Source organism: Rhododendron vialii, chromosome 7a, assembly GCF_030253575.1.
Source record: "Rhododendron vialii isolate Sample 1 chromosome 7a, ASM3025357v1".
Taxonomy (NCBI): domain Eukaryota; kingdom Viridiplantae; phylum Streptophyta; class Magnoliopsida; order Ericales; family Ericaceae; genus Rhododendron; species Rhododendron vialii.
This window is the reverse complement of record NC_080563.1, coordinates 16,087,930-16,160,018: the sequence shown is the minus strand read 5'-3', so window position 1 is coordinate 16,160,018 and position 72,089 is coordinate 16,087,930. Positions and strand designations below refer to the sequence as shown.

The window sequence follows — 72,089 nt, the reverse complement described above, 5'->3', positions numbered from 1 at the left end:
AAAGTTGAAAACCTTTTGCGAGGAATTAGTTTTCTCGAAAAAACATTGGTTATTTGCGAGGAAATAAAGAATTTGTCACTAAAGGCTATGGTTATTTTTTGCAGGAAATTGTGTTCCTCGCAAAAAATCAATTTTTTGCGAGAAAATAATAAATTTTTCGCTATAAGTCTAAACTTCCTTTTTGTGGCTATGTTAGTCCAAGCAACAGTTAAAAGCATAGTTTGCGAGGAATTGGCGTTACTGCAAGAAGAAATTAATACGTCCAAAGAAATTAAAGTCTTATAGTGCACCGCATGAGGCCTTCTTTTAGATCAAAATCGTCTATTTTTTACGTAATATGGACTAAATCACTTTGTACCATGAATGAAGTTGATCGCGTATCGTTAGACACTTGGTCAGACTTAAAATTTTAATTTTATAAACAAATTTGCATACCGATGAAGGAGTTTTTCTAAACCAATTGAGCCAAAAATTCACGTGAATGATTTAATTGACAAACTCAAGGAAATCAACGGTATCGATCATCATGATTGTGTTATAGTTATGTGGCTACTGTGCATTCGCCTACAGCACATGACTTAGTTTACTATCAAGTAAGTTAAACGTATAGATTCTAAAGATCATTGTTGAGTCTATAATTATAACGGATGATCTAAACCGTTAGAATTTCACATTCTACCAATTCAATAAGTGTCACCCAAATAGAAGATCATCGGATATCAACAACTACTTGATCGGAAGACATTCAATATGTCCAGAGGTATTAAAGTCTCATAATACACCACCCAAACACCACTTGAAGTATTTATTCGCGATCAAAACCGTCTATCATTTGTACCCTATACTACTGACCATTCCTACAGAAAATAAGATTAACGGACACACGTAACCACCATATTGGAATAGGTTATTCATGCCAAAAAAATGATTAGACTCGTCTAATTTTTTTTTTATTGTATAAAAGTATTTCAACGAGGTAGTTGCGGATGTCCGATCAATTTAATTTGACGAGTCTTGCAAGATGAATGATTTGGATAATTGAGTAGAGATTTGGATCACCGTAAGAAAATATGGTCTGATTATACACGTCAATGGATCACTACAAGAAAATATAGTCTGATTATGCACATCAATTGTTCCAGACACATCCGCGAAATTTCATCCCTCTTAAAAGTACACCCAAAATCATATTTCCCTCCTCCTTTTTTCACTTTCTTTTGAACTACCCTCTCAAATTTTCCTTCGCCCAAACGAAAACCCCTTAAGAGTAAAGACAAAAAGCCCCAAATCCTGATTTCTTTCTAATCGTCGTCGATCTCTCACCGGCATCTTCACTGATTGTCGATCGCTCACCGTCCGTCGCAGGTACACACAATCTCTCTCTCTCTCTCTCTCTCTCTCTCTCTCTCTCTCTCTCTATTTAGTCGTAATGGATTTGGAGCACACACATGCACAGAGTACGGTTTATCTCAAGTTCTGGGTTCGATCTCTCTGAACCTGAAGCTCTTCTGTTGCTGCCGTTGCTAGAGTTGTTTGACAGCATGAAGTACAGAGTTTTTGAGCGAAAATCCAGAAGTACTGAATGTCAATCCATCCGTGGTTTATACAAGTCCTCGAAACCGGTGTGTGTCAGTAGACTAAACAAGTAGAAGATCTAAAGCAAAACCCCAAATTGGTTGTTCCAATAAGAGGATAATCTGGTTAGTATTGACAATTTCTCTTGCGTGGGCTAAATTACTTCTCTCTCTCTCTCTCTCTCTCTCTGCGTTCGTTTTTTTGAACACACTCCAGGTGTTTGATTAAATGTTGATGTTGCTACTAAGTATATCATATCTGAAGCTCAACAGAAAAATATGGAGAATTTTTGATTGGATTCCTAGATTCTGGTAATTGGTTGTTTGCAGTTCTGATTTTAGAATGTGCCAAGGAATGCTTACCTATTTCCAATCTCTATAGAACAACGTGCATTTGGAATGTAGTATTTCGGGAATCAATTATAATACATCTGATACAGAATTATATTTTTTTGGAAGTGCTTAGTTGTAGTAAACTCACACGTGCAAACCAATGTGGAAAAGACATGTGGAAACTAATAGATCTTAATGTGTTAATTAGCCTCACAGTTTGTTGAGCTTGGATGTGTGTCCTTACTATAAGTTTTTCATCATTTCTAAACAAGTACTTCAATTGCCTACTAAGTGTTTGATAAAATGTGCCAACTACAATAGCCTTATGGTTTCGTTCATTTTTTTGTGTAATTATTTTGCAGAATCTTCGGTAGAATCGGTCTCTCACTTTAAGCCAATTTCTACCAAAATCTTATGAACTCGAGGTACGTAAAAACCATTCTTTTTTAACTGCAAGTCCAATGTTACAGCTGTGAACCCTTCTTTCATAATGGGAAGACAGCTTTGCATTGCTGGGATCCTATAGCTATAATCCTTCCTTTTGCTTTGCTACTTTTATTCCATTCAAGTGATTCTGCCCACTTCATGATGATCATGATGTGATGCTTTTGTTTGCAATAGGACCTAATTCTACGCTCAATTTAGTTGGAGAAACTAGCCCTTTTCCGGTGTTGCTATTCTTTCTACTGAAGCTTGAAGTGATATGAAATAGTTAATACGTGATTGCGTGTATGTATACTATTGCATATCCTACTCCTCTTAAAAAAGAAAGACTTTGGTTGATTTCATCGCTAGGCATTTTTTGCCTGATTTGGACAATTATGTCCCTCAATTGTATGGATGTTGTGTTTGTTTGGTTGGGTAGAAGGGTCATATTACTTTTTCCATGTAGTGGGTTACGTGTTGTCATCGTGAGGGGGTCAAGTTGGTACGTGTCGTGATCGTGAGGGATGAAGGCAATGGGAGGAGATTTCTGATTGGGGGTTGGGGGGGGGGGGTCAAGTGTGACAATTGCTTCTTCTTGGATCTTTCCCGTCGATTTGTCATGTTTTATTGCCTGTTATTTTAGGTCTTTGAGGTCGTTTGTTAATGCTGTGCCTCTCGCCATTTGTGACAGGTATTGCTTACGAGTTGCAATGATTAGTTGTTTTGTGTTGTCTGGTTTAGTATGTCATGCAGCGCTCTGTTCTTAAAAGTTTGTGAGAGTTTCTATTTGTTAGGTTGTAAGAGTTTCTAACACATCCACACGTTGCAGTGGCCTACATTACTAAACGTAGAGGAGCCAGAAGAAGTGATCAGGCTTTCCTCCGAGAGTAATTGCATTACTCTACATAAGAAAGTAGTTTTCCTAGACGAGACCACACAAGTTCAATTAGTGCAAGTTTTTTTAAAGGATGCCTCAATAATAAATTTCACCCTGGAGTTTCCTTTACATTGATAGAGTACCGCTGTCATTTGACAGGATCTTGAATATCTGTTACAAGAGACTTCAAGGGATGGATTTTGCTTCTTCGTTACTTCTACACCAATTAGCCAATTAGACGTCAACATTGCTCTCTTGGTCGGTAGTTCGGGACTTGTGCTGGTGCAGTCTTCAGGGTTTGCTCTAATGCCTAATGGACCCGACGGCTTCAATTCTAATGCTTCATCAGTGACAGTTGCCACTAATGAAGTAGGAAACGTCAGTTGCCATTATTAATTAGTACTTCTACTTCACATTCCTTAATTTTCATTTGTTTCTTGGAAACATCATCAATAAACTAGGAAAAGTCAGTGGTTCTTGAAAGAATCTCAAGCAAAATGATACAAATCTCGTAAAACACTTGCATAATTTTTTGTTGTAGGCAACGAGGTGCACAAAAGTGAAATGGAAGAAAAGCGAAGGTCGCATCGGAAGGTTAGAGTACATCGAATCGTGATGCTTCAGATCCGTAAGTATTCCCTTATTATGTAGAGTTCTGGCTGGTAGCGCTTAGATGTACTTGTGTTAAATGCATAGCACTGGCTGGTGTGCTTATATTTTCTCTTATGTTGTTAAATGCAGAGCATTGGCTGGTGTGCTTAGATTTATTATGATTTCGTTGACGTAGAGCACTAACTGGTGTGCTTAAATTTTAAAATGTTGGTTCTTATCGTATTCCTTTAGTGTTGAGGGTGCATGAGAGAATAGTTGGTTGATTGTCGAACACTTTGTTTTTTTACTTTGTAAACTGTTGTATGATTTTGGGATATCATGTTTGAAGCATTTTAGAAAAAAAAACTGTTTCTTAGAGAAGATGGGTTCATTAATAGAATTGGTCAGTAGCAAGGAAGGGTAATTTATTTTCGTTGTGTGTAGAACATATTGCGTTGTGCCTTTAGGCACAAATAATTGACTAGATAGAAGGTAGAGAAGGATAATTCATTGGCGGGGGAGGCCAACGACTGTAATCCAGTTAAAGGGCTAAAAGGGAAAACTCGGCCTTAGTTTCTTTCCGGAGAAGTCGGGTTCATTGGTAGAAGTGGTTAATAATAGTGAAGGGTAGTCATTTAGTTTGAGTTCAGAATACGTTGCGCCGTGCCTTCAGGCAGGAGCATGCACTAGTATGGTATAAGTGCTGAAAGTGTAACGTTAGCATTTTTATGGGTTGAGCAAAGCTGCACTTTTTTGGCTTTAGCTCATCCTTGTTGAGCGATTAAGAGACTGATTTTATTGCAACTCATTATAGTTAGTGTTATCTGTTTAAGGACTCTATTACTGCTTCATTTTTTGGGGTTAAGTCATAATCTATGCTTTAAGCTACTAGGGATATTCATGTTTAGTAGTGATGACATATTGCAATCAATTATTACTCATGACTATAATTTGTAAAGCTTTTTATTGTGTTACATGCAGATTGCTCAACAATCGATGGTGATCATTTGGTGGATGAAGATACAATGTAGTAGGAGATATGAGATGAACGATGTTTTGGAGGGACAAAGCTGCCTTTTGTCTTATGTATTGGTACTACTAGATGGAAAAATGATGTCTTTAGTTTTTGGTATATGGTAGTACACATTATATATAGTCATTGGATTGTGGTTCTTGCTTTTGATGCTTGATGTTATGTTCAAGGGGTTTTTGGCTTTTGTTTTGGGTATTGAAGAAGATTAAGGTTAAGATATCGTGTTTTGACTTATTTTAACTAGTTTAAGTTAATTTTATTTTATTGCCTTTGAGTTTGATGAATTATGTTTTTGAAATCATGACAGGAAGCAAAAAAAAATATCAAGCAACTAGTATTTTTGTGTAATGATTTAGTTAATTTGTAGCAAAAAAAAAACTATTTTTGACAAAATTTTCCTTGCTATAAGAAATTCGTTTTTTGCGAGGGGCAAGTTTCCTAGCGAAAAGGATTCACCAGTTTGTCAAAAGAAACAGTCTTTGGCGAGGTATTTCTTCCTTGCAAAAAGAAATCACCTTTTGCGACAAAAATATTCCTTGCAAAAATCAAGACCTATGTTGGCAAAAGGAATAGTCTTTTGCGAGAAATCTATTCCTCGCCAAAAGATTTATTGTTTTAGCGAGGAAACACTTTGTCGCTAATGAGATATTTTTTGCAAGAAACTGCCCACCTTTAGTGACTAATTTGTTTAATATTAGCGTTCAATTAATTTCCTCGCTAAATGGTGTACTCAATTGCGACAAAGCCAATTTCTCGCAAAATGTATTTTTTTTGCGAGGGAAAAAAAATTCCTCGCAAAAGAGAATCAGAGACTATATTTTTGCGAGGAAGTGACGACGAATGAAATTTCCTCGCAAAAGGCTTTTGGCGAGAAAAAATTTGGATTTTGCGAGAAATTATAGTCCTCGCAAAAAGCCTGATTTCTTGTAGTGTGGTTATTTAGCATGCGAGGGTGATTGACAGAAAGATAAAACAAAAGGAATGACGATCCATGATCCCCACGCCAGTTGTGCTCGTACTGCCATGACTGGCGTACGGCATGTAGAAACTGGCGTGCGCCAAGTATCGTCGCATACGATTGTTGTATTTTACCAGTTCAAGGCCAGGACTAGTATTGCTTACTAGCCTGGGCCTTGCTGGTTCCCCTCAGCGGCCGAAAATAGAAAGGAATATAAAGGTGATATACCTTTTGGGTGTTGAAGTTTGAAGGTGGTTTAAAGCCTAAAGGTTGAAGATGGATGCTTAGATGGTGACTGGATATCAGCTGGGTGTATGGGAGAGGACTTCTTTCCTTTTTCTTTCAATAGAGGAAGAAGAAAAAAAGCAAGAAGATAGGAGAGGGGAGCTTTTGCTTCTTGATGAGGCTAACCCCTTGCAAATGAATGCAAGGGGGGTATTTATAGGGGAGAGAGACTGAGATCAGTCTGGGACCAAGGCTTTGTTTGGCTGGTTGGGAGAGGAAGGGAGCCTTCCATGCATTAAATGCATGGGACTTGGCTTGATGGGGGGTGTAGGAGAGAGAGGGAACGTCTCTGCCGAGAGTAATCATCAGGGACGCTGTAGCCGACGTCAGGGTGGCACAAAAGTCCCGCCCAAGTGGCTGAATAAAGTTGATTTGACTGGGTTTGACTGGCGTGAGCCACTATTAACTGGCGTGCGCCAGTAAAGGCTGGGCCACTGGTCGATGACTGACACGTGGCAGATAACTGGCGTACGCCTTCAGGACACTGGCGTGAGCCAGTTTGGCTTTGCTGGGGCTGTTTGGCTCTGGTTTGAAGGGTTTGAAAGGGGTTTGAGAGAGGTTAGGGACGCTCAAAGCTCAACCACACCTTTGTCCTTAAACTGTTTTCGACTAAAATCATCATTGGGGAAATAAAAGATCGACAAATAATGTTATCTGGACAGTCCAGAATGGGGTGTCTACACATTTAAACGTTGATCCTGAGCATAAGCCAATCGTTCAGAAAAAATGGAGGGCAGCCGTGCAGCATGTGGATGCAGTTATCGAGGAAGTCGATCGTTTGTTGGAGGCCAAAGCAATACGTGAAGTCTACTACCCAGAATGGTTATCCAACACTGTTGTAGTAAAGAAAAAGAATGGAAAGTGGCGAGTCTGCGTAGACTTCACAGACCTGAACAAAGCCTGCCCAAAGGATAGCTTTCCACTTCCAAGGATAGACCAACTCGTTGATGCCACTGCAGGATACGAACGAATGAGTTTTCTCGATGCATATCGAGGATATCATCAAATTGCCATGTTTGGGCCAGATTAGGAGAAGACTTCTTTTATTACACCACGAGGGTTGTACTGCTACAATGTCATGCCCTTTGGATTGAAGAATGCAGGGGCAACATATCAGAGATTGGCAACCATCATGTTTAGAAAATTGCTCGGCAAAACTATGGAGGTTTACATAGATGACATGGTGGTGAAAAGTAAAGCTGGGCAAGGCTGTAGACACCCCATTCTGGACTGTCCAGATAGCGTTATTTGTCGATCTTTTATTTCCCCAATGATGATTTTAGTCGAAAACAGTTTAAGGACAAAGGTGTGTTTGAACTTTGAGTGTCCCGAGCCTCTTTCAAACCCATATCAAACCCTTCAAACCAGAGCCAAACAGCCCCAGCAAAACCAAACTGGCACACGCCAATGTCCTGGATGCGTACGCCAGTCATCTGCCACGTGTCAGTCATCGACCAGTGGCCCAGCTTTTACCGGCGCACGCCAGTTAATAGTGGCGCACGCCAGTCAAACCCAGTCAAATCAACTTTATTCAGCCACTTGGGCGGGACTTTTGTGCCACCCTGACGTCGGCCACAGTAGCCCCTGATGATTGTATCGTCCAGGCTCGCTCCCTCTCTCTCCTACACCCCCCATCAAGGCAAGTCCCATGCATTTAATGCATGGGAGGCTCCAACCTTGCCTTGACCAGCCAAACAGGCCCTAGCACCAGACTGATCTCAGTCTCTCTCCCCTATAAATACCCCCCTTGCATTCATTTGCAAGGGGTTAGCATCATTAAGAAGCAAAAAGCTCCCCTCTCCTTTCTTCTTGCTTCTCTTCTTATTCTTCCATTGAAAGAGAAAGAAAGGAAGCCCACTTCCATATACCTCCACTGATATCCAGTCACCATACAACATTCATCTTCAACCTCTAGGTTCTAAACCACCTTCAAACTTCAACACTCAAAAAGGTATACCACCTTTGCATCCCTTTCTGTTTTCGGCCCCTGAGGGGAACCAGCAAGGCCCAGGCTAGTAAACAATACTAGTCCTGGCCTTGAACTGGTAAAAATATAACAATCGTATCAGATGGAACATGGCGCAAGCCAGTAATTCTATGCTGTACGCCAGTCATGGCAGTACGAGCACAACTGGTGTGGGGTCATGGATCATCGTTCCTGTTGTTTTATCTTTCTGTCAATCACCCCTGCATGCTAAATAACCAGTTCATTGCTTTCTGTATGTTTAGAACTGTTTAGATATAAAGGTTATTGCTTATTCTATATCTGTTTGGAAGGCCTCTGGGATCCTTCTGGTCATGTTCCAGAGCCCAGATGATGTAAAAGCCAAGCACTGGATTAGGGTCAAACGTGCGTACGGCAGTCCATGACTGGCATACGGCAGTTAAAGCTAAGATCCAGTGGCTGGCCCTTGCATCTTAGTTTAGTCTTGGCCTCTTTCCTGTCCTCACTCTGTTTTGGGGGTTTTCTGTCTTTTTTTTTTCTTTTTGTTGGCTTCAAGCCATTCCATCTGTCTGTAAATGTATATATCCTGCTTATTTTATTGCATGGTTTGTCCTGGGTGTGCGCTGGTCCTTTTCCAGAGCCCAGAGGATTACAAACAAGGACTGTGAAACTAGATGAGTGGAGTACGCCAGTCTCCATGTGGCGTGCGCAGGTCGTATCAACATGCAGTGGCTCAGCCAGTGCATGCTGGTAGAACCTGCTCACGCCTTTGCGGGGCAGCGTACTGCACTTTGTCCAGTTTGCTCAGTGCTTGTTCTCAATCTATATTTTAGCATTGCAATCAAGCCATCCGCAAGCATTTTTATCACATAAATCACAACTTGTTAAAGTTTTAACCCCCCCATTAACTGCTCCCCCGCACTAACTGGCTAAAGAATGATCAAATGAGAGAAAAATGCAAGCGCTTTTACAAAATGCCCGAGTAGAGACCGATCTCCGGATTGGGCGAGAGGGGTGCCATAAAACCCTTCCCCTCTCGTAAACTGGCTCCCGAACCTCAGATATCGAAGGTGACGACGGACCGGTCTATGCCTTTTCAAAGTCAAACAAACGTGGCAAACGTTTTCGAGTTCGGTTCCTTGGGTATTCTCACCGCTAAAACCCGAGTGGCGACTCTGAATCGAGGCGTTTCGCCGCGCTTTTCCAACAAAAAGGGCCGCACCCGATTTTACAAATAAAAATTCCGGGGGCGCGTGCCCACAAAGGCCATATTGCAGATTTGAGAGAGGCTTTTGAGATTTTGAGGAAATACAAGTTGAAACTCAACGCCTCGAAGTGTGCGTTTGGAGTCGGTTCTGAAAAGTTTTTGGGCCATCTTGTAACTCTAAGGGGGATAGAGGCGAATCCCGACCAAATAAAGGCCTTACAGAATCTGCAGAGTCCTCGGACAACGAAAGAAGTCCAACGGTTGACTGGGATGGCAGCAGCTCTTAATCGACTTATTAGCCGGTCAAGTGACAAGTGCAGACCTTTCTTTCAGCTGTTAAAGAAAAGGGAAGGGTTCAAATGGGGAGCAGATTGTGAACAGGCCTTCCAGGATCTGAAGGGATATTTGGCCTCTCCTCCCCTTCTTTCGACTCTAGAGCCAGGTGAGTCCCTAGTTTTATACTTAGCTGTTTTTGAGCATGCTGTAAGTGCAGTCCTCTTGAGAAACAAGGGATCCGAGCAAATTCCTATTTATTATGTGAGCAAAACGTTGTTAGATGCGGAAACAAGATATCTGCCCCTCGAGAAGTTAGTCTTAGCCCTAAGGACAGCAACCAGAAAATTGCCGCATTATTTCCAGAGCCATAAAGTTGTGGTTTACACAGAGTTCCCATTAAAATCACTGCTACGAAAAGCAGACTTCTCGGGAAGGATTTCAACTTGGTCCGTTGAGTTGAGCCAATACGATATTGATTATCAGCCGCGCACAGCAATCAAAGGCCAAGTGTTGGCTGATTTTGTGGCAGAATTCTCACCTACAATTGCACCTTTGCCTCCTACGAGAAAGGAGTGTGAAGCGAAGACACCTGTAACGAAGAAACAGGTATTTGCCGAACAAGATCCCTTGGAATGGAAGCTGTTCATTGATGGATCAGCTTGCAACACTGGATCAGGAATCGGGGTTGTGCTTTTACCCCCTGAAGGATCAATGTTGGAACTATCTATTCGGCTAGGGTTCAATGCATCAAACAACGTGGCAGAGTACGAGGCACTCTTAGCTGGTTTGAGAAGTGCAAAAACCCTAAAAGCTAAACGTGTTAGGGTGTATTCTGATTCACAACTCGTAGTCCATCAACTGTTCGGGCAATATGAAACCTGGAGCTAGAAGATGGCGGCCTATGTACAAGTGACCAGAGATCTGCTCGATACCTTCGAAAGGGTGTATATTGAGCAGATAAGTTCTGGAAAGAATGCTCATGCAGATTCATTGGCATGGTTAGCCGCAGCTGTACCATCCGAGTTTAAAAGAAAAATAGCCGTGGAGTATCTGACTGAGCCGAGCATTGGGAGAAGCGTGGAGATGGTCTTGGACGTGAACCAAGGACCAAGTTGGATGGACCCAATTGTGGAGTTTTTACGAGATGAAACACTCCCTTTGGACAAAAAGGAGGCTCACAAAATAAGGACCAAATCTACTCGGTTCTGGTTATCCCCAGAGGGAAAACTGTATAGGAAGTCTTTTACAGGACCCTACTAGCTTTGTGTGCATCCTGAGATGGTGCAAAAGTTCCTCCACGAAATTCATGAGGGAACTTGTGGAAGCCATGCTGGGGGACGGTCCATCGCCCACCGAGCAATCACCCAAGGATATTGGTGGCCGTACATGCAAGAAGACGCCAAGGTGTACGTTAAAATTTGTGAGAAGTGTCAGAAGTTTTCACCAATGATTCGAACACCAGCCGAGGATCTGGTGCCTCTGACGAGTCCCTGGCCGTTTGCCCAATGGGGAATGGACATAGTGGGTCCATTGCACAAAGCAACTGGGAATCGAAAATTCCTGCTAGTTGCAACAGACTATTTCACTAAGTGGATTGAGGCAGAACCCTTGGCCAAGATTACTGAACCTATGATAGAAAGGTTCGTGTGGAAGAGTATCATTACTCGTTTTGGGGTCCCATACTCATTGATTACAGACAATGGATCCCAGTTTCAGAAGAAGTTCAAAACTTTCTGTGCCCAGTATGGGATAAGAAATCACTACTCAACTCCGGCCTACCCTCAAAGTAATGGACAGGCAGAAGCTTCTAACAAAACAATTCTTGATGGAATTAAGAAGAGGTTGGATAAAGCAAAGGGGAAATGGCCTGATGAATTGCCATTGGTACTTTGGGCATACCGAACAACGCCTAGGAGGTCTACGGGAGAGACCCCCTATTCATTAGCATATGGAACAGAGGCTGTTATTCCATTGGAAATAGGTCTGCCGACCAACATGACCACTTTGGTTGAAAGTGGAGGAAATGATAGAGCCTTGGAGATTGAATTAGACCTTGCCGAGGAATGACGAGAGCGGGCCCTGGTGCACTTGGCCTCATACTAAGAGTAGCTCATCAAAAGTTACAACAAGAATGTACACCCACGAGAGTTTGGTATTGGAGACCTCGTGCTACGAAAGGTGCTTGGCAATACCAAAGTAGCTAATGAGGGAAAGTTGGGGGCCAATTGGGAAGGGCCATATCGAGTTACAGAAATCGTAGGCATTGGGGCTTATCGATTGGCAGACTTGGACGGGAACCCAGTGCCAAGACCTTGGAATGTCCATAGTCTGAGAAAGTTTTTTATATGAGTATATTTTTCTTTATGCACATCGTGATTGTGTGAGAGTTTTACAGATTATGAATGAAGTTACTTTTTTAGTATAACTATTGTGTTCTTGGTATTTGTTTTAAATACGAACTACGAGATTAGTTTCCCTCATTCGTATTGGGGAGCAGGGTATAGGGTATACATTTAAGTACGTGAAACTGAAACACAAGTATGAAACACTTGTGCGATTTTCAAAACTTTAAGTACGTGAAACTTAAACACAAGTATGAAACACTTGTGTATTTTTTAAAACATTTAAGTACGTGAAACTTAAACACAAGTACGAAACACTTGTGTGATGTTCTAAGTACGTGAAACTTAACGAATACAAGTATGAAAAATACTTGTAAACACTTGTATGCCTTGTTTAAGTACGTGAAACTTAAACGCAAGTATGATTCTTTAAGTACGTGAAACTTAACGCGTACAAGTATGAAAACACTTGTATGGAATTTAAAGTACGAGACACTTGGAAAAACAATTGGCTTGTATATGATGGCCACAAATATTGAAGTACGAGAAACTTAGACCATTTTATCAGTACGTGATACTTAACAAGTATGAAACACTTGTATGAATTTTTAAGTACGAGAAACTTAAACGTTACCAAAACACAAGTATTTTTAAGTACGTGATACTTAGAAGTTTTTTTGAGTACGTGAAACTTAACTGACCGTTCTCAAGTACGAGGTACTTAGAGCATTTAAAAGTACCTGACAAAGTACGGGTGATGATGATCAAACAGTACGAAATACTTGGGTTTCCAAACAGATGCAAACACGAGGATAGCCGAACAAAGCATAAAAGGTTATGCTACGAAGGGCCGAATACCTGTGTTAATAAAGTATTAATAGTACTGGAGCCTCATAGGGCCAATATATGTTTATGGTAATGCAGGACCAGCAACCAAAACAGTTCATATTCTCACCAGCTCAGTCCACATTCTGGACTTCTGGAGTGTTAGTGTTGATCTCAGAATCTGCACCATCCACGACTGCGTTCTCCTCCAAATCAATGGGCTCAAGGGTTGAAACCCGAGCAGGTGATTGAGCAGGATGCACATCAGCAGCCGTGTCTTCTTCAGCATTGGCAAATTCTTCAATATGTTGTTCAATGTCATCTACTGGATGCTTCGCTGGTTGTTGAACGATCTGGGCACGGGTGCTCGGCGAATCATTATCTTCCCAAAGGGGCGAATCTCCAGCAACCCCCATCTTGGTCAAACACGCCTCCCAGCAAGTAGCCCAGATCTGATCTTGGATGGCTGGCATCTGCTCCACATAACTGGAAGTGGTAGCATCAAAGCCCTTCTGGAATCCATCCTCGTAGGCCGCCTTTTTTGTATTGTCAATTTCGGACAGTGCCTGACTGAGACCCTCCTCGGTAGTTTCGAGTTTCTCCTTGGTCGCTGCTGCTTCCGCCTTTGCCTTATCTCTCTCTCTCTCCAGCCTTGTCATTGATTGAAGTTGCCTTGTGTTATCTCTCAACAGCTTATTGCGCTCTTGTTCAACCTCTTGAAATTTTTGATTCAATGCAACCATCTTTTGAATAAACTATGGGTTACCAGAGAGAGTTAGTAAAGTACAATATTAAGTTTGCAACTTATTTGAGGAAAGGTTTTTAGTTATTACCTTAATACCACTGACGAGACCAGTGGATACTAGCCGGTCAGGTGCAGATCCAGATTCCTTCTGCATGTCAACAAGGAGCAGCAACCCTTGAGCTAGGGCAAGTGCTGTTTCTGATGAACTAGCATTGTCCCCAACATGAACAGGACGGTCACCCCTGGTGAATGAAGGAGTCCATGTTTGTGGAAGTACTTGAGTAGTTAGTGACACAGGGAGATGGGTTTCTGTATCAGCTTGTGAAACAGAACTAGCAGGGTCCTCAGACCTAGGTCATTTGTCCCGATGAGCGTTAGCAGCATCAAGGGGACCATCCTCTTCCCGAGGAGAAGAGGACGATCTTGCTGATCCCCCCCTATTGCGACGTGATTGCGGGGGCGGGGCGCCAGTTGATGCTACCCTGCTGGTAGCACCACGTCCCCGTATGGAGACAGTGAGTAGAGAGCTCAGGTTAAGAGGTTGACGGGTCATTGTACCTGGTGATCGGGAATAATTGGAGGAGGGAGACTGACTGGTATCACGATTTAAAACCAGTTGTTCGGGCTGTTGCTGTTCAGAAACTGGTCCACGTGTAGATCTTCTGAGTCTTAAACGAGGAAGCGGCACACCTTCCGAAATGGGAACTTCACCAGATTGACCAGCAACAGTAACCCCAGCTTGAAGTCTTGAAATACGTTGTTGAGGAGCAGTTGATGTGGAGGTAGAAGCAGCACTGGTGCTGGGATGGGCAAGTCTTCTGTCAATGACCCCTCTGTATGAAGGGTCGTATCCCAGCAGTATATCAGCGTCTCGACCCCGACCAGCTGTTCGGGTACCTGGTTCTCCTGTGTATTTTAGGATCCTGTTTATGTCCTCTGTTCGGACGTAGCTCGGCTCACGTCTAGGACGTTTGTTAACGTTTTCAGCTGCAAGATCGGAGTTATAAAACCAAAATTAGACACATAGAAAGCTATGAGAGAGCAGTAAACAAAGAAATTGCAAAAGATAAAAAGCAAGAGCATACGTGGATAGCCCCATACGTGGGGGCAATGAAGCCCTAGCACTTGGCCATCCTCTCCTAGTGGCTCAAAGGCTCCAGTGACAAAGGAAATCAATCTCATGATCCCGAGCAGAGTCTGGCAGGTTGAGCACGAGACGCTTTTTTGCCCTTCTAAATTTGAAATAGTAGGTATTATACTCAGGATTTAGTACAATACTGTACCACCACTGAATATCCCAAATTCCTAACTGGGTCCCCAGAATCCTATTCAAAGCTATTACACCCATTATCAGCCTAAAGACGTTTGTTGATACTTGCATGGGGGTGAGACGATACCAATTTAGGATCTGGCGGAGTAATGGGTGAAGGGAAAATCGGACTCCACCTTCGACGATGGCCACAATAAGGATACACATTCTATCCCAGGAGCCACCATCCCTATCTGCTCCTAGAGGGGCGAGTTCGAGTCCTACATTATCTGGAATGACATATTCCGACCTAAATGCCGCCATGGCAGCAGGGGTATCGTAGAGTTTCCTAAACTTACTGGGTCTAGGGGGGTTATCATTATCATCCGCCATGGGTATACTCAGAAAAGAAGAAAAACTGGAAATGGGTACGAACTGAAACCCTAGAAACAACCCACAAATCTGAGAAATGAGATCTCAGATGGAAACCTAAGTAGACGAAATGGAGTAAGAACGAGGATCTTACAAGAATACTGTGACGATTCCCTGGAATGCAATCGAATTTGCAGACGGCGGCAATGGCGGAAGGCTTAGAGAGAGAAAGACTGAAAGTATGAGTTTTTTGGGTGAAAACCCAAAAGGAGCCCTTTCAGGGGTATAAGGGCGAGAGACGGAGACGAAACGTCTCCTCTCACGCCGTTATAGGTTAAAGTGACGGAAAGCAAAGACCGTTCTGACGCCGTTTCAAAGAACGTCAGTTCGAAATTAATGATTGGCATACGAAAACGTGCCACGTGGAGTCATTGCCCCGAAATGGTATAATGACGGAGGCGCCAAAGGGCGACAATGAAATATTGAAATTATGACTGTATGAGATCAGAAGAGTCTGGTCTAAATAAAATTCTGTTTCTAAAGCATCATATATTGCCCCCGAACAGTGGTAAATAGATGAAGCTGGGGAGCAATTGTAGGGAGGTATTCCCGAGAACATACATTTTGCTGCCGAACACGTGATATTCGGGAGCACGTGGTAAGTATGACAGGACTTACCGCCGGGCAGTTTGGTGAACTGCTGAATGGACCAATGATATGGGAAGTCATTGATCCATGCTGTCTGTTCGGCAAATTAAGGGCCAATAATATGAGAAGTCATGACTATAAACTGACTGTTCGACAGTTAGAGACATTCCGATTACATCGGACCAAGTTACATGTGAAGTAGCTGGTCCAAAGCAGACTGTTCGGTTATAAAACAACCGAACAGATGAATCAAGAACTAAGCACGTGATGCGAGGGATCACAGGTTAAAAGCAATGCAAATGGTATGTAGGACCATAGTTTGAATATAAGCAGGACAATCATCATGCTAAACAAATGTTCGGCAATATGGACCAGTGACATGAGAAGTCAATAGGTCCAAGCCGTCTGTTCGGCCATGAGATGGCCGAGCAAAGAAAGAGCTCCAATCAAGAATAGGAGCATAGAGAATACTCTGGAAGATTTCAGAGTAGTCATGTCCTGTAAAGGAATAAGATCCCGGGAATATAGGATCTAGTAAAGATACCCAACGAGAATGGGATGTTCAGCTCATTATGGAAAAGGATCCAAAGAGGACTCTTTTAATGAGCTGATAAAGGAAACGAGAATCCTTGATGTCCTGGGTTTCCTATACGAGTTGGGAATCCTATGGCAATAGGGATGCTTGGGCGCCAAGCATACGAATGTCTATATAAACAGAGTAAACCTAGAGGTAAAAGGTACGCAATACATTGTATTATTCGATATTCACCTACTGATAATTAGGGTTTTTTTAGTACGAAATACTAACAAAGGCATCGGATGGCCTTTGCCACGAGAGGCAAAGGTGCACTCACTCTTTGTCTGTTTTGCAGGATAAGGGTTTCGTTGACAAACTAGGGTTCCGGTCAAGAGGCACGTGAAGCCGTTCCATTCCAGTGCTGTTCAGAGCACTACTTGAATTTGTCCACCTACAACATAGGGCGAGGCTGTTCTACGGAGACAATGTCAAGCGTAGGGTCAACCTCATGGGCGCAGCGGCCGACCATCTCGGCAATCGTATTCACCAAAGGTAGCATGGCGCCGAGCGGGCGACGGATATTGGGCACAATCTCCCCTTCTTGAAAGTGGTCCCAGTACTCCTCACTGATGTCGTCCTGGTCTAAATCAGCCCTGAGGCCCTGATCTATCTGCCATTCATCGGGTTGAGGATCCCACATATATTCCTCGACTTCTACCTCAACTTGGTTCAGTTCGGGCTGGTAAAAGAGTGCGAACAAAGAGAGTCCGTCCAGAGGGTCAGCCTGCACCGCATTCCATTCTCCTTCCCACTGATCTAGCCACATCTGATTAACCTGCGGGTGTGCGGGAAACCCCATGTTGTACTGTTTGACCCAGTCATTGCAAAGCTCTTCCCATTCCTTGGCTTTGTCCTTCATGGCCCAACCGGCTGCCATCATGTTAATGCTTGGTTCGGAAGGAAAGGGTACGACTGGTTTTGGGTTGCTGGTTGAGGTAATATGGTCGGTAGGGTTGAATATGGTGGAGCTGAGGGTTATCTGGTTTATTTGAGGGTTGGGGTCGTGTTTAGGCAAGGAGTTGGAAATAACGTTGGGCTTGGTAGGTGGAGTTGGAAGGGTGCCATTGTCCACCAAATCTTGTATCGCATGACGGAGGCGATAACAAGAGTCAGTGTAATGGCCGGGCATTTGGTGATACGCACAGAAAGCGTTGGGGTTATGGCTAGGGGGTGGATTTTGAGGAAATGGAGTTGGGGCTAGAGGCCTAAGGTGCCCGGTTTTGACTAACTTCTCTAATACTGAGGAAAGTGGTGCCTCGAAATTGGCGAAGTTACGGGGTTGGTTGCGGTTTCGGGGTCTTTGAGGGGTTTGAACTTGGTTGATGTCGGCGATGTGGTTGGAGCTTTGGGCAGAGGGGTTGTTAGCAGAGTTTGCGTTGGCATAGCTGTTACCACCGAACAAAGCAGTGCTGTTTCCGGTGTATGCACGGGGCTTCGATTTTGAGACTGAGGTGGAGGAGGGATTGTCGCTCCTGGGCAGAACACCAGTTTGGAGGGCTTCTTCGATGGCCAACCTGGAGTCGTAGAAAGTTTCGAAGTTCGCGCCTTGAACCAACACAAGGTTTTTGGCAAAGTCCGGCTGCAAGTTACGGGAGATGATGCGGATCTGGTCCTTCTCGCTCGGGCGATTGGGCATGAGAGTGGCCTTGGCTCTCCATCTCTGGATAAAGTCTGCGAAAGACTCCTTTGCGTTCGTCTTAGTGGACTCCAACTCCCGGGTGGTCATTTTGAGCTGGGCGTTGAAATTGTACTGAGCATTGAAGGCCGTGACAATGTCTTCCCATGTCTGTCTCTTGGAAATGTCGAGTGATAGGAACCACTGGAAGGCCGGACCGGTAAGGGTTTGTGGAAACAGCTGAGCCATGGCATCCTCCCCAACACCATGTAGTTTCATCGCACCATGATAGGCCAACAGGTGAGTTTTCGGATCTCCGGTACCGTCGAACTTTGCGAAGTCGGGCATTTTGAAACGATCGGGCAACCTGGCGTTCGGGAACGGGCAAAGGCGATCCATGTCTAGCACCCCTGCCGCTTTTCTTTCGGACTTAGCAACTGTCTCTTCCAACTTGGCCATTTTGGCGACCAAAGTTGCCATTTCTGGGCTTAGAGCAGGATTCTCAATCAGTGGTTCCTCTTCGGCAGCGGCCCCTTGCTCTCGCCTTTCGCCGCCTTCCCCTCCTGCTACAAGGGGAAGCCTTTCTTCGATTAGGGTTCGGAGATTGGCCATGGAGGCGTCGGCTTGGTCGGCCCTTTGCTGCATGATGGCTAGGTTATGCTGTAGATCGGCCAATACGGTAGCGAGATTCGGAGGTGGGACATCTGCCATGGTTAGAACTTCTATTTTAATAAGCCTTGGAGATGCCGGCGGAGACGGAGTAGACGGAGGGGACTCGCGCGGAGTTGTCGGCGGCGAATCCTCCCGTGACACAGTGCAGGCCAGAGCTTGCGTTGCAGTCGACTGAAAGACAAACCCCAAATCAAACCCTCAGACAGACTCGACGGGCGGTCCCAAGTAGGTTTGGCTCTTGATTTCGGAACCCTGCTTTGACATCGGCATGACTGTATAGCAAGGTATAAGAGCTCAGTGGCAGCCTGCAATCATTTTATTAGAAAGAATCGACAAGAATGGAAAAATGATCATGCCAACATCGTCGGTGTCCTCCTAGACTCTAGAATTAGAGGGAGTCTACCCTACGATACTCGGACATTTGCCATAGAATCCTCGGATTTTCTTTTCGACGGTGTATCCTTGATTGAATCGAATGTTACTAAGAGATGCCGAAACAGCCTAAGCCTTTGGCTTTCTCCCTTCTCGAAGTTTCAAAGTTTGATTTCGGAACAACTCGGTGTAGATGGCGTGATACCGTAACCGAAGCGGCGTAAGCAGCACTGTGCCGGAGCCTGAGCGGTGTAAGTGTTTAGCACTTTTAACCTGAGTGGTGTCAGCATCACGTCATTCTCTCCGTTGTTCCTAGTTTTTTTTTTTTTTTTTTTCGGTTTGAAACCTCGATGGGGTATTGGGCAAAGACTTAGAAAGTGTTGATTTCCCGAAGTCTCATTGATTAAGGACTTGAAAATTTTTGGTAACGTGCAACATCGAGATGCACGACTCGTCATCGGTCCAAGGCAATGCCGAACGGGCGCGAGACAGACTAGACGGAAGACATCCTAAAAGCCGCCCTAGCATGCTCCTACGCAGAACGGTCATGAATGTATGTACAGGCATGCGATAAGGAAAGCGGTAACACATAGACAGGATATGGGGTTAGATGCAAATAATCCTACCCTGCGGGTTCCTGTCTTAGGTTGAAAGGTGCTAGTGCTTTGTAAGCGCTGTAGAGGCCGGTTTTGGCTTAAAGGGGTTCCTCTGACTAGAGCCGCGATATACCTCCCACTACAATGCGTAGAGCAAAGCAATGGTCGAACGGTAGTACGACTCATCATCGTCCAAGGTTATTGGGCGTTCGAGGACCCCGGGCTCCAATAAATTGTGCCGGTTACCTAAAACACCTCAACGGGCTGACCAACCATCGATCGCGAACGGAGAATGCCGAAGAATGATTCGACGAGAGAGAAATGCAACGTTTTTGAAACAAATGCCCTTTGAAGTTTGGCTCACTTTTGTTAATCGATACTTGGAGAAAATTACACAAGAGAACAGTAGTAAAAGCCCCAGTTCGGATTGGTCGGATGCTGAGATCCTGTTATGTTACCACTCCATTCTTCAGCAGCGCGAAGCGTACTCTTTTGACAAGCTTTTGAAAATTGTTCAATCGTGTATTAATTGCCAAATACCAATTAACGCGATGAGTCCCCAGCAGAGTCGCCGCTGTGGCCACGCGCCCCGTAAATTTTGTTTGTAAAATTGGGGTGCGGCCCTTTTGTCGGAAAGCGCGGCGAAACGCCTCGATTTAGAGTCGCCACTCGGGTTTTAGCGGTGAAAACACCTAAAGAACCGAACTCGAAAACGTTTGCCATGTTCGTTTGATTTTTGAAAAGGCGTAGACTGATCCGTCGTCACCTTCGATATCTGAGGTTCGGGAGCCAGGTTAGGAGAGAGGAAGGGTTTTATGGCACCCCTCTCACCCAATTCGAAGATCGGTCTCTACTCAGGCATTTTGTTTTATCAAACATTTGCATTTTTCTCTCATTTGATCATTTTTTAGCCAGTTAGGGCGGGGGAACAGTTAATGGGGGTTAAAGCTGTAACAAGTTGCATTTATGTGACAAAATGTTTATGGATGATTCGCTTGTAATAATAAACATAGATTGAGAACAAGCACTGAGTAACTCGATTGATTTGAAGTACGCTACCCTGAAGGAACATGAGCAGGGTCCGAACCAGCATGCACTGACCGAGCCAGTGCACGCAGATACGACCTGCGCATGCCACAACCAAACTGGCGTACTCCACTTTCCAGGTTTCACAGTCTTTGTTTGCAACCCTTTGGGCTCTGGAAAGGGACCTGCGCACACCCAGGGCAAACCACGCAGTTAAATAGAACAGAATATACATGGTTACAGATAGATGAGATGGCTTGAAGCCATAAGAATAGACAGGGAACCCCCTAAACAGAGTGGGGACATAGAAGAGGCCAAGATTAAGCTAAGATGCAAGGGCTAGCCAATGGATCCTAGGACAAACTGCCGTACGCCAGTTAGGGAACGCCGTACGCCAGGTTGATCAAGATCCAGTGCTTGGCTTTGCATCATCTGGGCTCTGGAACATGACCAGAAGGATCCCAGGGGCCTTCTAAAGCGGAGGAAAGCGAATATTGAATGCTATAGCTAAACAGTTCTAGGATACAGAAAGCTATAAAACTGGTTATTTAGCATGCTAAGGTGATTGATAGAAATGTAAGTAAGCAGAAATGATGATCCATGATCCCCACGCCAATAGTGCTCATACTGCCATGACTGGCGTACGGCATATGTGTACTGGCGTGCGCCATGTCTCATCTCATACGATTGTCGTATTTTACCAGTCTAAGGCCTGGACTAGTATTGTTTACTAGCCTGGACCTTACTGGTTCCCTTCAGGAGACGAAAACAGAAAAGAACGTAAAGGTGGTATACCTTTTTGTATTGAGGTTTGAAAGAGGTATTGAGCTTAAGGCTTGAAGATGGAGGCTTAAAAGGTGACTGTATATCAGTAGGGTGTATGGAAGTGGGTTGCTTTCCTTTCTCTTTCAATGGAAGAAAAGAGATAGAGAGCAAGAAGAGAGGAGAAGAAGGCCTTTTGCTTCTTAATGTGTCTAACCCCTTGCAAATGAATGCAAGGGGGGTATTTATAGGGGAGAGAGAGATTGAGATCAGGCTGGACTAAGGCCTTGTTTGGCTGATTGGAACAAGAATGGAGCCTCCCATGCATTAAATGCATGGGACTTGCCTTGATAGGGGGTGTAGGAGAGAGAGGCAGCGCTTCTGCCGAGAGTAATCATTAGGGATACTGTGGCTGACGTCAGGGTGGCACAAAAGTCTCGTCCATGTGGCTGAATAAAGTTGATTTGACTAGGATTGACTGGCGTGCGCCACATATGGACAGGCGTGCGCCAGTTACAACTGAGTCAACGGTCGATGACCGACACGTGGCAGTTAACTGGCGTACGTCATCAAGGTACTGGCGCAAGCCAGTTGGGTTTTGCTGGGGCTGTTTGGCTCTGGTTTGATGGGTTTGAAATGGGTTTGAAAGAGGTTCGGAATGCTCAAAGCTCAAACACACCATCGTCCTCAGACTGTTCTCGACTATAATCATCATTGGGGAAATAATAGATCGAAAAATAATGTTATCTGGACAGTCCAGAATGGGGTGTCTACACTAGCATTTCATTTGCATATAATGTTAGTGTAGAATTTTCTGCTGGGCTAGTGTAGCTCAAACCCTCCATCATTTTCAGGTACTAACTTAGGGCAGTAGCTTGCATAATTGAATGCTTGGACGTGGACACTTTTGAAAGCTAACAATGAGAAGTTACTTGTCCATCTTTATAAATCTCTTTTGGAAGATCTATTTGTAACTTTAATTTGTAAATCGTTGACTATGACAAGTTGTAATCCTTAACTCTTTTCATACTCTGTACTTGTGTAAATTTGGGCCGTTGATGTAATCTTTTGGGAATTATTGTATGCTGAAGTGAGATTTATGGAAATGAGAATGCTATATTATTTTGGGTATCGTACGAATTGTTGTGAGGTTTCATTTATGAAAATCCTTTATAATTATGTTGAAATTCGAGGGCGTGACAGGCTCTTTCAATGATTATGATTCTTATTGATGTGGCTGATAGACATTAGACAATGGGGCTCAGTATGATTTATAGTGATGGTTTTGGTAATTGTGAACTCGCTCTATGAGTGATTTAGTAGAGCCAAGATTTGGATCCATAATTGTTGTAACTTTAATGCCGTTGGGCGAAGTTTGTAATTGATATGCACGATAGACAACTCTGATTGTAATATTCTATTTTTTTATGGACCTCAGAGTTTTTAGTAAAAATCTTATTGTGGTTGATATCAAGGCCGGGGGTGATTTTTAAATCACTGGCCATGTCACGAATTTATACCCATTGATTTTGGGTCGTGACATGGGCTAGACTAAAATTTTCACCACTCAGTTTTATGCTATTTTTATTTCTCTCTCTTTCTCTGCCCATGCGAACAGGTTTCCTCCGCAGAGGAGGTTTTTGCATGTATCTGGGTATCATTCTATTTTTTGTTCCTCACACCTTCAGTTCTATTATCTTTTACGATCTCCTCGACCACGTCATCCAATCTCAGCATGTCCTCTTTTTTGTGTTTCTAAAGAATTGAAAATCACTTGTGGATTTAGCGTGGAAGTTATATTGCATTTAATGTGTGTGTAAAAATGACTAATACAAGTGGAATTGATTAAGGCTCTCGAGGTCAGTTTTATTCAGTGTCTTTTGTGGGCTACTTCAAACTCAGGCCTCTTATTTTATTTGGTTATGCTTCATGATATGTTTTTTTTTTTTTATCATCAAAGAGAATTTTATTAATCAATTAATCGAATTTACAGAGATTAAAAGGAAACGAGAGAAAGAGGTATCACAACCAACGATCTACATCCCAACTATGTTGGCATTTAAGCTGAGGATAATCATATGCCACCCGCTACCAAGGGAAGAAGAGTTGGCGAGAAGCCAACCATAAAACATCCTCCATAAGAGACAACCTAACACTGATTCCACCCCAAAACAAACAGGGAAAACATAAAACATAACTTGACAAATGACCATAAAACACCATTGTCTGGAATGAAATACACAGAGCCGTTAACTGCAGATTCCTTAGCAAATACCCACCTCACGTAGACCTCGAATGCTCCATTGTACCAGTAATTCATGAACAACATCCTCGTTTCCACATTCAGGCACATCAATAGAGTAACCCCAAGATACAATAAAAGGGAGTAAGGAGTAGATAGCACTGAAACTTGAATCAATCAAACCACACACCAACTTGACATTTTCTGAAAAGTGTAAGAATCATGGAAGAAGCATTGACAGCAAAATTGAAAATGAGCCTTCTCGAATAGAACCCATATCATGATCTTTAGATGGCCGACGTGAAAGAATGGAGAGGAAATAGTGTCAAAGAACAAGATTCCCAATCTTCTACTGCTTCACTCAACAGAAACAACCCATATCATGGTCTTTAGAATGGCCGACTTGAAAGAACAGAGATGAAACAATATCAAAGAACAAAAGTCCCAATCTTTTACTCCTCCACACAACAGAACAAGCTTAGATAGAGCAACATCAAAGAACCACATATAGTCCCCATCATCTACTGCTGACATGCAAATCAGTATCAAAGAACATAGGTCCCCATCATATACTGCAGGTGCAAGAAAATGAAAGCCAAAATGTAACAGAATACAGATTATACTCCCAGAAAACCAAACCCCACCAAGGCCCAAAAAACATACCCCTAACCTAACATCCGAACTAGCTACTGATCCCAAAATCACCACCAGCAGACTTGACAAACCCACCAAACCCAAATTGTAGCCAAAGCATGCATCCACATAATCAATGGAGTTACACAACATGTCCTCAAACTCCACACTCAATTTAAACTCAAAACAGCCAAACATAACAGACAAGACATACATCCAGTTATCACACAACCTAGAAATCCCAAAGACATTAGTTAATCAAAATTTTACTAACCTTGAGTTTCTTGATACTTTGAATGCTGCTCTTAATGTCATCCACTGAGTATTCTTCGATGTCATAACATGCTTTTAACCACATCTCAGCTTTTGTCTTAATAATCTCCACTAGTAGCCCCTCCGCATAAGCTTTGTTTTAGAAGATGATCTGATTTCTTTCCAGCCAAATGGACCATACCACTGCATAGAAACATATTTCCCAGCACCCTTTCTCCACATATTTGAATTTATTAGAAAACCACCAACACAAGAGATCAAACAAATTTGCAGGACATACCCAAACCATACCTCACCACTCCAAAATTTGAGACCACATCCTCCAAGTTTTGGAACAGTGAAGAAATAGATGAGCCACAGTTTCTACTTCCAAGTTACAGAAGGGACAAAATCCCTGATCACCATTCTCAGGATCTAGTATATTTCTGTTTATCAATTCAGACCCAGTTGCAATTTTATCTTGTACAGCTTGCCTCAAAAACACCTCAACTTTAAAAGGGCTTATATTTTTCCAAATCATGTTACAGAGAGGCCCAATAAAATTCTGTGCATTGAACTCTAGCTCCCATTTTTCATAGCAAGATTTTACAGAAAATCTAGTAGATTTGCTATCCCACTTCCATCTTAGAGAATCTTCCACATTAGGTTGCAAATAGATTGAGTTTAAACTCCCCCTCAGCTCCTCCACCTGATCAATTTCCCAGTCATGCAATTGTCTACTAAAGATGAGATCCCAAGATAAAGTGGTGGAGGGATTGAATATCTCCCCAACCTTTGAGTTTTTCTGATCAAACTAAAAGTCTTGGGTAAACCATCCTTAGGGCTAGGGGTTGATTACCCAACCAAGTATCTTCCCAAAAAGAAGTATCCATACCTGATCCAACTTTAATCCAAAAGCTCTTAGCAATGATCATCTCAAAGTTAGAACCTTCTCTACGAACATCACAGATATCACTTCAAACTTTCGAAAACTTGGTTGTATTAGAAATTTGTGAAGGAAGCCATTTAGAACCAAAGACACCTGTGGCCATACGCCCCTAAAATCTGGTATGAAATCGGGTGCACCCTTTTTTTAGAAAGCGCGGTGAAACGCTTAATTCAGAGTCGCCACTTGGTTGTGGTATGCCCACCCAAGGAACCGAACTTGAAACTTTTTTGTCACGTTGTTTGATTTTGAAAAGGCGTAGACTAGTCCATCGTCACCTTGATATCTGAGGTTCGGGAGCCAAGTTACGAGCGAGGAAGGGTTTTAAGGCACTCCTCTTGCCCAATCCGAAAATCGGTCTCTACTCGGGCATTCGTAAAACATTTGTTATTCTCTCTCATTAATTGATTTTTAGCCAGTTAGGGCGGATGAACAGTTAAAGGGGATTGAAACTGTAACATGTTGACAGGATGTGATAAATGCCATGCTTGCTTATTGAACAACTAATTTAGGATGAAAACAGACTCCTGTAGGATCTTTAAACAAACTGGAAGACACTGTTTTAGAATGAAATACGCAGAGAAGAATCAGCATGCACTACCCCAGTAAGCCTAAGCCCACAGTTCTTATTTTCAACTCTCTGGGCTCTGAAAATGGCCAGTGCACACCAAGGATAAACCAAACAGTTATATACAGTTCTAAGCAATTTGAAAGGGGGGGCTCAGAGGCCAACAAAGGAATAGAACACTCCATAAACAGTGTGGGGGATAAAATAGAGGCCAAGGCGTAGTTACCATGCAAGGGCCAGCCACTGGTCAAAGTTGTACTAGCGTATGCAGGTAACCCACTATGGTACGCCAGTTGAAGCCATGTGACCAGTGTTTGGCTTTGCACTTTCTAGGTTCCGAGACAGGTTTAGAACGACCCCAGAGGTATTCCATAACAGCAGATTAGCATATTGAACACTAAAACTAGCAGTTCCATCGAAGGAAAGCAGTAAACCGATTTTAACATGCTTCACAGTGATGAAAATGAAAAGAAATGCATAAAATAGCAAGACACCAATCCCCACGCTGACCTGCGTGCACAACCACAGAATGGCATGCGCGACTTAAGGATTGGTGCATGCTGGTCCTTTCTCTGACGGTTTTTGAAACCTTGCTAACTTTAGGGCCAGGACTGGTATTAATTACCAACTTTGACCCTATCAGCCCCCCTCAGGGATCAGAACAGGAAAACAATAGGTATGGTATACCTTTGGTTTTTTGAGTTTGAAAGGATGATTGAGCTTTGAGGTGGTTTGAGATATTTAAGTGATAATAGAAGCTTGTTGAGTGGTAATAGCAAGAAGGCAAGGTAGCTTGTTGCTTGAGAGTTAGGCCTTGAATGGAGGATGATCAAGTGTGTAAACATTATAACTTGGGGAACCAACCTTTTGCTAGAATGACCAAAGGGGGTATATATAGTAGCTTTGCCTTAAAGGCTTCTCTCTCATCGGAAAAGGTGATGGGATGAGTGTAAGAGATGTCCCCTGGCGAATACTCCTTTTTCGACGGATTGGAAGGTTCCCAAGTGCTATAGACCCCTAATCATGGCTTCTGCATGCTGGAAAAAGCAAGTTTGACCAGCGTACGCAAGTAGTTGACCTGGGTACTCAGGTCCAAACTACCCTACCCTATCAACAGTCAAAGCTGACCGATGACTGACACGTGGCAAATAGACCGGCGCACGCTGGTTTTGGACCGACGTATGTAGGTAGGGTTTTGGCTGAGAATTGGCTTAGGCTAGGTTAGGTTTAAAAGGGTGTCAAACACTCAAAGCTCAGACACTCGACATTCTTGGGGTGTTCTTGATCCATTTCATCATTGGAGAATCAAATGCCGTAAGTAAACTAATCTGAAAAGTCCAAAATAGGGTGTCTACAATACCATACTTGCCATTTATTGCTTTTACCCAAATAGAGTCTTTTTCAACCCCATACCTCCACCACCATTTACATAGCAACGCAGCATTCTAAATTAGTAACCTTTTAATTCCTAGACCACCCTTTATCTTGCTTTTGGTCACCCTACCCTAACCAACCATGTGAAGTCTTCTTTTATCTTCAGAATCACCCCACAGAAATTGCCTTTGTAGTTTTTCCAATTTCCTTGCAACTGAAACATGCATTTTGAATAGAGACATATAGTATAGAGGAAGATTTCCAAGGTTAAAGTTGATCATAGTAAGCCTTCCCCCAAGAATCATATTCATCCTATTCCGACTAGATAATTTCTTTTCAAATCTCTCAATGACTGGCTTCCATGTAGATAACCTTCTAGGATTGGCCCCAAGTGGTAATCCCAAGTACTTAATTGAAAGCTTTACCACTATGCACCCCAAAATCTCAGCATAGGATTCAATAGTCTCATCAGAAATACCAATCCCACATAGCTGACTTTTGGAAAAGTTAATTTTCAACCCTGAAATTAACTAAAAAGTGCATAAAATATCCATGATAGATTGAACTTGTAGCCTATCATTTTTGCAAAAAATTATAGTGTCATCCATAAATTGTAGATGAGAGATGGCTAGCCCAGAAATCACATTCTCGGTTTTGGCCCTTTCAAATAGAATGTTGAGACCTTCAGCCACAATATTGAATAGCAATGGAGACAAAGGATCCCCCTGCCTTAACCCCCTTTCCATTTTAAATTCAAAAGAAGGAGAACCATTAATCAAGATGGACATAGTGGCAGACGTAACACAAGCTTTTATCCAAGATACCCATTTCCTACCACAACCAAACCTCCTGAGCATAGTAAACAAATAATTTCAGTTCACATTATCATAGGCTTTCTCAAAGTCCAGCTTCAAAACTAGGCCCTTGTTGCCATCCTTTTCCACCCATCAATCAACTCATTGGCAATAAGAATCCCATCCAAGATTTTTCTACCTTCCAAGAATGCTGCTTGAGTTTCACCTACCAAAGAGTGCAGAACTTTTTTGAATCTATTAGTGAGCACTTTAGATAGTAGTTTATACAACCATCCCACCATGCTCTAGGTCTGAAATCTTTGAAAGTAGCTGCACCTTCAATCTTTGGAATGAGAGCAATGAAGGTGGAATTAATGCTCTTAGCAATCTTACAGTTCGAATGAAATTCCAGAAAGAAACACAGTACATCTGTTTTGATAAATTTCCACGATTTCTTGACAAAAAGCATGTTAAAACCATTAGGACCTAGTGCTTTGAAGGAGATGCATTCTTTCACAACCCCATAAATCTCCTCCAAAGAAAAAGGAGCCTCCACCTCCATTGCAGATCTTCTATCCAATCTCCTTGGTAGATAACCCCCCAATTTCGAGTCTACGCTAGCTCTGTTCTTTGAAAATCTCTTGGAAATATGCAATTGCTACCTGTTTGATCTACATTGGATCCTCATATAGAGCACCTTCAAATTCAATAGAACCAATGAAATTCTTTTTGTATCTGTTACCATAGATTTGGAAGAATCTCAAATTCCTGTCCCCCAACTTGATCCATTTATTTATGGACTTCTGCCTCCAAAAAGATTCATTCATCTTTTCCAATGATCCAATTTCTTGTCTACATTTTCCCCTTGCCTCTTTTTCCTCTAAGTTCAAACCCCTACCCTCTGCATCCATATCAAACTGATGAAAGTTTATTCTTGAGCTCATCCATTTTGATCACAATGTTCCCAAATTTAGTAGTGTTCCAGATCTTTGGTTTAGCTTTAACCTCCATTGACTTTTGCATGATTCTAACACCAACCCAACCTTCACAACCCCCTGCTTCCCACACCTCCTAGATAATTTAAGCACATTTAGGATTAGAGAACCAAGCATTCATAAACTTAAAAGGTTTTGGTCCCCAATCTTTGGAAACATCAGACAACGTGATTTGACAGTGGTTTGAAATTATCCTTGGTAAGCCCCATAAATAGATTGAAAAGTTATCCAACCATTCTTGCGATACAAGAGGAACCTGTCAAGCCTAGATTGAATATTCACTTTTTGAAAGTTTGACCAAGTATGTTTTCTCCAAACCATTGGCATATCTCTGACCTCCATAGAGTTGATGAACTCTTGAAAATCTCTCATACCCCTATCAATTCTTGTGCACTCTATTCTTTCCCCAATAGATTTAATTTCATTAAAATCGCCTCCCAAGCACCATATCAGTATATATATATATATATATTTTTTAGCTCTTTAATTTCATTCCAAACGACCCTTCTATCCGTATAATTATTAGGGGCATAAACGTTCATCATGACACGTGGAAATTCACCAGAAATGATACCTCTAGTGAAGATGAAATACTTGTTTGTATGATCTCTTCCACCCTGAAAAACTTTCTGTTCCATATTGAAATTACATTTTTGCAATAATTTAGGTATAGTAAATGTGATTATAAAAAAAGAAACAGTACAAGAATGAGAGTGATTTATGCACTCTCCTTTTTACCAATCGCACTCTTCTTTTTTGTTTTTCAATGTGCAAAATTATCAAAATAACCTTTCAAAATAAAATAATTTTTGTCCAAAGTTTAAGGACATTTGAATAATTATTGTGGTTAGTAAAAATCAGGGTGCTGAAATCACTCCTCATAAGAATCACTATCCTATTGTCTCTATTGTTTTTTTAAAACAAGAGAATCACCTAACAAGATAGTTTTAATTTTTTCGTGATATACTCAGCCAAAGAAACACAAAAAAACTATATTCTAGTTGGAAAATAGAAAAGTTTTACGATGCCATATTTGTCTTTCTAGGAGAGATAAAAAAAACAATGTTGATGTTCTCCATTTTATGTACAGGAGTGGAAGACTTGGCAACAGAGCGCCTCAAACGGTCAAAACCAATTCCCTCAATCCCATTCCCAAACGTCTCTTTTTATTTGAACAACACAATTGTGCTCCTCTTTAAAACTGATTATGCTCCTCTCTTCGTTCAGAAAGTCTCCCTCTCTCTCTTGCTAGTCTAAACTGATTACATACGCTCTTCTCTCTCTCTCTAAACTGATTACAGATAACGTCTCTCTCTCTCTCTCTCTCTCTCTCTCTCTCTCTCTTGTGCTCCTCTCACTCTCCCCCACAAAACCAATTCTCAATCCCTTTCACAAATGACAAACCCATCTCTCTACGTTCAAAAAAACCACACACACACACTCTCTCTCTAAATCACGACATTACAGATTCTTCCCGTTCAGAATCATCTGTGCTCTTTTTGGATTTTTGCTTGAATCACACTTGCTCACAAATCCTAGGGTTCTTCATGCCCTAATTTTCTCCCAAGAAAATGGCCGGAAACAACAGAATCTTAGACGGCGATTTCTCTTCACTCCACGATAATGGGGATTTGGGAAACATTCGTTACGAAATCTGTTGCGCTCACCTTTTTTTTTCCTCTTCGCTCATTTTGTGACGCAGCGGAATTAACAAAGAGATTAGTTGCGTACTAATCAAACGAATGATAGATACTCGTAGCCACGAGCAGTTCTTGAATCTTCAAGAGAAAAAGACAAAGTCTGAATATTATTGATAATAAGCTGCATAAACTCTAGGTTACAAACTCTTAAATAGGCTGAAACCCTAGAAACCCTAAAAATAAACTTGGAAAATAAAAAGTCCCAGAATTTGGGGCTTTTCCTAAAATTGAAAACGGGAAAGAAAAACAAGACTTTCCCAAAAAGAATCAACTTAAAAGGAATTACGGTCTAAGAGTTATTAACGAAACAAATCTTTCCTAAAACAGCAAAATAATGCAATTGAATGCCTAAACGAAGGAATTAGGCCGAAAAGCACCATCGATCATCAACTTAGGGTTAATGGGTATTGACCGGAGCGCGAAAATAAGTCAGCCCACCAAGTTTGGGCCTATTCGGAGCTCTTCCGAATTTAACCAATTTGGGTAATCTGAAATTAAACACCGTTTGGACTTTCGGGGCTTGGCTCGGTCCAGCTGATCATGGAATTGGGCCTCCACGTGTTCTACATCATTTTGTGCAGATGAACTCGATGCTGAAGAGGATGAGAGAGAACTTGCTGTGACGTCGTCAACGTCGATGAAGATGAGTGATTTTAATGGTTCGTATGTATTTATTTTTAATTTTTTGAGTGATTTCAATGTGTTGCTAAATTTTAATGGTTGTATTTATTTATGTACACAGAGTGGAGGACGTGGTGAGAGAGCAGTGATACTGCACCGCCCAAAATCGATTCCCTCAATCCCTTTTACAAACCCATCTCTCTCTCTTCTCTCTATCTATAAATCGCGACATTCCAGATTCTTCTCGTTCAGAAGCATTTGTGATTAAGGTTTTTGCTCGAATCGCAATTGCCCACGAATTCTAAGGTGCCCTAATTTTCTCTCTAGAAAATGGCTGAAAACAACCGAATCCCAGATGATGAAGGTAAAAAACCCACTCTCACTCCACGAAAATGTGGATTTTCGAAACATTCGCTACGAAATATGTGGTGCTCACTTTTTTTCTCTTTGCACGTTTCGTGTAGATGAACTTGATGCTGAAGAGGACGATAGAGAACCGGTCGATGGATGTCACGCCCCCGATTTTTAACATAAATAAATAAACCATTTCGATAAAAAGATCCTCGCATATGGCTATTAATACCCAAAATGATTTCCCACCTGTTTAACTTACAAAACAAAATCCTATGTTCCATAAATTACATCCTTGGCACCACGGCCCAAATTAAGTTAAATACAAGTACGAGCGAGTTATTGAATCACAGACAGTTTAGTTAAAAAAAATCAAGAGGAATTAGTTACAAAATCATATTTAACAAAAGTAGGTGATTTACAATATGATTAAATAACTAGACTTCGTTAGCTTCCAAAAAATGTCTTCCACATTGAGCATTCGGAGCAATGCAAGCTATTGCCCGACACTCGGACATGAAAAGAAGGATTTTGTTAAGCTACACTAGCCTATTAGAAAAATCTCTACTAAACCTATATGTAATGAGATGATAAGCATGAATACAGTGAATCGAATCAAAAGACGAATCCATGTAATGCATACCAACACCTTTTACTAATATCATAGCATCCTCATACACATACACCGACATACACACACATTCACTCACACACGCCCACTTCTTCCAATGACTTTCCACCCCTTGCGATTATGTGTTTCCATCCCTTGCGTCACAATATACTCCACCCGTTGTGATTTTGTGTTTCCACCCCTTGCGTCACAATTTACTCCAAAATCACTTCACAACAACAACCATCCTATCATCACAATCAACACCGATACCATAAACTCATTCCACACACGCACAAACACTATCTAATATGTCACAAATAGCTCATGAATCACAACATTCAAGTCCACAATACCACTTTCAAAGCGTAAACAATTTTCAATGCCACAAAGCATACCATTCGATCATATATAGCAAACAAACACCCATATCACGCTTAATCACCACAAAACATGTAAAGGAAGAGAGAAATCCCTACCTAAGTGGGTTTTGAGCAAAACCCTAGGTCTACCAAGAGATATATGCTTGAATCCACCAAAAACGAGCTCCACCCAAGCTTAGATACAAAATCTAGAGTGAATACAACCCAAAAACAAGATAAATGAACAAAGATCAACAAGTGATTGAGAGGAGAAAGAGAAAAACATGGTAGAGGGTCAAGGAGAGAGAGTAAGAACATAAAACTTACCCTTTGTTCACCAAATGTGAGATTCAAGAGAGTTTAAGGAAGAAAACCCTTGGATCTTGAAGATTTAAGGTAGAAATCAAGAGGTTTGAGTGAGATTAGAGTGGAGTGGGTGAGAAGGGGTGTTTTTAGGGTTATTTCATGGGTTTGGGTGTGAAAAATGGTAAAGGGATGTATTTATAGTGTTCTGATTCTCGTGCTGAAAATTCAAAATTTTTGTAGAGTGTACTGGTACCGGGAAATGATAGTACTGGTACAGGTACCCAAAAGATTCAGCTTTGCACAGTTTCTAGTCGAGGTGTACCTGTACAGGGAAAAGCAGTACCTGTACACTAATGACAGATTTGCAATTTTTGCCAACGCTCATCAAATCAAACCCCGATTGCTACCAACATTTCCACACATCATTTCAACATCAAAACTCACATTTTACTATTCTCCGAGCGTTCGACACATAATAGTAGACATACATCTGTGTAGGGGGATGAAAACAATTGATGATTCGGATCAGCTGGATCGCAACGACCTATTCGTGCCTCTTCACCGGAACCCTAGCTCGACGTCTGAACCCTAATCTGCAAAATAGATAGGGGGTGAGTGCACCTTTGCCTCTCGTGGCAAAGGCCCTCCGATGCCTTTGTTAGTATCACGTACTAGCAATTAAACCCTAATTATCAGTAGGAAAGCAATAATAATGCAATGTATTGCGTACCTTTCACCTCTAGGTTTTCCTCATATTTATAGATTTATGGATGCTTGCTGTCCAAGCATCCTTGTTGCCATAGGATTCCTAACTCGTATAGGAAACCCAGGATATCAAGGAGTCTCGTTTCCTTTATCAGTTTATGGAAAAGAGTCCTTTTAGGATTCTTTTCCTTTAAGAGCCGAACATCCCATACTCGTTGGGTATCTTTCTCAGATCCTATATTCTTGGGATCTTTATCCCTTTATGGGACATGACTACTCTGGAATCTTCTAGAGTATTCCCTTTGCTCCTGCTCTTGATTGGAGCTCCTTCTTTGTTCGACTGTCTCATAGCCGAACAGACTACCTGGACCAGGGACTTCACATGTAACTTGGTCCAAACGTAATCAAAATGCCTCCTATCTGCCGAACAGATAGTTTACACCAGTGACTTGTCATGTCATTGGCCTTTATTCAGCCGAACAGATTACATGGACCAAGGACTTCACATGTCATTGTTCCATATCGCTGTTCTTTATACTGCCCGGCGATAAATCCAGTCGTATTTACCACGTGTTTCCCAAACATCACGTGTTCGGTAACTAAATGTATCTGCTCGGGAATACCTCCCTACAATTGCTCCCCAGCTTCATGTATTTACCACTGTTCGGGGGCAATATATGATGCTTAGAAACAGAATTCTATCTAGACCAAACCCTTTTGATCCCGTGCAGTCATAATTTCAATATCTCTTTGATGCCTTTTGGCGCCTTTGTCATTATACCATCTCGAGGTAATGACTCTACGTGGCACGTTTCATATGCCTAGCATTAATTTTTGAACTGACGTTCTAAGAAACGGCGTCAGAACGGTTTCTTCTTTCCGTTATTTTTACCTATAACGGCGTGAGACGAGACGTTTCGTCTCCATCTCTTAACCTTAAACCCCTAAAAGGGCTCTTTTTGGATTTTTACCAAAAACTTAAACACGCTCCTTCTCTCTCTAGAAACCAGGCGAAAGCATCCCGCTATCCGCCATCGCCGCCACCTGCAAATCCAATTGCACTCCAGGGAATCGTCACATTATTCTTGTAAGATTCTCGTTCTCACTCCATTTCGTCTACTTAGGCTTCCCTCTGAGATCTCACTCTCAGATTCGTGGGTCGTTTTTCTAGGGTTTCAGTTGCACCTTTTTTCGGTCTTTCTTCTTTCCTGAGTATACCCATGGCTGACGATGCTGAGAATCCCTTGAGACCCAGCAAATTTAGGAAATTATGTGAATCCCCTACTGCCATGGCGGCATTTAGGAGGGAATATAACGTTCCAGAGAACGTTGGTCTCGAACTCGCCCCCCTGGGCGCAGATAGAGACGGAGGTTCCTGGGATCGAATGTGTATCCCCAATGTTGCTATCGTCGAAGGTGGAGTTCGATTTCCCCTTCACCCATTACTTCGCCAGATCCTAAACTGGTATCGTCTTACCCCTATGCAAATATCAACAAACGTCTTTAGGTTGATAATGGGTGTAATAGCTTTGAATAGGATTCTGGGGACCCAGTTAGGAATTTGGGATATTCAGTGGTGGTACAGCATTGTACTAAACCCTGAATACAACACCTATTACTTCAAAGTTAGAAGGGCCGACAAGCGTCTCGTGCTAAACCTGCCAGACTCTGCTCGGGATCATGAAATCGATTTCCTTTACGTCACTGGAGCCTTTGAGCCACTAGGAGAGGATGGTCAGGTGGTGGGTCTCCACTGCCCCCATATATGGGGATACCCACGTATGCTCCCTATTTTTCATCTTTGCTATTTGTTTGTTTGCCGCTTTCTCGTAGCTTTCCATTGTGTCTAATGTTTGATTCAATAACTCTGATTGTGCAGTTGAAAACGTCAACAAACGTCCAAGACGAGAGCCTAGTTACGTCCGAACAGAGGACATCAACAAAATCCTTAAATATAAAGGCGAACCTGGTACCCGAACAGCTGGTCGGGGTCGAGACGCTGATATACTGCTTGGATACGACCCTTCATACAGAGGGGTCATTGACAGAAGACTTGCCCACCCCAGCACAAGTGCCGCGTCTACATCCACTGCTCCCCATCCACATAGTTCAAGGCTTCAAGCTGGTGTAACTCTTGCCGGTCAGTCAGACGATATTGTTATCCCTGACGGTATTCCTCAAACACGTGTGGTACTTAGGAGATCAAGTCGCAGGCAAATCATTGCCGAACAACAACCCGTTCCTCACCAAATTACCAGTCAGTCGTCCTCATCCGGTTATTCTCGATCACCCCCAACCTCAGGTACGATGACGCACCAACCTATTAACCTCAGTTCTTTACTCACTGTCTCCTCTCGGGGACGTGGTGCTACCAATAGGGTAGCATCAACTGGCGCCCCTCCTCCACGATCTCGTCGTAATAGGGGGGGATCTGCACGGTCATCATCTTCTCCTCGGGATGTTGATACCGCTACAGAGGCCATTGACCTTCATCGGGACAAACGCCCAAGAGTGGATAATCAAGATGGTTCTGCCACACAAGCAGATACCGAAACTCAACTCCCTGTATCACCAACTGCTCAAGTGCTGCCCCAAACATGGACTCCTTCATTCCTTAGGGGTGACCGTCCTGTTCACGTTGGGGACAGTGCTGGTTCATCAGAAACAGCACTTGCCCTAGCTCAAGGGTTGCTGCTCCCTGTGGATATGCAGAAGGAATCTGGATCTACACCTGACCGGCTAGTATCCACTGGTCTCGTCAGTGGAATTAAGGTAATGTGACTCAATCTTTTCATATAAGTCTTAATGTATATTTCATATACCACATATCAAATACTGCTACACTTGTCACTTACCACTCGGTGTTGTTGCTAGTTCATTCAAAAAATGGTAACCCTGGGGCAAAAGTACCAAGAAGCTGAGGCCGAACAAATCAGATTGCTAAATGACAACACTCGACTTCTTCGGACAGTTGCTCGTCTTGAAAGAGAAAGAGACAAAGCCAAGGCGGATTTTAATGGTGCTAAGGGCAAGCTGCAAATTGCCGAAGAGAGCCTAAACCAGGCCTTATCTGAGATTGACAGCACCAAGAAAGCATCATATGAAGACGGCTACCAGAAGGGCTATGACGCCACAACTGCTAGTTACGTGGAACAGATGCCAGCTATACAGGACCAGGTTTGGATTGCCTGCTGGGAAACCTGTCTAACAAAACTAGGAGTTGCTGAGGATTCACCCTTCTGGGTTGACAACGAGCTGCCTAGCACCCGTATTCAGAACATCGAAGACATTCCAGAGCCAGAAGGACATCCAGAGGAAGACTTTGAACGGCAAATTGAAGAATTTGCCAATGCTGAGGAAGATATCCCCACGGATGTGGACCCCACTGAAGCTTCTGCTCGGGATGTACCTATTGAGCCCATTAACTTGGAAGAGAATGTAGTCGAGGGTGGTGCTGACACTGAGATCAACACTGATACTTCAGAGGTCCAGAACGTGGATTGATTTGGTAAGTACATGAACGGTTTTGGTTGCTGGTCCTGCGTGACCATAAGCATATGTTGGCCCTGTGAGGCACCAGTACAGTTAAATACTTTGTTAACGCAGGCATTCGGCCCTTCGTGGCATAACTTTAATGTTTTGCTCGGCTTCCCTGTTTGTTACATCTGTTCGGATGCAATTTTAGTCTAAGTATTTCGTACTGTTAACCATCATTTGTTTGCATAAGTATTTCGTACTTACACATGATTTCTTGTTCTGAAGCTTAAGTTTCACGTACTTAAAAAACATTTGTTTCCCAGTATCTCGTACTGTTTGTTTAGTACATACAAGTGTATTCATACTTGTATTCGTTATGCTTCACGTACTCACACAAAAACCTCTAAGTATCACGTACTTAGAACTACTCGTTTAAGTTTTCTCGTACTTTTAAAAATCCATACAAGTGTTTCATACTTGTTAAGTATCACGTACTCACACAAAAACGCCTAAGTATCACGTACTTAGAACATCACACAAGTGTTTGTGTTTAAGTTTCACGTACTTAAAGGTTTGAAAATCTTACAAGTGTTTCATACTTGTAAAACCTTACAAGCTTACAAGTGTTTCATACTTGTACTTCAGTTTCACGTACTGAACTGTATAACTGTATACCCTGCTCCCCAATACGAATGAGGGAAACTAAACTCGCAGTTCGTATTAAAAACAAATACCGCAACAGTTATACTAAGAAGCGATTGTATTCATAATCTGCAAAACTCAAGAGGGTATTATTCGTACCCTTTGCAAAAAATAGTCAAAACTAGAACAAGGGAATTATATTCGTAATTCCCACACAATCACGTAATGCAAATCTAAAACAGATTTTAATACTTCTAAACAAAGAATTTTCGTAGATTATGAACATTCCAAGGCCTTGGAATTGGATCACCATCCAAATCTGCCAATCGATAGGCTCCTATGCCTACAATCTCAGTTACTCTATATGGGCCCTCCCAGTTGGCCCCCAGCTTGCCTTCGTTGGCCACCTTGGTGTTGCCGAGCACTTTTCGTAGCACGAGGTCCCCAACACCAAATTCTCGAGGATGAACATGTTTGTTGTAGCTTTTCATCAGCTGTTCTTGGTAAGAAGCAAGATGAACCAAGGCTTTTTCTCTCCTCTCCTCGGCGAGGTCAAGCTCGATTTCAAGAGCCCTATCATTGCCTCCACTTTCAACCAAAACTGTTCTGTTGGTCGGCAGGCCTACCTCCAGAGGTATGACAGCCTCTGTTCCATAAGCCAATGAATAGGGGGTCTCTCCCGTAGACCTCCTAGGCGTTGTTCGATGAGCCCACAAGACTAATGACAACTCGTCTGGCCATTTTCCTTTAGCTTTGTCAAGTCTTTTCTTTATCCCATCTAGGATAGTTTTATTAGACGCCTCTGCTTGCCCATTACTCTGAGGGTAGGCTGGGGTGGAATAAAAATTTCTTATTCCATATTGGGCACAAAAAGCCTTGAATTTCTTCTGAAATTGGGATCCATTGTCTGTGATCAATGAATAAGGGACCCCGAAACGAGTGATGATGCTTTTCCACACAAACCTTTCTATCATAGGCTCAGTGATTTTGGCCAGTGGTTCTGCCTCAATCCACTTTGTAAAATAGTCAGTTGCAACAAGCAGGAATTTTCGATTCCCAGTTGCTTTATGCAATGGACCCACAATATCCATCCCCCATTGAGCAAAAGGCCAGGGACTTGTCAAAGGCACCAGATCTTCGGCGGGTGTTCGAATCATTGGTGAGAATTTTTGACACTTCTCACAAATCTTTACATACACTTTTGCATCTTCTTGCATGTGTGGCCACCAATAGCCTTGAGTAATTGCTCGGTGGGCAATGGATCTCCCTCCAGCATGGCTCCCACATGTTCCCTCATGGATCTCATGAAGGAACTTCTGTACCATCTCAGGATGTACACATAGCAAATAGGGACCCGTGAAGGATTTCCTATATAACTTTCCCTCTGGGGACAGCCAAAACCTAGCAGATTTGACCCTTATCTTGTGGGCCTCCTTTTTGTCGGAAGGGAGTATCTCGTCTCGTAAGTACTCCATGATCGGGTCCATCCAACTTGGTCTTTGGTTCACGTCCAAGACCAAATCTATACTCCTCCCAATGCTCGGCTCATTTAGATATTCTACTGCCACCCTTCTTTTGAACTCTGTTGGTACAGCTGCAGCCAACCAAGCTAAGGAATCCGCATGAGCATTCTGTCCCGAACTTATTTGCTCAATATATACCCTCTCGAAGGTATCAAGCAAGTCCTTGGCTGCCTGCATGTAGGCCACCATCTTTTCATTTCGAGTCTCGTACTCGCCGGACAGCTGATTCACAACAAGCTGGGAATCACAATACACCCTGACCCGTTTTGCCTTAAGGGTCTTTGCACTTCTCAATCCTGCCAAGAGTGCTTCATATTCAGCCACATTATTCGATGCACTGAATCCAAGCCGAACAGAGAGTTCAATCAGAACTCCTTGAGGAGGAAAGAGGACAACTCCAATTCCAGAACCAGTATTACACGCTGATCCATCAACGAATAACTTCCATTCTTTGGGATCCTGTTCGGCTATGGGTTGATCCTTCAAGGATGATGTCTTAGCTGTCTGTTCCTTTCTCGTAGGAGGCAAGGGAGCAACAGTGGGGGAAAACTCTGCCACAAAATCAGCCAACACCTGGCCTTTAATTGCTATGCGTGGCTGATACTCGAGATCATACTGACTTAACTCCACGGACCACGTCGAGATCCTTCCCGAAAAATCTGCCTTTCGAAGCAGTGACTTTAATGGATACTCAGTATAAACCACAACCTTATGGCTTTGGAAGTAGTGTGGCAATTTCCTGGTTGCTGTCCTAAGTGCTAGGACAAGTTTTTCTAAAGGCAGATATCTCGTCTCTGCGTCCAACAATGTCTTGCTAACATAATAAATGGGGATTTGCTCAATCCCCAAATCCCTCAATAAGACTGCACTTACTGCGTGCTCGGAAACAGCTAAGTACAGAATTAAAGACTCACCTGGCTGTGGAGTTGATAATAGTGGGGGTTCGGCCAGGTATTTCTTCAGATCCTGGAAAGCTTGCTCACATTCTGCTCCCCATTCAAATCCCTCCCTCTTTTTCAATAGCTGAAAAAAGGGTCTGCATTTGTCGCTTGACCTGCTGATGAATCTGTTTAGTGCCGCTGCCATCCCGGTCAACCTTTGGACTTCCTTGGTAGTTTTGGGACTCTGTAATCTCTGCAAAGCGTCAATCTGATCGGGATTTGCCTCTATCCCTCTCAAAGTTACCAAATGGCCCAGGAATTTTCCTGAACCAACTCCAAACGCACACTTTGAGGCGTTGAGTTTCAGTTTATACTTCCTCAGGATTTCGAACACTTCCTTCAGATCAGAAATATGCCCTCCCCTTTCTCGACTCTTTACCACCATATCATCTATGTAAACTTCCAAAGTCTTCCCGATGAGCTTCTTGAACATAATGGTTGCAAGTCTTTGGTATGTAGCCCCAGCATTCCTTAGTCCAAAGGGCATAACACTGTAACAGTATAACCCTCGTGGTGTGATGAACGAAGTCTTCTCTTGATCAGGTTCAAACATAGCAATCTGATGATATCCTCGATATGCATCAAGAAAACTCATTCGCTCGTAACCAGAGGTTGCATCAACCAATTGGTCAATCCTAGGCAAAGGAAAACTGTCCTTAGGACATGCTTTGTTCAGGTCTGTGAAGTCCACACAGACACGCCACTTCCCATTCTTCTTCTTTACCACAACAGTGTTGGATAACCACTCTAGGTAATAGACTTCACGTATTGCCTTGGCCTCCAACAAACGATCGACCTCTTCAATCACAGCATCTACATGCTGTACGGCTGCCCTTCGTTTCTTCTGAATGATCGGCTTATGCAGAGGATCAATGTTTAAATGGTGACAGATCACATCTGCATCCACCCCAGGCATTTCCTCTGGCACCCATGCAAAAACATCAATATATTCTTTTAGAAATCTTACCGACTCAGCCTTTTCGTTTGCTGGTAATGATTTCCCAATCAAAAAATATATTTCAGGATCAATCTCGTTGATCTGAATCTTCTCCAGGCCCTCAACCACTTTTTCAGCCGGGCTTCTCCCAACATCCTCGATGGTTGGTTGATCTGGTACTTCTAATGTGTGAACATGGTGGACCTTCGGGGCTGTTTTGATGATGGAAATCAAGCATTGCTGTGCCACCTTCTGGTTTCCTTTAAGGACTTCAATCCCATTTGATCTTGGAAATTTCACCATCTGGTGATATGTCGAGGAGACTGCCCTCATTTTGTGCAACCATGTCCTCCCTATAATCGCGTTATAGGAAGATGGGACATCGACTACCAAAAAGTCTGTTCTTAACACCACAGATCCAGCCCGAACAGGTAAAGTTACCTTTCCTAGGGGCCAGACTGTTCCTGCACCGAACCCAATTAGAGGTGTTGTTGATTGTTCTAAGTCTGATTGGGCCAGGCCCAGCTTCTTGAATGCATCATAGTACAATACCTCTGTACAACTCCCCGAGTCCACTAGAATTCTTTCGATGTCGTATTCCCCAACTCGTAGGGTTACGACCAATGCATCACTGTGGGGTATTTGGACCTCTGCCAAATCATCATCACTGAATGCCATGCTCTCGTTGCATACATTAGTCTCTCGCCCTCTCTTGTTTCCCAACCGCATCACGTGCTGATCATGCTTAACTTGCCTTTGAAATAGCCTAACCTCACTTCTCGTGTAAGGTGTGGCCAATCCATGTATCATATGGATAACGCCTTTAGGGATTTGCTCGTAACCCAGCTCCATAGCCTTCCCTTTCTCTTTAGGGTCCTCCTGGATAAACTCCTTGAGATAGCCCCGAGAGACCAAATCATTAAGGTGCCTCTTGTATACTTCACAATCCTCGGTCATATGGCCCCAATCTTTGTGATAACTGCAGTGCTGATTCGTAGCACGTTTTGCATCTTTGTCTCCGCCTAGACTTGGGGGCCATTTAAAATATGGCTGATTCTTTATTCGATAAAGAATCCTGTATATTGGTTCCTTCCAAACCGTAGTGATAGAGAAGAAGGACTTGGGGTCAGGAGCTTGCTTGTCCTTATATGGCTCTTTCTTAGCCTGCCCGTACTCCCTTCTGTCTTTGTAAGACTTGGGTTCAGGCTTATCCACCTTTTTGGCAGGTGCCTTTTGCTGTTCGGCAACCGTCCTGCCATCCTCACGGAGTATGTCATCTTCCATTCTGGCGTGTTGCTCTATCCGTTCCATCAATTTAGCCAAAGTGGCTACTGGATGTTTGTTTAATGAACGGCGTAGCTCTCCCCGAACAGGCAGACCAGTTTTGAACGTGGCAATTGCATACTCTTCACTGCAACTTTCAATTTCGTTGAAAGTTTCCCAGTACTTCTTTGCATAATCTCTAATTTGCTCGTTCTCTTCCTGTTTCATGGTGGAAAGACTCTCGAAAGTCTTTGGGGCCTTTCTGCTCGTTAAAAACCGAGCAGTGAATTCCTCTGCCAACTGCCACCATCCTCGTATGGATCGTGGGGCCAACTTATGAAACCAGGACAAAGCCACCTTGCCAAGACTAGAGGGAAACATCTTGCACAAGATGGAATCATCCCCTTTATGCATAAACATGGCCTGTTGATAATGTTGTATGTGAGCTACGGGATCCGTATTTGTCTCGTAAAGTACGAATGCACCGTGCTTCACTCTGCTCGGCAGCCTTGCTTCTTGTAGCCTCTTTGTAAAGGGGGAGGCTGCAATATTACTCAGGGCCTTTCGTGCTGCTTCTCGTGCAGTCACTGTCCCATCCTCTTGCGCTTTTGACTTGTGGGCCGAAGCCTTGACCCAATCAGCATCAGGTCTCTCGTACCTGTCTCGATGATGCTTTCTTGTGTCCTCTTCCTCGGGGGTTGAATTTCGATCTCTACTCCTCCTTTTCCGTGAAGAAGTCCTTCTTTCTGGTGTTCGGCTTCTTTTTCTTCCCATTTTTCGTGGAGAAGCCTCATGACGCCCTATAACAGGACTCCTGCTCCTGCTTCTGCCCCTTCTCCCTCGTGAAGGAGCTTTTCCGTATTGTACCACAGCATACCTACTGCCTCTAGAATTTCTTCGAGACAGTCCAGAGTCCTCCGGATGCTCCCTAATTCTTTCCAATTCTCTGATCTCATGCTCTCGTTTTTTAATCAGACGAGCATACTCCTCGACTTCTTGCCTCTTCCTATCAAGAACGTCGTCGCTATGGTGCACACTCCTGGAGTGCGCGATCGATTCATCCCTTTGATGGGATTTACTCCTTCTCGTGGATCTCGAAGCCGTCTCTCCACCTCCTCTATTTTTGGAGTTATGATGCACGGTAAGGGGGCGGTCCTTGCTCGTGTTCCTCCTGTGCCCGCCCTTGGGCTTTCTCGGGGCCCCAGGTGGGGATTTGTCCCTTCCCTCATCCAACACATCTTTTGGTTCATGCGGTGTTGCTGGAGTTACTTCCACCATGGTCGTATTTCAAAAGGGAATTCTTTCGTTTCCCACAAACGGCGCCAATTGTAGGGGGATGAAAACAATTGATGCTTCGGATCAGCTGGATCGCAACGACCTATTCGTGCCTCTTCACCGGAACCCTAGCTCGACGTCTGAACCCTAATCTGCAAAATAGATAGGGGGTGAGTGCACCTTTGCCTCTCGTGGCAAAGGCCCTCCGATGCCTTTGTTAGTATCACGTACTAGCAATTAAACCCTAATTATCAGTAGGAAAGCAATAATAATGCAATGTATTGCGTACCTTTCACCTCTAGGTTTTCCTCATATTTATAGATTTATGGATGCTTGCTGTCCAAGCATCCTTGTTGCCATAGGATTCCTAACTCGTATAGGAAACCCAGGATATCAAGGAGTCTCGTTTCCTTTATCAGTTTATGGAAAAGAGTCCTTTTAGGATTCTTTTCCTTTAAGAGCCGAACATCCCATACTCGTTGGGTATCTTTCTCAGATCCTATATTCTTGGGATCTTTATCCCTTTATGGGACATGACTACTCTGGAATCTTCTAGAGTATTCCCTTTGCTCCTGCTCTTGATTGGAGCTCCTTCTTTGTTCGACTGTCTCATAGCCGAACAGACTACCTGGACCAGGGACTTCACATGTAACTTGGTCCAAACGTAATCAAAATGCCTCCTATCTGCCGAACAGATAGTTTACACCAGTGACTTGTCATGTCATTGGCCTTTATTCAGCCGAACAGATTACATGGACCAAGGACTTCACATGTCATTGTTCCATATCGCTGTTCTTTATACTGCCCGGCGATAAATCCAGTCGTATTTACCACGTGTTTCCCAAACATCACGTGTTCGGTAACTAAATGTATCTGCTCGGGAATACCTCCCTACAATCTGTACACCCCTACAAACAAACGTTCAACTTTATTAATAATACGTTTCTTTCACGCATTAAAGATTACCGAAATTATAATAATGTACGGGTCTCTACAATGGAGAGTCAGTGAAGTCGTCAATGACAACGAAGATGAGGAAGACGGTATTATGGCCTTCTCTTGTTTTTTCTGTCTCTTCATTCTAGTTGGTTTCTAGGGTTCTAACGGCTCATTAAGGCTTATTGGGTTTCACCTTTTTTGCTCCAGGAAGAAGGGACTTATTTTAGTAGGTTACTAGGGTTTGTGAAGCTATGATGAATGATGCTTTTTCAAAACTGATTTTTCTTCAGCCTTTTCCTTTGTTGAATCTAACCAAAAGCTTCATTGGATATTAGACCCTCCAATTGGTAACCCCAAGTTGAAGCACTTCTGTAAATGAAATAAAGGTAGAGTGGTTAATTTGGAAACCCCAAATGGGCCTTGAAAAATTTTGAGCAAGGGAAGGAGTCTCACTTGATTTGGATAAACAAAATTTGAGTAAAATTAATTTTGATATGAGTTCGAGTAAAGAATTGCAGAGGGATTTACGAGTTTCTTTTTTAAACTTGGACTCAAGTTTCTGTCAATATTTCACTAAGCGTGGGGAATGCTTTGATTCTAACTTGTATTTTGTGTGAAGGTTCTTCAAGATGGAAGTTGAAGTGAGGAAGATGCTGCTATTTTTGTTCATGAAGATGTCATTAGTACTTAAAGCGGATTTATATTTGTTTCCCTATATGAACATTGAGAGTCAAGTTGCCAGGTTTCTCTATATATTCACGTGTTTATGAAGTGATGCAAGAATGGATGAATTTGAGTTTTGACTTCCTGGTAGTCTCTCTTGCCCCCCTCTTGCTGTACTTTGTATATAGCTATCTCTGCGTGTATAGGGCTTGAGTGTATATGCATCGATACTAGCGGATGCAATCCTATCAGTTTGTATGCATACTTCCATTGCTTTACTTATTCCTTGCAGTCGTATGTGTTTATATTTCTGTAGCAAGAAATAGAAAATATACCCTACGTTAATGAAAGCATGGGTTATCGAAATTGTATAATCTATTCTGCTATGAGTTACTTAGAAATAAACATTATACGAGTCATGTTCAAAATTTGTCTACATCAACAGCCACAACTCATTGACAACTAGGATCCTTGTTTTATGGACAATACTAGGATCCTTCTTTTATGGAAATCCGTTTATGTATGCATTAGGGAATTGGTTGATACTTATAAAGAGAGAAGTAAACATAATGGACGAAGATAAATAAGTAATTTCCATTAAGCCTCTTTATCAGCATTTGTTATCTTGATTAATTTTTATTCCATTTTTGATGGGTCCAGCTAAATACAACTGCGAATTTACTAGATGTAGCCAATTTATAAGGAGGAATCCAAAAATTTCCTCTTATGAATTGGCTACATGTAGCAAATTCGCAGTTGTATTTATCAGCACCCTTTTTGATTTATGGGCTTATGATTCTATCTCTTTCAAAATTTCCATGTCATTTGGCTATTTCAGTATACAACCACCCATACTAACTCCAAATATTTAAGGATTGACTAACTATAGAAATGAAATATCCATTGAGGAGAACTATAAGTCAACCAAACATGAATTTTTGAAACAAGATCTTTTTGATCTCTTTTGTAGCTTGAATCTAAGACAAATATAATGTAAAAGTTTAAGGCTCAGTTTTTGTTTACAAATTTAAAAGAAGGTCTTGGGTAGTGATATAACGTTTCGTGCCATAGTGCCATGGTTATTCATGTTTCGTTCATCCGCTGGACCTATGTGAAAAATTGCTGCTAGATGCTTTGCTTAAAAGGTTTTATTGCCTTATCACGATTCAATGTCAAAGGGTAATTGTTGCTCTTGTAAATCATTGAGGCACTGACGACTTGCAATATGAAACTTATAGTAACTTCGAGCGTGACTACAAAGTTATATTGGGTATGTGTGATAATTTAAGATGGGGTCTACGTGATGAATTATTTCAATGGCTGGATGGTCTTGTGCATAATTCATTTATGCGCTATTTGTACATTGGTTATATTTTCAGTTTCTCACATAGTATTTTTCTTTACGAGTATATATCCCCTCGCCAGTCTCTATGCTTTAGCTCCATGAGTTATTCTTATGTTTTATACGCAGATGTATATCTGTGACAATGACATTAGCTAAAGTAGAGACTCTAAAAACAGCCAGCCCTGCACGTATCAGATAGGATATAGGAAGGGTTTGAGAAGTTTAATCTTTCTCTATCTCCTTTCTACTCTAGGGAAAAATGTTCTGTTGAAGATACTATTGATGATGATTTAAAAGCGGATTGCTCAAATTCAACTGCGAAAGTGCACATGATGTAGTAACTTCGCTTGTTTATATGCCTTGTGCGGATCAACTAGAGCCACTGGAGCACGAGAAAAGCAACCTCTTAAAGGGCTTTTAGAATTGGTCATCCTTGTTTCCTTTCTCTCTTTCCTTTAATTTCATAGTATGTGTATGTGCTGTTACATATTGCTTTCTGTGAAAATAATAGTTAAAAAAGGTAATGATTGGGGCTATTATTTTGTGATGAATGATACCCAATTAGTTGTTACAACTTTTTCATTTTCTCTCAGGTTGTGTGCAGACTTGGAATGAACGTAAAGTTTTCCCAAATGGTGTTTCACTTCTGGGTATAATGTTTCACTTCCATCATGTATAATGTTCAGTTTCAACAAAGGGATAAGAAGGGTGTAGACGCCCCAATCTGGGCTTCCAAATTAGTTTACTTTCGATTTTTGATTCTCCGATGATGAAACGGATCAAGAACACCTCAGGAATATAAGTGTTTGACACCCTTTTGAACCTAACCAAGTCAGAGCCACTTCAAAAGCCAAAAATCCTACTGGCATGCGTTGGTTGAGAGCCCGTGCGCGCAAATCAACTTGACAGGTGTTGGTCAATGGTCAAAGCTTGACCGTTGACCAATGCATGAGTAGGTGGTACACGCGCGACAGAATGACACCAGCGCGCGCTGGTCAAACTGCCAGGTGGTGGTCAACAGTCAAAATTTGACCGTTGACCCTTGTGCCAGGGCACAACTCTCGCGTGCCAGACTGACTCCCGCGCGCGCCAGACTTACTCCCGCGCGCGCTAGACTAACTTCATCTCGCGCCGGAGCGCAATGCCTGTTCCCACCAACTTTTCTTGAGGTGGAAACTTGGCCACCAATGCAACCTCAACCAGCCTCATGGACTGGCTGAATCCCTCTTTTTGCAGCCCATATCTATCTTCCTCTCTCCCTATAAATACCCCCATGGTTCATCTATTTAAAGGGTTCAAGTTTTTCAAAGGGTTACAAATTTAAAGGTTCAAGTGTTCCAAAAAATACCAAGTATCAAGTTCCAAGTGATACAAAGCCTTAACCCTAATTCCAAGCAACACAAGTAACCTTGTTTTCTTGCTTCTATCACTCATACTCCTTCAAGAACATAGCTTGTTCTTCCACCCCAATCAACCTCACACTCAAAGATCAAGCACATTTCAAACCCAAAAACCAAAGGTACCTTTGTTCTGCTCTCTGTTCTGATCCCTGAGGGGGGTTGGCAGGGTCAAGGCTGGTAATCAATACCAGTCCTGACCCTAAAGCTGGCAAGGTTTCAAAAACCGTCATGGTTGGACCAGTGCGCGACGGTCCCACTCTCGCGCGCGACACTCCATTGTTGCACGCGTTGGACTGCGTGGGGATTGGTTTCCTACTATTCTATGTCATCTTGTACATTTAGATCATTATTAAGCATGAAAATAACCAGTTTACTGCTTTCCTTTGTTAGAAATGCTAGCTGTAGTTCGATATGTATTTCTGCTGTTATGGAGTACCACTGGGACCTTTCTGGACATACCTTAGAACCCAGAAACGTGTAAACCAAGCACCGATCTGGTTCAGTCCTGCTTGTGCCAGGACGTGACAATCACGCGCCAGAGTGCAACCATTGCGCGCCAAACTGCCTCTAACCAGTGAGTGGCCTTGCACAGGTAACTTGGCCTTAGGCCGTTATTTTGTCCCAACACTGTTTATGGGGTGTTTTGTTAAATTATAGGGCTTTTCAGCCTTTTAACTGTATATTAGAACTGCTTATCAACTGTTTGGTTTGTTCTGGGTGTGCACTGGTCCTTCTAGAGCCCAGAAGAGGGTAAAAATAGAGGCTGTGAGCAAAGCAAACTCACGCGCACTTGTGTGGTATTCGCGCGCGCAGGTTGTAATCACATGCAGTGATCCGCGTGGATTGGATTAGTGCATGTAGATTCCTTCTTGTACACGTCAATTCAATACAATGCGTCGGGTTTGCTCTGTTAAATAGAACCTGGCCTTTATCCTATTTACTAACTGCTCATCCATGCTATCTATCACATCCTGCAAACATGTTACAGCTTTAAATCCCCATTAAATTGTTCCCCCGCCCTAATTGGCTAAAGAATTGATTAATCAAACAGAATCGCAAATATTTTTGCAAATGCCTAAGTAGAGACCGATCTCTGGATTAAGCGAGAAGGGTGCTTTAAAACCCTTTCCCTCTCGTAACCTGGCTCCCGAACCCAGATATGGTTATGACGGACTGGTGCCTTCACATTTTTCAAATCAAACAGCGTAGCAAGCGTTTCAAGTTCGGTTCCTTGGGTGTCGGACCTTCAAACCCAAGTGGCGACTCTGAATTGAGCGCTTGTCTGCCAAAAAACGCGCTCATTGATCCGCCTTTTTCGGGGCACGTTGCCCACAAAGGGATGGATGATCTGATAAAAGGTACTATGTTGCAAATTTTTCAGAGGCAAAAGCGCAAGGCAAGGCGCTTGACCCTCCATGGGGCGAGGCGTACGCCCCGAGGCATTGAGGTTTAAGCCTTTTGATTTTTTATTTTTTGAATATTAAATTAATAAAATAACTTTAAAAATACAAAAAATATGCAATCCATAAAAGATAGATTAATACAAAACGATAACATAAAGTTTATCAGTTAATGACTTATTATTACCTTATCCATTAATAACTAATTGAGAAACTCTATAACATCACTTTATTAGTTATTAACCTTTTATCTTATTAACTTAGTATTTTGAAAATTATCAATGCCAAATCAGCTCTCTAACGTTTTCCCCCACTATTTAAGTCCACGTTAGCAAATTTAGTTTGCAATTTGACAAAATTAGATGTAAGAATAGTTTAGGGGTAAAATTGAAGTTAGTATCTGTGTCTATTAGACATGGAGTGTAAAGTTTGGGGGTATTTTGAAAATTTTCCTTGAAAGATGCAAATAAACTATCAATGAAGTTGAGACTTTTTTTCTTTTTAGTCTCCACTCCACTACATGCGTTAGACTTTTTCTTTAAAATGAGGGTTTTGAATTTCTCTTTTCAAACTTTCAGTTGTAATATTATTTTTCATAATCATTTGGTTGAGTTTTTGTTTGAGCGATTTACTCTGGGCAATTATTGGCAAGTGGTGTCTGAAATGTTCTGCTTTGGTTTTCCATTTTAAGTAGTGTTCAATGAGCTGCATGAGTGGTATACTTGTGTTAGTTCTCTCTCCTTTCTGTTCCTTTTTCACTACAACAAATTTGATTTTTGGCGACAAGAATTGGCGACACACCCAAAAATACGTTGCCGTTGGGTATGTATTGGCGACACACTTTGATGTCGCCAATAATTTTCACATTCGGCGACAAGGATTGGCGACACAACAAAAATGTGTCGCCATTGGATGTGTATTGGCGACACATTTTGATGTCGCCAAAAGTCTTCACATTCGGCGACGCAAGCTGCGTCGCCATTGGGTATGTATTGGCGACACAGTTTGATGTCGCGAATAGTCTTCACATTCGGCGACGTAAATCGCGTTGCCAAAGGGAAAATTTTTTGGCGGGATATTTGGCGCCAACAATCTTCGCAATTGGTGACGCGAAGTGCATCGCCGTTGGGTATGAAATTTTTCATCGGTACAAAAATTCATTATTAGAATGATATATTACGTTCGATTAAATATGTAACGCTAAGAGATTTACTTCATTTTTTTGGCAGGAATGATTTGATCGTCTTATGTAAAAGATAGACGGTTCCGATTTTAAAAAATAGTTCATGTGGCCCTCAAGTTGTGCACTATAGGATTTTAATACCTCTGGAACTACCGAATATGTTACGATCATGTAGTGGCCGAGATCAGATTATCACCAATTTTAACGAGAATGATATAATTGATAAGACATTAAATTCTAACGTTTTAGATTGACCATTCGAAAAAATGAGTCAGCAATTAACTACGTACCATTAGAATCTATACATTCAATTTACTTGTTTCTAAACCAATGTCTTATGCTATAGTCTAATGTACAGTAGCCAGATGACCGCAACACAACCATGACGATCGATACCGTTCATTTTGTTGTGGTTAGTGTTTTAATCATTCACGAATTTTTTTTGGTCTATCAGGTTTTGAAAGCCCCCTCGATGGGACGCTACGTCCGATCAAGTATGTAATGATAAGAGATTTACTTCATTCTTGACAAAAATGGTTTAATCCTTCTTATTTATAAGATAGACGGTTCCAATTAAAAAAAATAGTTCAAGCGGCTCTCAAGTTGTACACTGTAGGACTTTATGCCTCATGAACCATCAAATGTGTTACGATCATATAGTTGCTGACATCTGATTATCACCAATTTTGACGAGAATGATATAATTGATAAGACGTTAAATGCTGAAAGTTTAGATCGATCATTTAAAAAAGAAGAAGCTGTCCGCTACCTTTAAAAGGTATACATTGAATTTATTTATTTCTGAACCAAGGTCTTATGCTAATCATTATTGTAAATTTTTGGGTCTATTCAATTTTGAAAGGCCCTTCATCGGGTCGTAGATTCTTTATTAGAATATGGTATTTTACGTCTGATCAAGTATGTAATGATAAGAAATTTAAAAAAATCTAGTGAACCCGTGAAATTAATACATAGATATAGTATCTACTCACTCCATCCCAATTTAAATGTTCCCTATGAATTTTTGTGCATTTTCACTTTAATTTGGTGTAAGAAAATAAAATAATAATAAATAAAAATATTTTTTTGGGGTTTGAAAATGAACGAAAATCCGTAGTAGACATTTAAATTGGGACGAATAGAGCAGAAGAAATTAACAATTGCAAAAAGAAAATTATTAAAATACAGTAACATAAAACGACGTTGTTTCGAGAAGACCCAGTCTTTTTCGGTCCAAAATACTAAAATTGCTTCATCCAATTTGAATTTTGATAAGCATGAAAGTTGTTAGCCCTTTGTGTTATTGTTCAAACCCAATTTGAATTACTTCAATCACAATTATGAGTACGAGGTTATACCCGAAATACTACATAAATTAACTCTGATTGAAGGTAATTAAAATTGGGTTTGAACAATAACACAAAGGGCAACAATTTTTATGTTATATCAAAATTGCTAATTTTAATGTTTAAAGGTTCAAAATCACGTTTGATTCAACTTTAATCACTATTTTAATGTTAATATATACTATATATATTAGACGTTTCAAATATATAATGAAAAGTATGTGTAGTGCAATTGGTCGTAGCTTTGAGCGTAGAGGCTTTTGTAGTCGGATGACTTGGGTTCAAAACCCAGGAGGTGCAAGAAAATTGTCTTTTTTCGTCAAGTAACTTTTTGGCGACGCAACAACTGGTGTCGCCAATAGGTTTTGGCGACGCAAAACACGTCGTCGAAGGTGTAATATGTTTCCCACATCAACCATACTTTCGCTAACGCAAAGTGCGTTGCCAAATCTCCTGCCTTTTGGCGACGGAGGTGTTCGCGTCGACAAATAGTATTGCCGACATAGCAACGCCGACGGCATGCCGACACAAGGACTTGCATCGCCAAAACCCTTTGCCGACGTACTATTGTGCGTCTGTGACGACCCGAATTTTTACATTGCCTCAAAATTAATACATCTCCAATAATTACAAGTCCTCGAGATAAATTACATGGTGGACCTAAAAACCTCCAAAATGATACATATTTCTCAAGCTAAATCTTTCAAATACTCCAACTCGGTTCCCCACTTACTTGCTCTGCACCTGAAAAATATAAAACGCCCGGGTAGTATATGCAATATGAGGACAATAACATGGCTAGCAATAAGAATATGCTCAATAAACGAGTATAACAAATCAAGTAGGATCATTCTGAACGTTTTCATTTGTAGCCTTATATCCGGCTCATCTCAGTAACATGCCAAGCACTACCCAGGTCAAAACTCTGTATTGGGCACATGGGCCCCATAAACATTCTGGACTCCCCGTGGGGCAGTCCATCGTACAACTTTCATAACTCTGTGACCCGGTGGGCTTAAACATATACCAATCTGTTCTATGGCTTTCAGCCAAATACTTTCTGTGTCACGATACAAGAAGTGACAATAACTGAATCAATAAGCTTAGACATCAAATGAGTATAAATATGAGAGAATCAAAGAACACTCTTTGCAAAGAGATTTAGCTTGGAATGTATTGCACACTACCCGGTACCTTAAAATTATGATCGGAACCGTTAAACATGTGACGCAAAGATCTCAGTCAAAATTGATTGCCATGCACCCACAACCGGAAACCTCACTTTCTTAAAGCCTACATGATCAGTTGATTTTCCACATGTTTTTAATAGTTTGCTGATCAAAATCTAATGACCTCAAGAAAATCCTATGTTGTACGTATATATATGGACAAAGATCACACTGAATAATTTATCTTGGTCCTATTTTTTCTTTACCAACCAAACGTACCAGTAGGTTTCCTAACTCTAAACCATGAGTTCATGACTCTAGAATAAAAAATTCTCTCCCTGGGCTCTCTCTCTTGGTGCAACTACAACAAAAGTGAACAAGAGATTATGTTGATTTATATTGGCTTGGGAGTATGATGTGTCAATGGTGGATATTAGCTAGGTGTCAAGGTGAAGTCAAAGGCAAGTTTACTGAGTCACCTCTTCCAGCCACATGTCCAAAACAATATAGTAGCTCCCATAATTCTTCCACCTAATGCCAAAAATTTGACACCTCAATAGTTCCATGTCTTGCCACTTGTACATATACGTGCATATTGCCATGCCTCTATTTTCTTATTCTTTTCTTTTTTTCAAACGGCATAAGCACAAATAATTACTAAGTAATACTCTCTTTTTTTTAAATCTAAAAATAATGATTATTTTAACCACCAAAATATGGGTCGTTACAGCGTCGCCATAACCGAATTTTGTTGTAGTAATTGAAAACACCCATTTGCCGAATCGTGATCGATGTAGTTTTAAATGCTAAATTCCAACAGTTGATTTAACGAATAAGGCCATCATGGTAATTCTAATTTGTTGCTTTCATCCTACTTTTTGACAGCAAGGAAGGCTTAAGTGGTGCTACAATGTCTCAAATAAGAAGCTTCTATTTTTTCACCAATGGTGGCAAGGATTTGTATATCAATTTTAACGAACCAAACAGGTAGTTCAAGTTGACAAAATTTATTCACATTTTGATATGTTGACTTTTTCGTGTTAAAACTAGATGGAAGTAAATGTGATTTTTATATAACTAATTTATGTCGTGAATTTAAAGGCCTTTTGTTTGTGGCATTTGGTGTGGTAATCTAAAGATGTTTGGTCTTAAATTCCAATTGGAATATCTGCGTTATATACTGTGTCAAGACGAGGGTGTACTTGTCATTTCCCTCTGTTTTGTTGCACTGTTCAGTTGAATTCCAAATTACTTTAAGGGGTTTGTTTACTTGAGTTTGCCGTTTGCGTCTCAAAACTCCTTCCTTTCCACTTTTTTTGTCCTTTAGTGTGATGATATGTTGGTAATCTTGGCTGACGGTGGGCAACACATGCGCAGATCGAGAGTGACTCCTGCTTTTCTCTCTCTCTCTCTCTCTCTCTCTCTCTCGCCTTCATCATCTGCGACAATGTTTTAAAAACTGGACCAGGCTGGCCAGTTCAATTGGTTGGCCCGTCAACCGGTCTCTCATCCAGTTCGATTACACCTATGAACCGGCTTAAATCAAAAATCAGCTTCAATAGTGAGAACCGTTCCAAACTAGCGGTTGAACTGCTGAACCGTTAGGACAACCGAATATACAGCTTATAAACCTCAGGAGGAAAACAAAGGAAAAGAAAAAAAGAAAAAATACCTATGCGAAATGGCTACATGAAGCTAAATATAACACTACCAGTTGTTTCTGCCCATCTAAGAAGAGGGATAGGAAACAATAAGAGGAAAATGGCATAGATTGGGATACATTGAAACAAAATAGCATCTGCAACTATAATCCAGAATTGGATGGTTGGAATCCACCTTGGACTACATTGATTTGAACCGGATGGTCTTTGGAAGATGGCACACTAAGGTAGAACCGGGCCCAATTTGTGGCCGCCCAAACTGAAGAACCTTCCTGCCAAACACTTGGCATCACAACTTGACCACTCCGTACCGAGTTAGAGAAGAATACGATGGCCTCACAAGAGGAGGATATGGACAACATGAACGATAATAAACAGAAATAGAGGATATAGACAACATGAATGATAATAAACAGAAATAGAGACTACGATAATTTCCATGGACAACCCCCAATGGATAGGACAAAAACCAACAGTGAGAATGGACCAGCACAAATGGTGGATCCGGGCATACCATCCTGGAACAAATGGGCATGACGGATGACGCCAATTGCTAAGCTTTAACGACCTGTAGGACGCGGGACTGTAGAAATGGTAACAAAATCTGTCCCCACTGTAGAAATGGAATCAAGGGACATCCACCCATGATTAGGCAGTCAACATAACCGAATTAGACGTACACAAACCCGAAAATTCTATGGACACCCCCCAATAGATAGGAACCAGACAATAACCTGATGGGTACACCACAAACCCATAGATTCACACATGAAATGCTGTAACACCTACTTAAAAACAGGAATTGCCGCAACACTATAAGTATATTCAGCTATATCATAATCTCGAATAGCCTATCATCATTTTTGTTTTAGAGGACATTCACATATTTTGATTCATTCTTTATGTACATGATGTGAGTTGTCCTCCTTAAGTTATTTTCGTTATGTTTTGCTGTAAGAGAACCTGAATATCTTAGAGTTTAAACAGCATATGCTGTGCGTGGTATTTTATGAATGCAAGTTTTTGTTACTCCCAATCTCCATGTAAGATTTCAGCTGGCAGGCAGAGAAAGTATGTGAACATTCGTCTCCATGGCACTTAAGCCTAATGGCATCCTCTCTCTCTCTCTCTCTCTCTCTCTCTCTCTCTCTCTCTCTCTCTCTCTCTCTCTCTCAGCGTCTGTTGTCCTTTACCATGCTTGTGGCCTGGGATTTTTCGTATCTTTTTTTCCCTTGGATTTTACCACTACAAGTTAGCGATCACGGTTGAAAATTTTAGTGGTATCATATGTTTTAATTTCTTTATGTACTCTTTTTCTGGTCCCTACTTTTTCTCATACTAACAAGAGTGATGAAATGTCAGGGTTCCCGCCCCCCCCCCCCCCTTCTCTTTTGTTTCATTGCAAACAAGACCGCTTTTGGTAAATTTAAGTGGTCTTTTTTTTTTTTTCCTCATAATGTTTTATTAACTAAAGACAGTTCTTACGAGAGAGGGGTTGGACCGGGGAGCATGCTATGTGCCTAGGACACAGAGGATGTTCGGCCTATGGGTATTGTCGTGGGCTTATGACTGTGATCTAAATCACTCATTTTGTTCAATTCGTCTTGTATCAGTACAAACATGAACAAAATTTAAATTTTTCTAAAAGAAAATTGCTTCAACTTTGTGAATGAACTTCAGGAAATTTGTATTTTGTTTATCTGGGTTCTGATATTCGACCAGTCTCATTTCTGGCTTGGATGATAAGCTTGACGAGCTGATCAAATTGAACGATCTAAATCTTACTCCGGCCTGGGATGCGACCCATTTGAAGGGCTTCCCTAGAGCATCACCACAAGGGCAGCAACGCATGAAGCTATGCAAGGAGATAATTTCGTTCATGTTTGGAATAGTTGATCTTTATACTTAGTGTCCTTTTTGTGCAATACTACAGCAAAGCGTTAAGGGTTTTTGGGTTTTTGCTTGTTAAAAGGAGGACTGCGTCTTTCAGTTCTTTCCACCCTATTTTTGATCTTGCAAATAGTTGCATAATACTTCACCTTCTTTATCTGTTGTTCAAGTTCGATTTTGTTTTTGCCTAGATAAAATAGATTACAACATCTTCAATCTCTAATGGTGGTGGGAGTCCCTAAGTATCCAAGGTGGTATCTGAGATTAAAGAGGTTGGATTCCTCAAGAGAGCACGCGAAACAAAAGCTTGCATTGGATGAATAGAAATAGAGAAGCGGTTGATTCCAACTTTTTTAGAATTAGAAGCTAAAATAGATTGGATATTGCCCATACGAGAATGTTGGTAGCAAACCAAATTTTAGGGACCAAGTCTCATTTTCGTGCTCCAAATATCAATTACAACTCTTTTGACCTTCAAGTTTGGTTTTGTACTAAATTGGTCCAATTTATAATTTCTGTCAGCCAAACTGCACGGAAAAAATTAGATTGATGGCATTTTGGATGTTGCAGTTCGTACCAAGTTGGTCCAATCGATAATGTCTGTCACGTCCCAACTCCAATACGGGTCACGTGACCGGCCGGTGACGGAATCACCAAGGCCTCCAACACTTTTCCCATTCAGAGCATACTAAATAACATAAAAAGAAAAACAGCGGAAGCGACTATTCATACAACTCCAGAGTGTCTATACAACATAGTTAAGCTTAATTTACAATATCACTTGTCTCAAAACTACACAACGTTCCTGCTTCTTTTTACAGACGTGCTATTTACAAGAGCTACCAAAAAAAACGCATCCAGCCCTCAACTTGCTATCTACAATAACGTGAAAAATTAGAAAAGGTTTTAATAAGCCGAAGCTCGGGTGAGAAACGTATACCAAAGTTGCAAGTTTGACCATGAAAATACCTTACTTAATAAAACAATTCAAGAACCAAGCAACATTTCAAGTATTCTCATCAAACTTTCCAATAACAAGCATTTTGATTCATAAATTCAATTCTTTGGTCCAAAGATGGACCCTTTTCTTCTTCCGCTTTCATTTTTGCACATTCGAGCGATAATAACATTCAACGGTATTTTTGCCAGTCGGTTGGGGAGCGACCACATTGACGAGTGGTAAGATATCATTACCTAGTGATGCCTGGCTGCATCTCCTACCTTATTACTTCATGCCATTAGTTTCTTTACATGTCCCCTAGCGCTCAAGACACCGTTCGAATAATTCATATTATCACAAGCATGTACTAACAAGAAGTAAAACTCAAGTTTCCAAAACATATTGCCATGGTCCAGATTAACTACAACACAAAAGATTTAATAAACATGCCATCACATGTATTTTATTCACCGTCACCAATTAAACCAAGTAAGCGGATCGAATTCCACATTTTTCAGCAAAAACAAGCAATGGCATTTTATCCCAAAATTCAGAAAAATACATGTAACCAAGGTATGCGCAACTCACCAAAAATGATGCGTCTAACTTGACGTGGCACCAAATTAGCTCAAGACACTGGTACCTATACAAAATGTATCACGAATTACTATTTGTTACAATTGAACTTAATTTAGTAATTGACTTGAATTTCTTCGTCATTAGCCGTCGGGTCGGCACAAGTACAGTTTATGAAGAATTGGTGGAGTCCCCTAATTAACGTAATCAAACTCCTAAATTAGTCTCCTAAATTTAGGCTTACAAACAGTCAAAATAATATCGGTAAATAATCTAATTAAATCATTTTACGGCGGCGAGTTCCGAAGCCGAACTCTTTCCCGGAAGGGGTTTCGCTTGTATGAAAATTATAGAAAGGTTCAGGTATAGTGAGTGCGAGGAGAAAGAGTTATAAATAATTTTTGCCCTAAATCAACTTCCTTTATTATAAACAGTATACATATCTCTAATTACTAACTATAAAATAGATTAATTGGTGAGAAGATTACCAAAAGAGTTGTAGAAATTCTTCGGTGAAAACAAACGGAAATGAACGGAACCGGAAGCGGTGGGAATCGGCAGGAACCTCTATCTCCTTTACTAATCTTTTTCTCTTTGCTTTTATCTTTTAGATTGATTAATACTTATAATAGTAATATATATACCTCGGTGGGAAAGAAGTGAAACATATTAAGAAGACACCTGTTATTTCCTCATGACTCAGCATATTACGCATTCCATTAACACGAATTTTGACCAAACGCGTTCGGATTTCAGTCTCCAAAAAATTTCAAAAATTCAACACAGACTAATAATAATTTAAGGGTCATCGTGGCAGTGTCGAATTTTTAAGATAAAATCCCAACATTGTGTAACTCATACAGTGTGTGTGTGTGTGTGTGTGTGTGTGGGGGGGGGGGGGGGGGGGGGGGTGGGGTTTATTCGGACCACGTAATTAAACTACTACTCTCTTTTTTTTTTAAGAAAATGCACGATTTTACATTTCTCCCTACCTTAGAAAATTTGGTCCTCCAAATTTGTCTAAACTTAGAGTTAGAGTGGGGTTCAAGATAAAATAGGTAAATCAGTCGTACCTTCCTTAAATAATTTCGGATATTGTCGTCGCATATCATCCTCTCTTTCCCACGTTGCCTCATCCCCAAAATGTTTTTCCCACCAAACTTTTACCAACGGAATGACTTTACTTCGAAGTTGTTTGTCTTTTCGATCCATAATTCTGACGGGTCGTTCCTCATATCGTAAATCCTCTTCTAACTCCACTGGTAGTTGAGTGAGAACATGTGACGGGTCCGATATATACTTCCTTAGCATTGACACATGAAACACATCATGAATCCTTGCAAGTTCAGGCGTCAAAGCTAAACGATATGCTACTGGCCTAACCCTTTCAATTATTTCGAATGGTCCAACATACTGTGGATTCAGCTTCCCTTTCTTTCCAAATTGCAAAACTCCTTTCATTGGAGAAATTTTAAGAAAGACCCAATCACCCTCTTGAAATTCCAATTCCCTTCTATTAGCATCTGCGTAGCTCTTTTGTCGATCCTGAGCCGCTTTCAGTCTGTCTTGAACCAATTGAATTTTCTCAGCAGTTCCTTGCACAATGTCTGGCCCGGTAACCTGATCTTTTCCCACATCTGTCCAACATAATGGAGATCTGCATGACCTACCGTATAATACTTCGAATGGTGTCATCCCAATACTTGCTTGATAGCCATTGTTGTAAGCAAATTTTGCCAAAGATAGATGTTATTCCCAACTACCTTGCAAATCTAGTGAGCAAGCTCGTAACATATCCTCCAATGTCTAAATTGTTCGTTCGGACTGACCATCGGTCTGGGGATGAAATGCCATGCTAAAATTGAGTTTGGTCCCCATTGCTTTCTGAAAACTTTTCCAGAACCTAGAAACAAATCTCGATCTGAAACAATAGCTACTGGAACTCCATGTAAACGCACCACTTCCCGAACATAGATAGCAGCCAACTGATCCATCGTATGCGTATTCTTCACTGGTAGGAAGTGAGCAGTCTTGGTTAATCGATCCACAATTACCCATATTGAATTGTTTCCTTTCTGCGTGCGAGGTAGTCCTACCACAAAATCCATTGTTAAGTTCTCCCACTTTCCTTCAGGTATAGGTAGTGGCTGCAATAAACCAGCGGGTTTTCGTCGTTCTGCTTTAACCTGTTGACATGACAAACATTTGCTCACATAATCCACTACTTCTTTTTTTATACCTGTTACCCAAATTATGCAACCTAGAGGGGGGGTGAATAGGATTGCTAGTAATAATTACCAATAAAAATTTATCTCTAACAATATATGCAAACAATAAGTATGCAATCAAAATAGAGAGATAGAGAGATAGAACCCGTTTATAGTGGTTCGGTCCGGATTTGTCCACGGTCCGGCCCTACTCCACTTCTCCTCAAGCAATTACTTGAAGGTTAGACTAATCTTTAAAAGATTACAACTTGTAAGTCTTGCGGGTGCTTACAAGAACCGAATGCCTCTAGCTTTCCCGAGGAGCTAGCACAACCGCAAGAATTTTCTCCGAAAACTTCTCAAAAACAATAACACCCAAATTCCAACCCGAATTTGGTCTTCTAAGCTTTCAAGTGTTTGACTCAAACACTCACTTAGGAAATACAAGTATGTGAAGAAGGTATGAAAATTATCGCTCACGACTTGTACAAATTTTCTCTCAAGAATAATATGAAAGTGGAAGAACAATGAGAATTTTTGGCTTTGATCTTTTGAGAATTTGCTCTTGCAATAATATGGAATGTTGTAGCTTGTGTGTGTACTCATTAATGAGTTCTTGATGCCTTATATAGCCATCCATATGCTTCCTAGCCGTTGGAAACTAGCCGTTGGAACTAGCCGTTGGAAACTAGCCGTTGGAAACTAGCCGTTTGAAACTAGCCGTTGGAAACTAGCCGTTGGAAACTAGCCGTTTGAAACTAGCCGTTGGAAACTAGCCGTTTGATAGAGTGGTCATCCGGGTGGTCGTCCGGTTGTCACAGCTTTCTGTTCAGACAGCCGGCTTGTCAGCCGGTTCGTCAACCTGTGGCTCACAATTTCATCTAAATAAACCGTTAAAGCATGTATTGAGCTCAATAAAGTCTTTGTAAATATAAATCATGAATCCAAGAGACTTTATGCTATATTTCAAGGTCACGAAAATATTTAATTCGGGAATCGACTTTTCGATAATTTTGTATTTGCCGAATAAAAATATCATTGAATTAATCATCAAAATAATTAATAGAGATGCATATAAATTTTCACAAATTATAATGCATACATTTTTCAACAATCTCCCCCTTTTTGATGATGACACAAAATGATAGTTTTTATTCAAGTAGGAGTTATGCCAATCTCCCCCTTAATACATGCACCAAAGCAGTTATCTACGATCAACGAGTAATAGCAATAATCATCAGATCATAGCAAGCAATTTTTTAAATTTGCCCAAAATGGCAAGATAGATCAATTAAAACTTGGCTTTTTCTCCCCCTGTGACATCATAAAAAAAAAACTAAAAAGAGAAAAACAATAGGGCCATGGTTCCAGCACCATGCCGCTCTTGCCCTGTAGCACTCTATCTTCGTACATTGAGAGCTTGGCGTCCTTGATTTTCGTATTCTCGAATAATGGCTGCTACAACGGCAGCTATAATGCCAATCCAATACCACAGAGTATCCACATTTACATTCCATCCGAACCATGGTGGTATTCTCATGGTAAGTAACGCACACAGCAGAATGAAGATAAAGAGTTGCATCCAAATGGTTTGGATAAACAACCTGAACTCTGCTCGTTCGGCATCTCTTTCGTAAAACTCAAACGGTAACCCTTGCGGTATGTTTGCCATTGCTCGATTTGGAAGGATAGAGATTTGGAGAGATTTAGGCCGAGAGAGAAGGAGAGATAGATAGATGAGGAGATAGAGATTGTGTTGTTGAATTTATAGAGTATGAGATTGCCGAATTGTTTGAAATGCTGCGCCGAATTGTTTGAAATGGTGCGCCGAATTGATTGAATTGCTGCGCCGAAAGAGAGATAATAGGGGATGCGGCACCGAATAGAGATAGGATAGGGGATGCGGCGCCGAATAGGACAAGAATAGGGGTGGCGCCGAAAAGAACAAGAATAGGGGAAGAAAATTTTGTTCGGGTGTTTATTGTTGTGTCCCCTTAATACATGCTCCCCCTAAAAGAGAGCTTTTTAAAGAATGCGAGGGGTATTACCGAGAATGATTATCCCTGCAAGCTTAGAGACAAGAAATTCATATCGGCGAAGTATATAAGAGACAATTTAAGCACTAAGCCATGAAGTTCATACAAACTAAGTGTAACAGACTTAATAAATCAGAGTTAGCAACGCAAAAGCTTGAATAAGTCTCAATCCTCACGGTTGTCCGGTTGGACATCCGCTTGGACATCCGACTGACTGTCACGACCCTGACCCGCCCCTTGAGGTCTTAATCATGACAAATGCCAGTGATTTCTAGCAGAGGGCTCCCAAAAGACAGATTTCCAAAACCCACGAAATTATCAGCATATAACAGATTTGTTCAAGACTCAAAATAAATGATCAAACTTGATTCTTGTACATCTAACCAACACTTAAACACGTAAAGAAGGTAGGAGATCCCTACCTCGAGGGTTAGAAGCAAGCCCGAACATGGAGGAAACCTCAAAGTGCTCCGATCATGATTCTTCTTCGATCAATAGGAAGATCTCGTCGCGTAGAACAACTTTAGTACTTGGGATTTTTCCGAAATCTCATTCTAAGGCGATGAAATCGAAGAGAGAAGTTTGGACGAGAGGTGAGAAAGAGAGAGAGTCGGTCGAGGGAGTAGAGAGAGAGAAACGTGTGTGTGTCTGCCCGGAAAAGAAAAGAAATATATGTGGGGGAGAATTATCCCCTACACACACCTTCACTTATACACCCATGCATATTACACTTGCATCCCGAACTTCTAAATTCTAGCACATTCGACATCCGAACTCATTCTCCATTTTATATCACAACTCATGTCTTAATAAAACATAAAGAATTATGGAAATAAAATACGGGTCTCTACACTGACAAATGCAGGTTAAGTCCAGAAAACGTTTAAGAGGAGTAGCATTAAAGACCATAAAACTGTTTTTCTGCATACCAAACACAGGAAAATGAATCATATGATAAAATGTTTGGAGGGTGATTTCTTTATCAAGATCATTTGTACTCTCCATCAAGTATGATATTTACGAATTCAATCAACTCAACATTGAATCCAAAAAAAAAAACTTTTGACATCAAGAACACAACTTTTTCATAAATGATTAGACATGCCGAGTTCTCGTCGAATGAAACAAAATTGTTCTTCACCAAGGGGTTTTGTGAAAATGTCCGCCAATTGCTTGTCGGTACTAATAAAGTTAAGTTCAATATCCCCTTTTTGAACATGATCTCTTATAAAATGATGTCTAATCTCAATATGTTTTGTTCGAGAATGTTGAATTGGATTCTTGGTTAAGCTAATTGCACTAGTATTATCACATTTAATAGGAATATGATCATATTGCAAATTGAAATCCTCCATTTGTTGTTTGATCCACAATATTTGGGCACAACAACTTCCGGCCGCTACATATTCCGCCTCGGCGGTAGATAGAGCTACGGAATTTTGTTTCTTGCTATGCCAAGACACTAGAGAGTGCCCTAGAAATTGGCAAGTCCCACTTGTACTTTTACGATCAACTTTGAAACCTCCAAAATCCGCATCCGAATAACCAATTAAATCAAATGCAACTCCACGTGGATAAAACAATCCTAAGTCATGAGAACCGGCAACATATTTAAAAATACGTTTAATAGCTTTTAAATGCGATTCTTTAGGACATGATTGAAATCTAGCACACATGCAAACACTAAACATTATATCCGGTCTACTTGCAGTGAGATAAAGTAATGAGCCGATCATACCTCGATACATCTTTTCATTGACGGCCTTACCATTCTCATCTTTGTCTAGCTTAGTTGATGTGCTCATTGGTGTGCTCATTGGCTTTGATCCTTCCATGCCAAACTTCTTAATAAGTTCTTTCGCATACTTGGCTTGGTTGATTAGGATCCCCTCATTAGTTTGCTTGATTTGAAGTCCGAGGAAGAAGTTAAGCTCCCCCATCATACTCATTTCAAATTCACCTTGCATACACTTAGCAAACTCTTTGCACATATTATCATTAGTGGCACCAAAGACAATATCATCAACATATATTTGAATAATGAGCATATCTTTACCTTTGGCTTTAATGAAAAGAGTAGTATCAATTTTTCCACGAGTAAAGCCATTGTCAAGCAAGAATGAACTAAGTCTATCATACCATGCACGTGGTGCTTGCTTCAAACCATATAGAGCTTTTGAGAGTTTAAAAACATGATCGGGGTATACATGATCTTCAAAGCCGGGAGGTTGTTTGACATAAACTTCCTCATTTATGAACCCATTCAAAAATGCACTTTTCACATCCATTTGATAAAGCTTGAAATTTTTGAAAGATGCAAAGGCAAGCAATATGCGAATAGCCTCTAATCTAGCTACCGGTGCAAAAGTTTCTTCAAAATCAATACCTTCTTCTTGATTATAACCTTGAGCAACAAGTCTAGCTTTATTCCTAACAATATTTCCGGATTCATCTAGCTTGTTACGAAAAACCCATTTAGTACCTATAATAGTGTGATCAAGAGGCTTAGGTACTAATGCCCAAACTTTATTCCTTTCAAATTGATTTAACTCATCTTGCATGGCCAAAATCCAATTTTCATCATCTTGAGCTTCCGGAAAGTTTTTAGGCTCAATTTGAGAAACAAAAGCTTGATTTTCACAAAAATTTCTATGAGACGAGCGAGTGGTTACCCCTTTCGAAACTTCTCCAAGAATCAAGTCCTTTGGATGGTTTTGCACGAATCTCCAATCCTTGGAAAGATCTTGGTTGTCTCCCATGGCATCTTGAGGTTGATTAATAACTTCATCTTCTTTGATTTGAGAGCTTTCTACTTGAGTATCACCATCAACTTTTTCTTGAATTTTCAAGTCATGAATCTCATGTGTAATTTCTAAGTCATCATTATCAACAACATCCTTAGTAGCACAAGGATTAGATTCATCAAAGGAAACGTGAATAGATTCTTCAACAAGATTAGTGCGCTTATTATAAATTCTATATGCTTTGCTAGTAAGAGAGTAACCAATAAAGATGCCTTCATCCGATTTTGAATCAAATTTACCCAAGTTATCTTTTCCATTGTTTAATACATAACATTTACAACCGAAGGCATGAAAGTAATTAATGTTGGGTATTCTACCATTCCAAAGCTCATAAGGAGTTTTCTTGAGGATAGGCCTAATTAAAACTCGATTCAAAATATAGCATGAGGTATTAACGGCTTCCGCCCAAAAATATTTTGGCAAAGAGTTTTCACAAAGCATAGTGCGGGCCATTTCTTCCAGAGTACGATTTTTTCTCTCTACTACTCCATTTTGTTGAGGAGTACGAGGTACGGAAAAGTTATGACCAATACCATGTTCATCACAAAACTTTTCATATAAAGAATTGTCAAGTTCTTTTCCATGATCCGTACGAATGTTAGAAATAACAAAGCCTTTTTCATTTTGAACTCTTCTACAAAGTTTAGTGAAATTAGGATAAGCCTCATTCTTATGAGCTAGGAACATCACCCATGTATATCTAGAGAAATCATCAACAACAACAAGACAATAATAGTTTCCACAAAGACTTGGAGAGCGAGTTGGTCCAAACAAATCCATATGAAGTAATTGCAAAGGTCTAGTAGTTGAAACAACATTTTTGGACTTAAAAGAAACCTTGGTTTGTTTTCCTTGTTGGCAAGGACCACAAAGTCTATCTTTTTCAAATTTGATTTTAGGAAGACCTTTTACCAAATTTTTTCTAGAGAGTTTTGAAATAGCATCCATACTTGCATGTCCTAGGCGCCTATGCCAAAGCCAACTATTTTCACTCAAAGCGGAAAAACATTTTATATCACAATTACTTAAATCATTGAGATTAAAAACATATACATTTTCAAGTCTTTGTCCAACGAAGAGTGTCTTGTTGCTTTTGACATTTTCAATGATACATTTGGATTTTTCAAAGATAACACGATTTCCTCTATCACATAATTGACTTATGCTAAGAAGATTGTGTTTTAAACCACTAACAAGTAAAACATCTTCAATAATAGGAGAATTACCTATATCACCGATTCCTATGATTTTGCCTTTGTTGTTGTCTCCAAATGTGACATGTCCACCATCTTTAGGCGAAAGAGAATTGAAAGCCCTCTTGTCACCGGTCATGTGTCTTGAACATCCACTATCAAGGTACCAACTTCCTTCCTTGAGAGAACTTTTGAAGCATACCTACAATAGCACATCAATTCTTGACTTTTGGTACCCAAATCATCTTGGGTCCTTGAAGGTTAGCATTGATACGGTTCTTAGGAACCCAAACCTTTTTTGCATTAGAAGATGAGTATCCTTTCATAGGACATGTAGGAGAAATATGACCAATTTTACCACAATAATGACATGTCAATTTAGAATGGTTAGAAGGAGGAACATCTTTTCCAAAAAGATTTTTGTGTTGAGTGGGATTATAACCAATTCCGGCCTTGTGAAAAGAAACCATTTGTTTTCCAAGAAGAATGTCTAAACTTTCTTTTCCATTAGTGAGTTTTGAAAGAGAATTAGTTAAATCGTCAATTTGTTTTTCTAAAGATTCGTTTTTGGAAGTATCCTTCAAATACTCTTTTTCTTTTGCCAAAGAGGTTCTTAAACTTTCATTTTCTTCCTCCAAAATATCTTTCTCTTCAATTAAATCATCCATTTCTAGTGAGAGATCTTTAGCAACCTTTTTAAGAAATTTGTTTTTAGAAACAACTTTTTCAAATTCTACTTTCAACTCTTTATAGGCAATAAACAATTCATCAAAGGAATAGGATGAGTCGAGATCTACCTCGTTTTCTTCGATGGCCATGAAACACAAGTTAGCGACCTCTTGTTGCTCATCGTCCTCATCGGAGCTACTATCGTCACTATTGTCCCATGTGGCCATCATAGCTCTCCTTTTGTCCTTCTTTGAATATTTTTTGGCATATGGACATTCACTTTTGATGTGGCCGGGCTTCTTGCACTCGTAGCAAATGATTGGATCCTTTTTGCTACTTTCTTCTTTGCCTCCATCTTTTCTTGAAAATCCTCTACCTTTGCGAGATGCTCTATTTTTGAGGAGTTTCTTGAACGTTTTTGTGATGAGCGCCATTTCATCATCCTCACTTTCGTTGCTTGAATCCTCCTTGCTTTTTGATTTGCTTGTTGTACTTTTGAAGGCAAGATCCTTAACTTTCTTCTCTTTTTCACCCTTGAGGTTGTGATGCATTTCCTCCGTCATGAGAGATCCCATGAGCTTGTCCATCGTGTATGTTGAGAAATCTTTGGATTGTAGGATGATGGAGGTGGTAGTGTCCCAATTGGTTGGCATGGAACGGAGCACCTTCCTTGTCATTTCGGATTGACTGTAAATCTTTCCAAGAGCTTTTAAACCGTTAGTAATACTAGCAAATCTAGCAAACATTTGAGATATAGATTCATCCGGTTTCATTTTGAAGAGCTCATAGCTATGCACAAGAATATCAATTTTGGACTCCTTAACTTGACTATCTCCTTCATGTGACATTTCTAACTTATCCCATATTTCTTTAGCCGATTCACATGCGGAGACACAATCATATTCATTGGGAGTAATAGCACAAAAAAGAAGGTTCATAGCTCTATAGTTCTTTTCTATTGAAGCCTTTTCCAAATGACTCCACTCATAATCTGGTTTAGGCATAGTCTCTTCTCCAACTTTCTTAGTAGGAATAATGGGACCATTTTTGATAATTTTCCATAGATCATAATCCGTGGATTGAATAAAGATCATCATTCTATTTTTCCAATGAGAGTAATTTTCTCCGGTGAACAAGGGAGGTCTATTGGACGATTGACCTTCGATACAAGAAACATTACTAGTGGTTGCCATGGATCTTAACTCTTAGATGGTTAAATCTACAAACAAGAGCCGAGGCTCTGATACCAATTGTTACCCAAATTATGCAACCTAGAGGGGGGGTGAATAGGATTGCTAGTAATAATTACCAATAAAAATTTATCTCTAACAATATATGCAAACAATAAGTATGCAATCAAAATAGAGAGATAGAGAGATAGAACCCGTTTATAGTGGTTCGGTCCGGATTTGTCCACGGTCCGGCCCTACTCCACTTCTCCTCAAGCAATTACTTGAAGGTTAGACTAATCTTTAAAAGATTACAACTTGTAAGTCTTGCGGGTGCTTACAAGAACCGAATGCCTCTAGCTTTCCCGAGGAGCTAGCACAACCGCAAGAATTTTCTCCGAAAACTTCTCAAAAACAATAACACCCAAATTCCAACCCGAATTTGGTCTTCTAAGCTTTCAAGTGTTTGACTCAAACACTCACTTAGGAAATACAAGTATGTGAAGAAGGTATGAAAATTATCGCTCACGACTTGTACAAATTTTCTCTCAAGAATAATATGAAAGTGGAAGAACAATGAGAATTTTTGGCTTTGATCTTTTGAGAATTTGCTCTTGCAATAATATGGAATGTTGTAGCTTGTGTGTGTACTCATTAATGAGTTCTTGATGCCTTATATAGCCATCCATATGCTTCCTAGCCGTTGGAAACTAGCCGTTGGAACTAGCCGTTGGAAACTAGCCGTTGGAAACTAGCCGTTTGAAACTAGCCGTTGGAAACTAGCCGTTGGAAACTAGCCGTTTGAAACTAGCCGTTGGAAACTAGCCGTTTGATAGAGTGGTCATCCGGGTGGTCGTCCGGTTGTCACAGCTTTCTGTTCAGACAGCCGGCTTGTCAGCCGGTTCGTCAACCTGTGGCTCACAATTTCATCTAAATAAACCGTTAAAGCATGTATTGAGCTCAATAAAGTCTTTGTAAATATAAATCATGAATCCAAGAGACTTTATGCTATATTTCAAGGTCACGAAAATATTTAATTCGGGAATCGACTTTTCGATAATTTTGTATTTGCCGAATAAAAATATCATTGAATTAATCATCAAAATAATTAATAGAGATGCATATAAATTTTCACAAATTATAATGCATACATTTTTCAACAATACCCATCCACCAATACTGTTGCCTCAGACTTTGGTACATTTTTGTTACTACGGGGTGACATGCAAGCTTTGACGTGTGGTGTTCATCTAAAATTTGTTGCTTAAGTTGGGGAATGTTAGGAACACACATCCGATCCCTAAACTTCATCACTTGTCCGTTAATTGAAAAATCAACGTGGGGCTTTTCCTTCACCTGATCGTATATTCTCTTCAATTTAGAATCCTCCATTTGTCGTGTCTTTACTTCCTCAATCAATGCTGGTTGTACTATGATCACATAACACTTAATGTTCGACATTTTAGCAACAATTTCTAGGTTCAGCTTTTCCATCTCTTCCTGTAAGGCTTGTTGCTGGGTAATAAGATGATTCAACTTTCCCACCGTCTTTCGGCTCAGTGCATCGGCTACCACATTTGCCTTACCAGGATGATAGTGGATCGTAAAATCATAATCTTTCATCAGTTCTAACCAACGTCGTTGCCTCAAATTTAATTCCTTCTGAGTAAAAATATACTTCAAACTTTGGTGATCAGTATAAATCTCACAAAACACTTCATACAGATAGTGACGCCAAATTTTCAGCGCAAAAATGACAGCTGCTAATTCTAGGTCATGTGTTGGATAATTCTTTTCATGAGGCTGCAACTGCCGAGAAGCATACGCTACAACTCTTTCACGTTGCATCAATACACAACCCAATCCTTGTCGTGAGGCATCGCTGTAGATAACAAATCCTTCAGTTCCATCAGGAAGTATAAGAATTGGAGCTGTGGTGAGTCGTTGCTTTAGCTCTTAAAAGCTTTGCTCTCGTTTCTCTATCCAAATAAATGGCTTCTCCTTCTTAGTCAGCTCAGTCAAGGGTACTGCAATCTTAGAGAAGTCTTGCACAAACTTCCTATAATAACCAGCCAAACCCATGAAACTTCGAATTTCGGTTACAGTTGTCGGCCTTGGTCAATTCACAATTGCTTCAATCTTTTGGGGATCTACAGAAATTCCTTCACCTTTTATAACGTGCCCCAAAAATGCCACTTCCTTCAACCAAAATTCACACTTTTTAAATTTCGCATACAACTTCTGTTCCTTAAGGGTTTCCAACACAATTCGCAAATGCTCTGCATGTTATTCCTCATTATTCGAGTATATCAAAATGTCATCAATGAATATGATCACAAAATCATCCAAATAACGCTTGAATATCCGATTCATCAAATCCATAAAGGCATCGGGGGCATTCGTCACTCCAAATGGCATCACAATAAACTCATAATGACCATACCGAGTACGAAAAGCTGTCTTCTCAATATCCTCTCTTTTCACTTTTAACTGGTGGTATCCTAAGCGCAAATCAATCTTAGAAAATATCCGACTCCCTTGCAATTGATCAAACAGATCATCTATTCTGGGTAGTGGGTATTTATTCTTGATCGTAACTTTGTTTAATTCCTGATAATCAATACATAGCCGCATAGTCCCATCTTTCTTTTTTACAAACAAGACAGGTGCTCCCCATGGTGATGAGCTAGGTCGTATAAAACCTTTCTCCAGTAATTCATGTAGTTGAACTTTCAGTTCCTTAAGCTCTGCTGGTGCCATTCGATAAGGTGCTTTGGAAATAGGTTGTGTATCGGGTGCCAGGTCAATTGAGAACTCTATTTCCCTGTCCACTGGCGTACCAGGCAAATCTTTTGGAAACACCTTCGAAAAATCTCGAACCACAGGGATACTTTCCAACGTTTCTTTTTTGGTCTCACTCAACACTACACTGCAATAGTACCCTTCGCAACCCTTCCTTAAAAGTCGTTGGGCACGAGCCGCAGAAATGCAATATGAAGGTGCGAATACTCTTTCTCCAATAAACTGAAACTCATCCAGCCCAGGGCTTCGAAAGACAATGGACTTATTCTTACAATCTATAGTAACACTATTGTTAGATAACCAGTCCATTCCTAGAATTGCATCAAAGTGACCTATAGGCATAGATATTAGGTCTGCTATCAACTTTTTACCCCCAAACTTCACATCACACTCCCTATATATCAATTTACATATTGTGCTACTATTCAAAGGTGTAGACACGAATAATTCATATGCGAGTGGTTCGGGGCTTTTAGACAACTTCAATGCAAACTGGCTAGCAATAAAGGAATGTGTCGAACTCGAATCAAAGAGTACATAGGCAGGAGTGGAGCAGATGAGTATAGTACCTGCAACAACTGATTCTATATTCCGCAGATCACCAGGAGTTAGCGCGAAAGCCTTTCCTTGTTTTTGATTTGTCCCCGTCTTCTGCCCGGTAGGATTTTTGACATTGTTCCCCATTGGCACCGCATTGGCTCCAGTTAACTTCTTTGGGCAGTCCCTATGAATATGGCCATTCTGACCACAGTTGAAACATTTAGTTGTAGTTTTCCAACATACTCCTGAATGATTTTTACCACACGCAATACAAGTCGGGATACTCGATCCTTGATTCCCTTGACAGATCTTCCAACATATATACTCCAGAATG

The 72,089-nt window shown here is 41.1% G+C and overlaps 1 protein-coding gene and 2 long non-coding RNA genes across 6 annotated transcripts; 2 read left to right on the top strand and 1 right to left on the bottom strand.

Annotated features, from left to right (window-relative positions):
- The first annotated feature begins 1,184 nt into the window (after positions 1–1,184).
- Positions 1,185–5,108, top strand: LOC131333775 (uncharacterized). 4 transcript variants are annotated; one of them, XR_009201906.1, is made up of 4 exons: positions 1,185–1,358; positions 1,528–2,332; positions 3,752–3,838; positions 4,783–5,108. It is a non-coding gene; the product is annotated as an uncharacterized LOC131333775 (long non-coding RNA). The 4 variants fall into 4 exon arrangements; XR_009201907.1 differs by having other exon boundaries at positions 1,185–1,365; positions 1,541–2,332; XR_009201905.1 differs by having other exon boundaries at positions 1,185–1,365.
- A 22,739-nt stretch (positions 5,109–27,847) lies between these two features.
- LOC131332700 (uncharacterized) lies at positions 27,848–28,677 on the bottom strand. The gene is made up of 3 exons (XM_058366994.1): positions 28,346–28,677; positions 28,004–28,170; positions 27,848–27,894 (listed from the first exon to the last, which is right to left on the bottom strand). Exons 1-3 carry the CDS (start codon positions 28,675–28,677, stop codon positions 27,848–27,850), a joined length of 546 nt encoding a protein of 181 aa, XP_058222977.1.
- Positions 28,678–31,830: 3,153 nt separating this feature from the next.
- Positions 31,831–45,883, top strand: LOC131333774 (uncharacterized). The gene is made up of 3 exons (XR_009201903.1): positions 31,831–31,940; positions 44,826–44,866; positions 45,382–45,883. It is a non-coding gene; the product is annotated as an uncharacterized LOC131333774 (long non-coding RNA).
- Positions 45,884–72,089: the final 26,206 nt, after the last annotated feature.

Excerpts from the sequence above, each read along its gene's own strand:
- LOC131332700 (XM_058366994.1), bottom strand. The coding sequence starts at position 28,677 with ATGGAGGTGGAGGCTCCTTTTTCTTTGGAGGAGATTTATGGGGTTGTG. Across the intron at positions 28,171-28,345 it reads AAAAAGTTCTGCACTCTTTG|GAGGTTTGGTTGTGGTAGGA; the intron begins GTAGGTGAAACT and ends TACTATGCTCAG. Across the intron at positions 27,895-28,003 it reads ATTCAATATTGTGGCTGAAG|GCTACAAGTTCAATCTATCA; the intron begins GTCTCAACATTC and ends CAAAAATGATAG.